This window comes from Triticum aestivum, chromosome 2D (genome assembly GCF_018294505.1).
Source record: "Triticum aestivum cultivar Chinese Spring chromosome 2D, IWGSC CS RefSeq v2.1, whole genome shotgun sequence".
NCBI classification, from domain to species: domain Eukaryota; kingdom Viridiplantae; phylum Streptophyta; class Magnoliopsida; order Poales; family Poaceae; genus Triticum; species Triticum aestivum.
The window spans coordinates 91,490,010-91,562,098 of NC_057799.1; the positions used below are offsets into that span (position 1 = coordinate 91,490,010).

General features: G+C 43.9%; 2 protein-coding genes and 1 long non-coding RNA gene across 4 annotated transcripts; all 3 read left to right on the top strand.

The window, feature by feature from the left end:
- The first annotated feature begins 22,499 nt into the window (after positions 1 to 22,499).
- On the top strand, positions 22,500 to 33,669 carry LOC123051874 (uncharacterized). The gene is made up of 14 exons (XM_044474865.1): positions 22,500 to 22,729; positions 22,832 to 22,876; positions 29,698 to 29,850; positions 29,929 to 30,202; positions 30,290 to 30,392; positions 30,474 to 30,604; positions 30,691 to 30,772; positions 30,858 to 30,990; positions 31,076 to 31,182; positions 31,312 to 31,890; positions 31,974 to 32,157; positions 32,251 to 32,324; positions 33,099 to 33,200; positions 33,296 to 33,669. The coding sequence occupies exons 3-13, from the start codon at positions 29,698 to 29,700 to the stop codon at positions 33,148 to 33,150; spliced, it is 1,872 nt and encodes a 623-aa protein (XP_044330800.1). The 5' UTR covers positions 22,500 to 22,729; positions 22,832 to 22,876; the 3' UTR covers positions 33,151 to 33,200; positions 33,296 to 33,669.
- LOC123051875 (ATP-dependent DNA helicase pif1-like) lies at positions 26,191 to 29,579 on the top strand. Its single transcript, XM_044474867.1, has 2 exons — positions 26,191 to 26,290; positions 27,998 to 29,579. Exons 1-2 carry the CDS (start codon positions 26,191 to 26,193, stop codon positions 29,374 to 29,376), a joined length of 1,479 nt encoding a protein of 492 aa, XP_044330802.1. The 3' UTR covers positions 29,377 to 29,579.
- A 5,917-nt stretch (positions 33,670 to 39,586) lies between the features above and the next one.
- On the top strand, positions 39,587 to 43,946 carry LOC123051876 (uncharacterized). Of its 2 annotated transcripts, XR_006424332.1 has the most exons (8): positions 39,587 to 39,845; positions 39,980 to 40,048; positions 41,883 to 41,992; positions 42,458 to 42,829; positions 42,904 to 43,029; positions 43,117 to 43,181; positions 43,401 to 43,485; positions 43,629 to 43,946. It is a non-coding gene; the product is annotated as an uncharacterized lncRNA (long non-coding RNA). The 2 variants fall into 2 exon arrangements; XR_006424331.1 differs by having other exon boundaries at positions 42,458 to 43,029.
- Positions 43,947 to 72,089: the final 28,143 nt, after the last annotated feature.

The window sequence follows — 72,089 nt, forward strand, 5'->3', positions numbered from 1 at the left end:
GGTTTTTCTCTGTTAATGAACGTCCGTTCTTTAACCGTTCGTCCGTTTTTTCTTTTTCGTCGGATTTTTCTGCGATATCTCAGATTCGATTTCTGATCGAATCTTCGTTTCTGTTTAACTTCTCGCTCGTTTATCGGAATCAGGCGATTCAAGCGCCTAGAGTTTCGTCTCGAAATTCTCTTTCTGTTTAACCTACTCAAACAAGTTTTTGCTCCAGTAAAATTTGACCTAGATCCAGATTAGTAAACGAAGCATCTTTCTTTCGCCGTTTGACTTTCGTTGCTTCTTTCGAGTTGATTCTTTTTGCAAACCGGAGTTCTTAAGTTGAACTTTCTGGTTGGATCTTTCATTCGAGTTTTACCTGTGCATTAGATGAGTACTGATTGTGTGCTTGTTTGTTTGCGATAGAGTACCCGGAGTGTGCCGCTTGTTACTTCGACTTGTTAGGTTTTGCGGATCATCAGCAAGGCAAGTAACACTTTGATCATACTTTTCATACCCAGTTTTATTGCATTAGATCTATTCCTCAAACAATTGCATGAGTAGGATCTGATTAAATTGTGGGAACTGGGAAGTAGTTGAGGTAGTACCTATTGCCTGTTTTCTATTCAAACCCTTGGGAGTTACTTCTACGTTGCTATTATTATTGCCATGCTATGCTCGTAGACGTGGATTGGGTTTGAGAGATATTCATGACAGATGTGAGATTGTTAATAATGGTTTACCTAAGGTGGCAACTAAAACTCACATCTGGGTGGATTGAGGCACCTGGAGAACCCAGTGCTGTCTGTTTGTATAAGGACCGCCACCCAGGCTCAAAGGGATCATAAGATTGTTCATGCTAGAAACTTCCGTGTGCAGCCACAAGCTATTATGGGCTCTAGCATAGTTGAGTAGGTTACATGATCTCTTGAAGAGGTGCGCTAGCAGATGTAGGGGAAAGTAGGTGTACCGGTCCATCCAGAGTAAAGAGTGATTGTTTCTGAAAGACTGTGTCTCGGTCATCCGTTTCTCAAACATCATGTAGTGCGAGAATCAAGCGGAGGCGATCGAGTCTTGTGGGGAAAAGTGCGCAAACCTCTGCAGAGTGTACAAACTAATCATGGTTAGCCGTGTCCCCGGTTATGGACAACTTGAGTATCTAGTACCTGGATTATCATTTGAATCTCATCACCATGTTACTTTTAATTAATTTTGTTGGGTTAATGATGACACTTAATTGGGATTGAGTTGGAGGTACCTTCTCAATGTTTAACAACCACCATGATAGTTAAATAAAATTTATTCCTTTGTAGTAGGGAAAAATTGGCTTTTCGCAAAATTGTAACCATAGAGCTTTCCACCAGCCATATATGCATGTAGTATAGCATTATTATTGTTCATTACTCTTTATGTGTTACCTTGCCAGCATATTCTATGTGCTGACCCGTTTTCGGGCTGCAACGTTTCATGTTGCAGACTTTTCAGACGACGAGTAAGGTGCCTTAGGTCGTGGTCTTATACTCAGTGATGCCGCTGGAGTTGATGGACTCACTTATCTTCCAAGTCTTCCGCTGTTATCGTTTTAGATGGCCTTAAGCCATATTTATCATACTTAATCTCTTTGGAGATATTCGATGTAATAAGTGTGTGATTGCTACTCTGTTATAAATCCTCCATTTGTACTGTGCGTGTCAGCATTACTGATCCAGGGATGACACTGGTGCACAGCAGCACAGACCATTTGAGGTCTGGTCGCTACACCAGCTCCTATTCTTCATCGCGTGACATCGACGAGCATGAAGACTTGGACGACACTGCGGCAGGCCCTACTACAACAACGACCCCAACAACGCTGACGCTCCTTCGTCAACTTGATATTCTTCAGGGGCGTTAGTCCTTATTTTTGAACCTTTTGGTCATTCGATGACAAAGGGGGAGAAATTTGAGTTAGTCTTCAAGCGGGTCTATCTTATATGGGCGTTTTTTTCTAAGTTAAAACTCTCGTTCTTCTGATGACTTTGTTGGATCGAGTTGTAAACTTAAACTCTATGGTGGCCTGATACTTTTGCTGTTTCTTCTGCATGCTTATTCCTCGTTAATGTTATTGCACGCATGCTGAATTACATCAGTCACCATATTTCATCATGCATTTCAAATTCTTCATATATTTGGTCAAATGCATGTATGAATTACAAGATATAGGGGGAGATCTCCATGATTTTACTCTTCAAGTGTGCATTGCTTCAAAAGCAAATTCCTCACTATGCACATCTTCAGGGGGAGTTCTTCTATATCTTGCAATCAAATTCCTCAATATCAGTATTAACACTTCATATGTTTATCCCCGTTGAAAACTTAACCTATATTGTCATCAATCACCAAAAAGGGGGAGATTGTAAGTGCATCTAGTGCCCCTTAGTGATTTTGGTGTATTGAAGACTTATAGGTTAAGGGACTAATGTGTTTATGAGTGTACACAGGTCTATAAGTCTATGAGGAGTTTGATATTTACAGAGAAAGTCGACCCCTAAAAATGAAGTTCTTCGACTGAAGACTTTGGATTACTGAAGACTTTCTGAAGACTTTGAAAGTGAAGAAATTGGTGTGACCTTGAAGACTTCGTATTCATTTGAGGAACATGAAGCGTGAAGACTTTTGTTTTCGTAGTTTCATTTTATCTTTCTTGAGTCATAGGAAACACCGTACTGTTAAAGGGGGTCGATGAAATACTAAGGAAAAATTTCCATGTGATGCTCAACTCAAAATCCTACACCTACCAATCCCTTCGAGTGAAGCCATTGGAAATCTCATATAGTTCAGTCATATTCTTCAGTGACAGAGACGAAGCTCTTCTGGTCTCTGAGGACTTTGTTCTGATTGAGGAGTTAGGAATTCGCCAGTGCGGATTGCCTACACAGTGAGGAACATGATAGCCCTAAGGAATTTGATACTCAAATTTCCGACCGTTGTTGTGCTATGCGCCAGCTGTCCCAAAATATCTACCCACCTAACGGTCATATCATTGAAGGGCATTTATGTCTTATCATGGCGGGCTGCTCCCTAGGCTATAAATAGCCGCCCCCTACAACCACTAGCTAGTTGGCTACTCTGAGAGAAGCTGACACTTGTCATTTGAGAGCATCCCATCCTCCGAGGACTTTGAGCGAAAATCATCAAGTGAGGAAAACCCAAACCCAAACACCTACAAACCCAAAGTGATTGAGCATCACTGAAGAGATTGATCCTGCGTGGATCCGACGCTTTTTACCTTTGAAGACTGTGCTTCTTCCAGATGGTTAGGCGTCATGGTCTAGAGCATCCAAGAGGAAATTGTGGATCGCCGAGTGACCGAGTTTGTGAAGGTTCGGAAGTCACCTGAAGACTTACCACGAGTGATTGGGCGAGGTCTGTGTGACCTTAGCTCAAGGAGAATACGGTGAGGACTGTGTGTCCGGGACTGTGTGTCCTCAGGTTTAAATACCTAGCCGCTCCAACCAGATGTACAACCGGACAACAGTTGGAACTGGTCTACCAAATCATTGTCTTCACCAAGCCTACTGGTTCTATTTCCTCAACTCTTTCATTTCCTCATTACTGTGTTGTGTGCTTGTCATATCTGTGTTTGAAGACTTTGACTGAAGACTTTCTCAATTTCCTCAGTTCATTTTCTTCAGTCTGTTTGTCTTCATCCTGTGTTATCCTGTGTTTACGCTTTCTGTACTCTGTGTTTGTCTTCATTTCATCATGATGACCATGCCTATGTTCTACTTTGCTTACTCTTGAGTACTTATTCCGCTGCAAGTAGTTCTTCGCTAAGGAATTTCCTCACTGGCAAATTCCTCAGTGAAGAATTCATAAAAATCGCCTATTCACCCCCCCTGTAGTCGATATAACGCACTTCATGCCTTCTCCTGAAACATTGAGTAAGAGTTAGCCGCTAAACATATACGCATGGATCCATTGTTTTCCATCTAATGAGGTTTTCATATTTCATACACTATGATTAATTATGTAATGCATATATGTGTGGATAAATCATTGAAATTTAACTACCATATGTTCAATTGCAATTATTGCGAAATCTGTTGCATGTTCTTCCTGTGGACACTATTTGTTCAATTGAATATTGTGGCGAATTTGCTTTTTGCGTGCCAATTCAAAATGGGATATTTTTGTTTATTTGTTCAATTGAATATTGTGGCGAATTTGCTTTTTGCGTGCCGATTCAAAATGTGATATTTTTGTTTATTTGTTCAATTGGATATTGTGGCGAGTCTGCTTTTTGCATGCCGATTCAAAATGTGATATTTTTGTTTTAACCTGGCAATTGCTCCACCCATGGTTCAACTAAATGAGTGTGTGCGATCCACATCGGAAAGCATACGTCAATCGTAGCAGAACCATTGGTGATACACAGCAGATCGCAAACGATTTGCAGCGCTACTACGTGTGCGTAGGGTCTCCGGAACCGTTTGTGAGATCGCTTATCACACACGAGAACTCGGAGTAAACCGTGCCCAATGTAAAATACAATCCCAGTCATAATTGTTTCAGGAAACGTGTGGGGTCCCAAACAAAAAGCACACATCACTCTTGCGGCAACTGTCGGTGATACCCAACAAATCACAAACGGTCTGCAGCACTTGTATGTGTGCGAAGGGGCTCCTGAACCGTTTGTGATAGAACATTATCGCAGACGGTAATTGTTGGGAAACGTGTGCGATGGAGTCTTGCATGGCAGACGGGTTACGCGGAAAACTCGTGTGCGATGGGGCACAAATCGCACACAGTTCATATGTTGGCCCGTGTGCCTTACATACCGTTTCCCAAATGGTTCATTACGACAGACCGTATGGTTTCACTCCGTCATTAGAAACGGTTAATCACTGATACCTCACGTGCGAAAGAATTTAGTGTATGCTGCATCGCACATGATTACATTTTGGAAGGCCTCTAGATCATTGCTCCATATCCCCGACGGTTGCTGGGTCGTGTGGGAAGGACACCCTATAGCCCACACTCACTTGGCGACGGTCCCAAATGCCATCGCGGAAAGGGGTTAAAAACCGTTTGTATAGCACCGACGTGTACCAGTGGTTGCTTGATGAGTGCGGCCAATAATCTTCAAAATTGGTTGTTTAGGATACTTAAATCACCATAATATATTATTAGCGATGACGAAAGTGGTCGTTGATACTACAATTGTGATCGTTATTGCATCGGCATTGACGATGACGATGACAGATCATCCCATCCTTACAAAATAACGACCACAATATGTGGTCGTTATACTTTTAACGACAGAGCCTATCACGACAACATATTGTGGTCATTAATGACCTTTAACGACCGCAATCTGACTTTTAATGACCAAATATACCTTTGTTAAAAACTATTTTCCTAGTAGTGTATCATTGAGTTTCATGATGTCTCTTCACCAGAAAGATCCACACAGAATAGTTGCATGAGGTACCACACCATCATAATAGGTGGACCAGATTAAGGAGACCCATTGGATATCAGCCTTATTATAAAACTTTGACAAATGTTTTGTGAGGAGCCTTATTTTGTATAACAAGATTTATAATGCCCATTCCACCATTTTCTTTTGGTCTGCAAACTAGAGGCCAGACTGCCAAGACTGTTTGGGTGTATCTGAATTACCTCTCCACAAACATTGTCTCAAAATCCTCTTTAACCGTTTTATAATTCCAACAGGAAGACTCAGGCTGCATAGGAAATAGATTGGCATGGAAGACAGAGCAGAGAGAACAAGCTGGAGCCTTGATCCCTGAGACAACAAACATGATGTGGCTGTCAAACTCCATTCCATTCTGTCTACAAGTGGGATCAACTCTTGAATTCATGGTTTGGTTGTACCTATTGGGAGTCCAAGGTATGTGAAAGGTAAAGACCCTACCTGGCAGCCAAACAGAGCAGCTAATCTGGCAGTTTCCACAGAGTCAACATTTATAGGTAGGACACATGACTTGTGGAAATTGACCTTGAGCCCAGTTAAGGCTTGAAAGCATGGAGAATTTCCTTGAGGGCAAGTAATTGGGAATCCACATCACGTATGATTAATAGAGTGTCATCTGCATACTGTACTATAGGGAATTCAGAATCATTGGTCTTGATTGGCAGTGTTAGTCCACCTCTCCTGAGCATATCATTTGTGACAGTCTGCAAAAGATCAACAACAATAACAAAGAGCATAGGTGACAAGGGATCACCCAGTCTTACCCTTTTCTTACACAAACTGTTTTCTAGGAACACTATTTAGCAGGACAAAGGATGTACCAGAGGCCAACAACTCCTTTATCCAGAAAATCCATTTATTGTCAAAGCCTTTATTTCACAACATCTGCAGAATTAATTCATGCTCCACTGTATCAAAGGCTGCAAAATCCAGTTTCAAAATTAGAATTGGTTTCTTGGAGGCATGACATTTATGTATGTATTCTAGAGTCCAAGCAATACAATCCTGAATGGATCTGCATTTTTTTCGTCTTTACTTTTTTTGCAACATGGGTTGTTGCGGAAGAATGTTTTGCAACACGGACGATGTTGCACAAAAAAAGGAGAATTTTTTGTGTTCATTTTTTCGCAACATGGATGTTGTGGAATAAAATTGGGAACACATATGGTGTTGCGGTAAAAAGTTACAGATTTTTTTTGTCTTCACCTTTTTGCAACATGGGTGTTATTGTAGAAGGAAAATTTGCAACACAGATGATGTTGCAGAAAAAATGCAGAAGCAAGCATGCAAAGATACGCGTTGCACGGAGGGGACGGTGGATGCTCGTGTGCGATCCGCCGGCAGAATCGATGCGTTTCCCATCAGAAAACTACTCTTGAATTTGAAAAATGTTCATAAAATTTTATAAAATTTATAAATTTGACAAATGTTGGAAAATCTTAAATTAAACAAAAAAGTTCACAATAAATAAATAAAAGAAAAAAGTCCATTTTACTAACCTGAATAAAGTTGGTGGTTCACTTTAACCCCTGATCTATTTTTCTGCTCCTTTTAGCCCCCAAACAAAATCATACCGGACGAAATACCCCCCTGGCTGGTTTGTCTCCCCCTACTGCTGACGTGGCTCAAGTCAACGGTGGTTTTGACCTAGGTGGGGCCCACTTGTCAGGCACGGCTGAGATAGAGCTGCCGCTTCATTGGCCTCGCCGCTGCCCCCGCTCCGTCCCGACGCCGGCCGGCCGCCGGAGCGTCGCCGCCCGAGCCTAGGCCAGCCCTGCGCCGCCCTGCCCTTCTCCCTCCTCTTCCTCCCTGACTCTCCTGTCTCTCTCTAATTCCTCTCTCGCACAGGAGCTTCTTCCGTCGGTCATGGCGCCGCCGCCGTCGATTTGCTCCGTCCGGCGACCTCCGAGCGACGCCACTGCCCGGGTCCGAACCCCCATGTCCGGATCCATCCATTCCCGTTGTCCGCCGGCCTCCCCTGCCCGCCGACCGCAGTCGCCGTCGCCGTTAACAGCGCCATGGAGCCCTTCGCGCCGACGCTCGAACGCCAGGGCCGACCGCCTCGCAGCCACACGACGCCGGTCGTCCTTGCGGTGTCCTGCTACCTCCCCGCGTCCGGATCCGTGCCCCTGCGCCGCCCCTCGCCCGGATCCGGCGGGATCCGGCGAGTCCCGCCGCCGACGTCCCGCATCGCGCCCAGCCCCATCCAGCTCCAGCACATGGCCACCTAACGAGGGGGGCCCACCTCCAGGTCAAATACCACCTTTGACCGTGCCCACATTAGCTTCCGGTCTGGGCAAACCACTCAGGTGTTTTTTTGTCCGGTATGGAATTGTTTAGGGGGGTAAAGGAACAAAAAAAAGGTCAGGGGGTAAAGTGAACAACCAACTTTATTCAGGGTAGTAAAATGGACTTTTTTCTAAATAAAATAAAAAAAGAGAAGAAAAAGCAGAAAAGAAAAATAAACAGAAAATGATAAAAACAAAAGGAAACCGGAAAAAAACCCTAAGAGGAAATATAGTTAAAAGAAAGAAAAAACTATGCGGAACCTTCCCAAATCCGGGTGGAAGGTTCGAGATGTTTGAATAAATCAGCTTTTGTTCTTGTTCGGTAACTCCAATAAATGGGTCGGTCCAATACCCTAGCTCCGCTAGTGAGCACAGAGCGACACATAGCATTCATGGTGTTGGAAAACGCAGTAGAAAACCAAACATATCCGCCTAAAGAATCAAGTTCCCAGGAACATTACACAGATTAGATATAATCGTTACCAACTCACATTAGAAGAAGAGTTCATGAAGATCCATTGATGCAGATTCCCGTGGTTAGGATTTACAACCTCCAAACCACTGAGTATTTTGTCACTTGGATAATCCTTCGAACAAAGATCGAAAACACCATCTGTCTACGGGTTTTAGACATACGAGATCAGTGAGGAGGAGCACTTCGCCGTCTAGAACTAGACGCCACCGGAGAACTAGAAGGGGATAGAGCAGCCTTACTACATGGAGAAACCTTTCCGTTGGAGAGACTAAAGAGAGGGGGGCATAGCTCAAGGCACCAAAAATTTGTGTGCACTTTGGGGATACGATCCCTTCTATTTGTAATATGCCGGAGAGGAGGCTAGCTTGGAGGAGGGGCTTCTCCCTATGCGGTGTGCCCCATCTAGGATTGGCAGCCCCAAGGGGCGACACCCAAGAAACCCTAGCAGTCAAGGGGCTTGGCCCCACACCACCCCAAGCCCAAGAGGGGGGTTGCCCCACTTGGCCTAAGCCAAGTGGCTGCCCCATGTGGCGCCATATAAATCTAAGGGGCTTCGGGAGAGCCGTCCTACATAAATGTTTCTCTTCCCGGACCTTTCCGCTCATCCGATTTTATCCGGTTTTCTGTGAAATACTTTCGGAACTCCGAAACACTTTCGGTTTTCTCTTGAATCTAGTTCCGCTGTCTCCAAAACTCTTCCGGCGACTTTCTCCCAAGATCCTCACCATCTAGTACTCAACAGATTGATAATCCTTAAGTGTGACCCTGAAGGTTCGGTGAAATATAGACATTACCTAAAAACTCCTTCTGATCAATGATCAATAACATATGGGTGAATTCAACACAAGTGTTGACCCGCGAAGTTGCCAACATCATCATTTCATCGTTACACTTAAGTTATAACCATGATCAGAAAAATAGAACCATCATGCAGTACTTGAGTTAGTCGTAGATGCAAGACTAGGTATCTACATACTCGAGCTTATGTCGGGTTCATATAAGTGACGAAATGGCACATGGCGATAATAAACTATTTCTTTGGATATCCGAGGATGCACCACTGCTGCTAGCATACACACTGTCGGTGTCGTTGTTGGAGGTGCATGTTGGCTAGCGACAGGCTGGAATGATGCCAGAACTGGATACAAATCTTCTTTAGTACCTTTGTTCTTCTTGTGCGTTCCGTCTGCATGGTAAGTGTGTGTCGTTGTGTCATGCCGAAACCACTCCTTTGCGAGAGCCGAGCCATGTGCAAGAAACTAATTTTTTATCTATATCTCTTCACACCTCATAATTTTTGGAATATGCTCTCATGACCTTTTAAAGAGGGTTTCATTTGGTTACTTTGTGATTTTTACATCCCCGGCTTAATACAGGGCCTAAATATCTTCACAAACAAGATGATACCCCACGTGTTGCTGCGAGAATTGGTTGCACTATATTCTAATGAGATTTTGTTGTATGGTATATGAATATTTAAGTTAATAACATGAGAACCGAAATATAAAATGCATATGATTTAGAGCATTTGATTGTTGTATAGTTGTAAAATATTTGCTGCATGAATAGTTTGCAATATTTTAATAAAATTTTGTTGTATGGAATATGAATATTTGAGTTAACAAAATGAGAACAAAAACTAAAAGTACATATATGATTTATTGCATTCGATTATTGTATAATTTTAAATTATTTATTGAATATAAGTTGTATAATAAAGTGGAAAACACTTTTGCATGCATGGTTGTGGTAGACTATTTTTCATTCAAGGTTGCATGTTTAGGTGGGCCTTTTCCCATGCATATGCATGATTGTATGGTGAGGTGGCATGCTTGCATGCTGAGAAAAATAAGTTATTGGGGATCAACTATTTTGATATTATAGATTATAGATATGCTGCAGGGATATGGTCACTAGTAGAAAAAGGGCCTTTAGTCCCGGTTCTGGAACTGGGACTCAAGGGTCGTTACTAAAGCCTCCCCCTTTAGTCCCGGTTCTTACACAAACCGGGAATAAAGGCCCTTCACGTGGCCGCTGCCTGTAGGTCCACCTTTAGTCCCGATTGGTAATACCAACCGGTACTAAAGGAAATTTTATGATTTTTTTTGAATTATTTTAACCTCTGATCTCTAATCACCCCTCATCACTGCTCAATTTAACCTCTAATCTCTAATCACCCCTCATCATTCCAAAACATCTAACTTCCCGTACGGTCACCCATCCTCTCACTACTCCAGCCTGAGCACGCTTAACTTCCGGGTTCTATTCTTCCTCGTTTCCAAGTCTGCACTTGTTGTTTTCCTGATAATACTAAGATGTCAATCCTATTAACCCTCAGGAATTTAGCTTGAGCATGAAGTCACACATTTCACTGTTTGAGTTTGAAACTATTGTTCTAAAAAACAATAATTATTTAGTAACACTAATATTTCTTAAATAAGTAGTTTGACCACAGTTTGACCAGATTTGACCAAAATTCAAAAAAACTGAAATAATTATTTACTAACACTAATATTTCTTGAATAATTAGTTTGACCATTGTTTGACCACAGTTTGACCAGATTTGACCAAAATTCAAAAAAACTGAAATAATTATTTAGTAACACTAATATTCTTGAATAATTATTTAGTAACACTAATACTTCTTGAATAAGTAGTTTGACCATAGTTTGACCAGATTTAACAAAAATTCAAAAAAAAACAGAAATTTGAGCATAACTTTTTTCCCTTTTAGAATTTGAGGATTCTAAAAATTTGCAAACAGGCCATAGGCAATCAAAATCGGATGCGGATTTTCGTGCTGAACATTTTGATATATTATACGTTTTTTTCTGACATCGTATGCAAAAGTTATAGCCGTTTTACATTTTCCCTACACTTTTTGCAAAACATGTCGAAATTTAACTTTTTAAATTTTCCTAACTAGTACATGTAGTAACATAACTATATCTGGAAGGATTATAATTTTTTAAGTTTTTATCATTTTCTTTTGCTTTTTACAAAACTGAAAAGGCGATCCACAGGAGGGGTAGAGTTTGAAAATGGGACCTTTAGTACCGGTTCGTGCCATGAACCGGTACTAGTGCCTCAAACTCCATTAGTACCGGTTGGTGGCTCGAATCGGGACTAAAGGTCTAACCTTTAGTACCGGTTGGTGCCACGAACTGGTACTAATGGGCATCGCACCCTTTAGTCCCGGTTGGTGGCACCAACCGGGACTAAAGGTCCCATTTGAACCGAGACTAATGCCTGTACGGTGCCCTAGCCGCTCGAACCGGGACTAATGCTCATATTAGTCCCGGTTTGTAATGCAACCGGGATTAATGCTTTTTTCTGGCCGAACCAAAGCCCTGTTTTCTACTAGTGGGTCTATATAATTATAAGCTCTTAGGATAATGAGTATCCTGCATGACTTGGTAGTTCCTACTCCATCCGTTTTTAAATATATGTCTTTTTAGAGATTCTAATATAAACTACATACGGATGTATATAGATGTATTTTAGAGTGTAGATTCACTCGTTTTGCTCTGTATACAGTCCATAGTGGAAAATCTAAAAAGACTTATATTTAGTAACAGAGGGAGTATAATAATTCTCTGTGTCCATGTAACAGCAAGATTCAACCGCCTGCATCTTCTCACTCCTCATGTCCTCGTTCTGTGCGTGAGCTTATTCTTTGCTTTGCTTTGCTTGATAATCCCTGCTCTCTGTAGACAGATGCAGTGACAATCTGTAATATGTGTCGTAGAGGCATTCTACCTTCTAATAAAAAAGATAGTGATATATCATCTACATCACTATATATACGTGCAAGTTTGGTGGTAATATGACATATAAAATAAATCATATGGCTAACGAAAACTGAAGCAGTTGGTTGTCTCTGTTCTTGTGTACACTAACAAATTATTTTAAAATCGATAATAATAATTTTCCTAGTATTTAATTAATGCACATTATTAGACCCCACAACACATAGGAGCACAAATTGACACGATTTCCACATGAACTGGCCCTTTTTTTAACACAGTTTAGACGCGAGCGCTTATATAAACGCGCATACACTAACCCCTATAAACGCACAGACCCACACCCTATCTCTATGAGCACCCCCGAGAGACTGAGCCCGTATATCATTTTAAGATTTTACGAAGGTAGCATCAGACATTTTAACAACATTTTACCCCAAAAAAATTGCTTGTACCAAGACTGAAAATTAGTGAACATTAAGGCAACAAAGCGATACTTTTGTTCCCTGCAATGTATGTTAGCCCTCAAGAGCAAAAAGGCATCAATAGCGTTGTTAGTCGAGCGTAATAGTAAGAGGAAGTTCAGCAGCTCGCCCAAACCCTCCCTCATCGTTAAGTCGAGCGTAGATGGTAAGAGGTAAAAGGTGTCAATAAGCTAGGATTCGAAATACTGAGGTCAACTTTTGATAAGGATGTAAACCAGGAACACCAGCACTATTTCTTCTCAGGGAAAAATAGCTATCATGTACCTCTATAGCACTAGCTATGCCCAGAAAAAGAGGATGGTGCATTCTATACGTGTGAAGAAAAACTTAAATGACACATGATGAGCGACTACTATGGTGAAAATGAAACAGATGCACCAGTTTCATACCTATTGCGAAACATCCTTGCCTTGAAGGTACAATATTGTGCAAAATAGTTCTTGTGGAGGCTTTGAAAGCGTTCCGCAAAATCGTGCTGAAGAGATTGACGTCCCGGTTGTGAACCTCCATGTCGTGGAGCATCCACCCGGGCTTGTTCTTCCTCTGCTACCATCACGAGTTCCTCATCTTCGGAGGAGGAATCTTCGCAAAATTGCCGGGCCAAGCTTCGATGGCGACTCATTTCGTTGTGGAGAGATGGCGAAAGAGAAGTAGAAGAGGAGGCAGGATCAGGATTGTGAGAGATATGAGGCTGATGTATTTATAGAGCTGAAAACTAGCCGTTGGTAGTTATGAAATATTCTTAAAATATAGAATAAGGGAGATGTTTAGGGGAACTGCTGGAGTTGAGCAACTTTTAGGGGAGTACCTTTATATGGGAGTTCCTTGTTTTGAGGTATAGGGGAGAAATTTTAGGGGAGCTGCTGGAGTTGCTCTAAGAGCAGCAACATATAAGGGCTTGTGTTATTCATTGCTATATTTGTAGACAGAGTCGCTAGAGGAAGATGAGCAGCACCTACGGAATTTTGTGGATATAGAGACGAACTCGAATCAAGCGACATTCTTGATGGCTGTACAACATGAAAAAGCTAAATATACCAAGACTGAAAATTAGTCAAGTTTCAAGAAGCCACAAAGAGATATTTTAATTCCTGCAATGTTTCTTAGCACTCAAAAGTTAAAAGGCATCACTAACATTGTTAGTCCAGTCCAGATAGTAAGAGCAGCAACACACAGGATAGTAAGAGGCGGTATATACTTGAACTGAGCGACGTTCTTGACAACTAGGCTAATGACGAACTAAACATGTAGATAATATCTATATATTGAAGCAAAATATATTTACATGAGGTTTCAGAACCATGTACACATTCTCGTCCTCTAAGACCACATACAATCCTTCCCACGACGGATTTCCTGGCGCCGCCAACAAACTTCATCAGGATCCAAATCTGGCGAAGAAACCACAGGACCAGCAAATAGCAAGAACAAACAATTAAAAAAAGACGACTACAAAAAGAATAAAAACACATCAACCAGAATTTAAATCAAGGAAAACCAAAACGCTTGTGCCTAAAGAAGCGGAATCGGCAGATGAAGAACCAATCACAGAGCGACGACCAGCCGACACGAACGAAGCATGACGGCCATCTGGGACCGGGAGACAGTGAGGAGATAGACCAAAAGACCCGCGAGACGGCGACACAGAGGCCAGGACGCCGAGCACCACGCAGAGCATCTGAGCATGGCCCGCCACAAAGACATGAAACAAAGAGCAAATCCAACCCGCCCCTCCCGTTGCCGCCTCTACTCCCACCGCCACGGAATCCACCAGGTCCACCGCCTTAGCCCATGCCTCCACCGTAACCTCCGCAACCCTGGCCAAAGTGCGAGAAGTCGCCGCCGACAGGGGCGGTCATGGGCGTGTACGGGGCTGCGTTGGGGTTGCAACGGTGACCATGGGGGGGGGGGGCTAAATTTTGTGTTTTGATCCTTTGGACAAAATTTAGCCGGCTCTGACCCTTATCCAAAAATATTTCGAGATCTGACCCTTTTTCCTACCGCCGTAGTCGTTGGCGGTAGGGTTACACAACATACCGCCAAGATCTGTGGCGGTAGGACTTAACTCTGTCGTTATAGCCATTTAACGTGAAAAATAGCCTACCGCTATAGTCTTTGGCGGTAGGTTGTATAACCCTACTGCCAATGGCTACGACGGTAGGATATTCGCAGTACAAAATGCATGTGACCGCATGGCACCGGTTTGTGTGAGTGCATGCCAACATCCAGTATCCATCTTTTCTCCCACATACATCATTAGTAGTACCAAATCTTACTCCCTTCGTCCCATAATATAAGAACTTTTTTAACATTAATATAGTGTTAAAAACGTTTTTATATTTTAAGACAAAGGAAGTAGCTCATACTACCACAAAATTAAACAATGGATGTACTGCACAGCTAGCTAGCTAGCTAGACAGGCAGCAGGCTAGCCGCTAGCTAGTTTCACAAAGCTAGGCAGGCAGCAGGCAACCACATAATGGCAAAACGCCAGTGCCCAGCCGGCATGCACTACGACCACATTTTAAATGGAAGATAGTGGCAGACTTTACCGCCAAAGACCCTGGTGATAGGACATAGGTCTACCGTGAAGGATTTTGACGATAGAATATTTTCATGTTAGAACGATATTATAACGCAGTTAAATTTTCTATCGCCGAAGACCATAGCAGTAGGCAGTGTTACCCTACCGCCAGAACTACGACGATAGAAAAAGTATCAGATCCCAAAATATTTTGGGATAAGGATCAGATCCGGCTGAACTTTGTTAAAAGGGTCAAAACACCAAATTTGCCCCATGGAGGCTAACGTCGTGAGTATATTAGCCGTGCCTAAGTTGTTGCATGGAACCGCGCCGCATCGTGGCCTCAACACGCAAATCCCATGGCTCCTGCGTGTGCCCCGATTTGGTTTTTTTTTTCTTGAGTCCACCCCGATTTGGTTGTGGGGAGAGGAGATAGAGAAGGTGCCGGGAAGGAGATGGGTCGCCGGTGGTGGGCCACAGCAAGGCAGTGGCCGACATGAAGTTGGGTGTGGGCGCTGCTGGAATTGAGAGCAGGAGACGCTGGTGCGAGAGGCCGGGGGAAGGAAGCGAACCCATTTATAGCTGCATACGGCGGCGAAGCGGTGGGCTGCGGGAGGGAAGCCTTGCAGAGAAAACCGGACACGCGGAGAAGAAACGAGAAGATAGGAACAAACCGTATTGAGTATATAGCAAAAAAAAAAATTTAACATTACAGGCTATGTCTATAAAAAACTACCCATTTTTTTAACCTTTCAAAAAGCTACCACAAATTTGGTTTGCTGTTACAAAAAACCCAAATTATCATGTGGTTTAGAATTAATTCAAAGTATGGCAGGTCAACCCCGCTCCAAAGCAAACCATTTGTTGACTGTCTGTTTGACTGTTATCTTACAAGTGAGGCCCACATGTAAGCCATCTCTTCTTCCTCTCCTCTCCTCTCTTCTCCTCTTTCTCTCCTTACCTTCTTCTTTCTCTCCCGAGCCAGTCGGCGCCGCCACGGCCGAGCAGAACCAAGACCGGAGCAGCCATGCCCGGCACCACCTCCCCCGAGGGGAACTTCTCCACCGCGCTGCGAGCCACCGCGTGGCCGCCACCTTCCGCCACTGACGCCGATGAGGCCGCGTGCGGCCGGTGGTGCACCGGCTGCCGCCACTGCATGAAACTCTGTGACGCCGAGCTAGATGAAAACGGCCCATCGCCGTTGCTGCCATTAGCATTACCCCCGTGCAACACCTGCTTCTGACGATGCCGTTGCATCGGCAACGGCGGCAGCGCTGGCAAAGCGGACGCGTCGTCGCAGGGTGTGGTTGACCCACCACCGCCTCCCTTCACTCCACCATTCCCCGCCGTGCCATTGTCACCTGCTGTGGTCAGCCATGAACAATGGAAGAGCGGGAGGAGCGGGAGCCACCGCATGTAGCAGCAGGAGCAGCGGCTCCGCCGTGTGCAGCAGCCGGAACACCCTCGAGCTCCGCCTCCAGAGAGCAAGGCCGGACGACGTGCACAGGGTACCTTCGTCGGCTCCGGCGATGAGCTCGCCAGCGGGGACCCGATTGCTCTTTATACTTTTTTGTAGGGACCCGATTGCTTTTTTAATAAAATTACAGGTGTTGGGAAACATATGCAATTTCAAAAAAATTCTACGCTCGCGCAAGATCTATCTAGGAGATGCTTAGCAACGAGAGGGGGAAAGTGTGTCCACGTACCCTCGTAGACCGAAAGCGGAAGCCTTTGACAACGCGGTTGATGTAGTCAAACTTCTTCTCGTTCCGACCGATCAAGCACCGAACGTACGACACCTTCGAGTTCTGCACACGTTCAGCTCGATGACGTCCCTCGAACTCTTGATCCAGCAAAGTGTCGAGGGAGAGTTCCGTCAGCATGACGGCGTGGTGACGGTGATGGTGAAGTGATCTACGCAGGGCTTCGCCTAAGCACTACGTGAATATGACCGGAAGCGTAAACCGTGGGGGGGTGCCGCACATGGCTAGGAATCTATGTTGTGTGTTCTAGCGGTGCCCCCCACATATATATAGGTGGGAGAGGGAGAGGGGCAGCAAGCCCCCCCCCCCCCCCCAAGTAGGAGTAATCCTACTTGGGCGCTTCCCACAAGTCGGCCTCCTCCCCTTCCATAAGTGTCAGAGAGGGAAGGAAAGAGAGGGGGGGAGAGAAGGAAAGCGGGAGGCCGAATCCTCCCCTTTCCTTTCTCCCTTCCCCTCCTTCCTTCTCCTATTCGGCCTATATGGGGGCGCACCAGCCCACTAGGGGCTGGTCCGTCCCGCCCTTGGCCCAATAAGGCCCATATCTTTGCCGGTTGGGGGGGGTGCCCGGAACACTTCTGGTGTCCGAAGACTATTGCACTATATATGAGTATTTACCTCTTGACCATTTAGAGACTCGTCGTCATGTCCGTGATCTCATCCGGGACTCCAAACAAAATTCGGTCAACAAATCACATAACTCATATAATACAAAATCGCTATCGAACGTTAAGCGTGCGGACCCTACGGGTTCGAGAACTATGTAGACATGACCGAGACACTTCTCCGGTCAATAACCAACAACGGAACCTGGATGCTGATATTGGTTCCCACATATTCTATGAAGATCTTTATCGGTCGTACCGTAATGGGAACATACAGTATTTCCTTTGTCATCGGTATGTTACTTGCCCGAGATTCGATCGTCGGTATCTTCATACCTAGTTCAATTTCGTTATCGGCAAGTCTCTTTAATCGTTCCGTAATGCATCATCCCGCAACTAACTCATTAGTCATATTGCTTGCAAGGCTTATTATGATGTGCATTACCGAGAGGGCCCAGAGATACCTCTTCGATACTCGGAGTGACAAAATCCTAATCTCGATCTATGCCAACCCAACAAACACCTTCGGAGATACCTGTAGAGCATCTTTATAATCACCCAGTTACGTTGTGGCGTTTGATAGCACATAAGGCATTCCTCCGGTATCCGGGAGTTGCATAATCTCATAGTCAAAGGAATATGTATATGACATGAAGAAAGCTATAGCAATAAAACTGAACGATCATTATGCTAAGCTAACGGATGGGTCTTGTCCATCACATCATTCTCCTAATGATGTGATCCCGTTCATCAAATGACAACACATGTCTATGGTTAGGAAACTTAACATCTTTGATTAACGAGCTAGTCTAGTAGAGGCTTACTAGGGACACGGAGTTTTGTCTATGTATCCACACATGTATCAAGTTTCCGGTTAATACAATTCTAGCATGAATAATAAACATTTATCATGATATAAGGAAATATAAAATAACAACTTTATTATTGCCTCTAGGGCATATTTCCTTCAACAGGGACCTGATTGCTTTTATTTTTTCTATAGGGACCTGAATGCACTTCAAAAATATGTGGGGCCCACCTGTCATAACCTATTAATGGTCAACCTAATGGTCAAGGATAACAGTCAACCTGACGAGTGGACCCGAGCTGTCATAATTTCACTTAAAACTTAATGGTTCAATCACTTGGGTTTTTTGGAACAGCCAACCAAATTTGTGGTAGTTTTCTGAAAAATAACAAAATGGTAGTTTTCTGTAGACATAGCCTGTAATGCGGTAGTTTTTTGTTATATACTCAACCGTATTGCCACATAAATTGCAATGTCCACCCAAGCATCGTACACTCTCTGCTCCTCAGAATTACACGCGTCAAAACCTTGTAAATCGTCAGGCACCTGGGGAAACATGAAAAAAAGGAGAAAACTTGATTCCTACCTGGTCTTAGAGCATCTTTAGCAGACCCCGTAAAAGGGCCGAACCCGTATAATTCCGACGAGTATACGGGTTCGGCCCATTTTTCTAACCAAAATAGAAACCGCATCCATGGCCCGGCCCGTAAATAATTTGCCGCGGCCCGCAAAAACTCTCACCGCACCGGTATATATGCGGTTTCACTGCATGGATACGGGTCAAACCCTATCCGCCTCCGCCGCGATTCCCCTCCTCCTCCGCCCGATTTCTCGCCGCCAGCGAGCCGCAAAAAGCCATGGATGGTTATGGTAGCTCCGGGGATGAGGCGGAGCGCCACCGTCGCGCCAGATCTGACGCTGCGCGCAAGCGGGGCACGCGGAGGTGGCTCAACCGCTGTAGCAAGCCCGTCGGCGTTCGACCGCCACCAGCTGGAGGAGTTGGAGCACGAGCAAGCCCGCCGCCACCACGCCTCCTCTGGCTCCTCTGCCGCGGGGTGCTCGTCCGTGGGCGCCTCGAGCTCGTGGCTCACTCTGGTGAAGAGAGAGCCGGAGGAGCTCGAGCCGCTCGCCGTCAAGTTCGAGGAGGACGCGCCACCGCCGCCGCGTCAAGGCGTGATCGGCCCCGAGGACTACCCCCCCTCGGGGAAGGAGGAGCTCCTCGGGCGCGTCATCCTGGAACGGTCGGCGAGGGAGCAGGAGGAGGCTGAAGAGCGCCGCCGCCGCGAGCTCGAGTACGAGCACATGTTCCTCCAGACAGGCGTCGCAGACGCACGCGTCCAAGGAGGCTGACCTGCGGTTCATGAAGGCGGAGCAGGTGAATTTCTTCATCGACCTCGACTCCTCCGACTCCAATTGAGCGCCGCCGCTGGTCAGCTACCGCACAAGCTCCGATGAGCTCCATTTTGTCTAGTGCTGTGGTAGTGTAGGTCCGGCGTAGCTCCGGCGAGCTTTTATATAATATATCTATGTTGTGTACGAACGACCTGCCTCTATGTGAAGAAGAACGATCTATGCTCCGGTGATCTATTGCTTAAATTTCTCGCGCAAAACATGTTTTTTAAATTTTATGGTTTTGGATACGATTTCTGATCTGCCACGGCAATTTTAAGCCTGTATAGACGTCCTCGCGCGAACTATAAACACAGTTTACAGTTTCGCAGAATAGGGGGTCTGCTAGAGATGCTCTTGTAAGGGATTGGTTAGGTGCAGTTTAGAAGAGAAAAACATTTTTTTTTACAGTTCTAAAGCATTATATGGGTTCGGTTCGATGCTTTTAGGAATCAAAAGCAAGGCTTCGACTAACTGATATTCTAACGAGTTTCTCTGTAAAAGTGGACAGGATTTGTATCATAGATATGAAAACACAGACATGATACAGTAACAGCAAGCAAATTGCTGAGTTAGATCAGAGATAGGAAATACTGCTGCTGCAAGTCGACAATACTTTCATTGTTGCGGTTTGTACAAATCCTGATGCATGAATTCCACAAACTCTGTATCCTGATGTACATAAAATTATTACTCAACCTAAACCCGGACATCAACGCGCGCATAGACGACCGATCGGTTGCATCTTGCGCAATCTCTGGCGTTAGCTCTATTGCTGAAGCCCATCCTCGACGATGATGAGTTCCCACCGGACGGTGAAGCAATCGTCCTTGAGATGCTCAGACCTTTCGAAGGCCTCCCTCGCAATGTACCTGGGGCAGCCCATGCAGACTCTGCTAGGCACATGAGTTATCGGATTTGTACGAACAACTCTAGGATCATGATATGCAACCTGGTCGACGAAAGTGAACAGGGCGTGCACTTTCAGAGGGCGCGTGACATCCTGGATGAGAGTGAAAGAGAGAGCCATGAAATCGGCGTCCTCCGGGACTCTACCATTGGGGAAGATCTCGATAACCCAACGATAACCGCCCAGCATGAATGGGGAAGACTCTATTGCCATGCCAGTTGGTAAATCTTTGGCGCGGGAGTAGCCGACGACCTCGAACAGGTGGAACTCGCTGGGCGCTTCGGCTCCGGCAGCGGCTGTTGCCCATGCCGGCGACGGCATGGCGAGCTACTTTGTGCCTGACGGATATATACGGTGACTAATGGATGTTTGCTAGAGTTTCTTTTCTCTCTCATCCAACTGATTCTATATAGAGTAGCAGCGTCAACCCTGATTTGCGGATTGGTTTGTTTTGCCTTTTATTTAGCTGATTTGTTAAGATACGGTCCTCATAAACTTAAAACAGACATCTCTCGCAAAAAAAAAAAGAAAAAAAAACTTAAAACAGTCGCCCACCTCCCCCTCAAGCGCGCCATGCGACCATTCCAAGACCCAGCCAGTAAGTTCTTCCACTCAAGGGCTCAAGCACGGCCCATACCTGAACGAGAATGGTATGAGATTTCTTCTACTCCCTCTGTCCACTTTTGTAAGTCGCTTAATACTAGGTGATGTCTTAAATATTTTGTCTTAATGTTTTTTGAGAATGATATCTTAAATATTTAAAACGTCTTACAAAAGTAAACGAAAGGAGTACTTTTTTTATTTTTTGAGGAAGTTCTATAATCTGCACTCAACCCTAATAGAACGACACGATAGCGTGGGACCTAATAGAACAATATGATAACAACGCCTTTGGTTAGCATCTCAGCAATACGCCCGGGCCGCTATAATAACCACCGTTTTTAGGTATCGGGGCGAAAAATGTCGCGTGCAGGTCTTAAAAAATTGCCCGTCCCAAAAAAAAAACAGGAGTAGTGGTATATTTTGGCCCGAGCGCCGCATGTCCAGTTTTTGGCCCCTCTTTAGCCGTTTCCAAATAGCTAGAAAATTTTCACGGGGTGAAAGTTTCAGCTCACGCCCTCCATTTCGTTGCCGCATCTCGCCTTCGATTCCTGCTCCCCCGACCACCCTGCAACGTCGAGTAGCTCCCCCGTTGTCCGACGCATCTTTTCCATCACTTCGGGAGCGCACGGGTGGCCATTCCATCCCCACGCGCATGGCCACCGCGGCCATGGACCAGTTGTGGGCTCTACGCGAGGTACCGTTGTAGCTGGAAGAGGGTGCTCCAGGCATGCTGACCGCGGATTTGTGCTCGCTGCCGCCGGACCCGTCGGCGCCGCGGGTTTGGTGCCGCGCATCCGTGGGGAAGTAAGGGTTTTTAAGACCTAGTTTATAAAATCTGATTCTACAATGCAAAGACTCATATATTGAACATATAAAGCCTCCTAGAGTACCCGCTTAACCAGCGCCATCGCGGTTTGAAATTGATCCTGCGCGTTCGATTGGCCTCGCTGGCTGCGGTAACAGTAGTTCTCGTCGGGCTGGTAAAGATCCCGCCGCCCGTTTTCCTGTACGTCCGGTGATAGGCCCAGAAGCAGCTGACGAGTGGGCGACGCTTGCGCGTGGGGCATCGTTGCAGCGACACGCTCGGTGCGTGTTTCGGTCGATGAAAAGCAGGGGTGGGTCGGTGGTGGGCTGTGCCCGGTGGATCGTGGGCTTTTTTTACCGTCATCCTACGCACCCGCCAGCGGCGTCTCCGCTTCAGCCGCGCCTGGCCCCATATGTCGGTCTCATGTGTGCACCCTGCTCTGGTCGTTGTTGTTCCTGTGGGTGGCTCCGCTCGGCCCGCTGGGTAAAGGAGGGTTTTCAGCCGCTGCGTGCTACTACGCGGGCTTGCCCGCCCTTCTCTCACTGGAGGTGGTCCCTTCTTATCCTTGGTCCCACGCGTCGGGCGGTTTGGGTTTCTTCTTAGGTATATGTAAAAGTAACAGCGCGTGGGAGAAGCGTTCTTGACCGGGTTTGTGGTTTCCTTCTGCTCTCCCCTGCCTCTCTGCCTCCTGTCTCGTCCCACTTCCCCCCGCCTGCGCCTCTTCGCCTTGCTCTCATCCGCCATCCAGCCGCCATTGTCGCTCGTTCTCGTTGTTCATCGGTCATCAGCGGCTCGCTCGTTGTCTGCTTACCCCGTCGTTGGATTGTTTCGGCATGGCTCCTCGCGCTGCTACTGTTGCGTTTGGTTAGGGTGGGTTTCTTGTTCAATTTGGTCGATTTCTGCTGCTCTCATCGTAGATTAATGTGTTCTGACTTGTTCTTGTGTGTTCCTTCCCCGTTCTTTTATTTACAGGGATGCTGCATCTGCTTGTGCGTGTTCTTCTTCATTCTTTCCGAGGTGAGGTTCTCCCCTGCTTTACAAGTGTTTGATGAAATGCGTGGCTGGGTTTTCCCCGGTTTGAGATCAATCTTTTGTTTTTCGAGCCATGGACGAGTGTTTGTCAGGTTAGATCTGTTCTGTGATGCGTCGGTTGTTTTGTTTCCTAGCCCTAGGGATTGGCTTTGTTAATTTACATGGATGAGTGCCTGCCATGTTTGATCTGACGTGTGATGCTTTCGTTGTTGCCGTTCCTAGACCAACGGATTAGCCCTATTAGTTTAGGTATGTTTTGGTTGCGCTCTTGTCTTCGTCTCCGTTATGGTTATGTCTAGGTTGGCATGGGGTCTATTGCAGGTGATTTCTGTTTTTGTTTCTTCCTCGGTTGTCTAGGCTTTAATTCTCCTGTGCGTCTGGCCTGTGCATGTGGTTTAATGCTTGTGCCTTTCTGAATGAAGCTTGTTTCTGTTCATTAATTATTTGTCTGCTGCTAGTAGGCATGTGTGTGCTCAGGTTGCCATTGTTCTTTGTCTGCTGCTGGTAGGCATGTGTGTGTGCTCAGGTTGCCATTGTTCTTTGTCTTTCTTCTTCCATCCTGTTTAGTCTAGACCCTACTTTGTTTGCTGGAGAGTAAAGATATTGCAAAGGGCTGCTCAGTGGGAGGCGAGCCCGCAGCTTAAAGTTTATTAAGCAAATATGCCAGTACAATTGCCTGTTTGCTTTTACATCTATGGGGGCAAAAATTGACCGATCTGTAAACGATGGTGGAGGTCCAAAGATTTTTAAAATTAATGGTCAGGTCTGTCATCGTATAGGCTCGCTGCTTCCAAATGAGGGTGATTCTCCCAAATATGCAGAGTTATACATACATGACAGAGAAAATGAGGTTAGCAATAGGATCCAGGCCTTAAGTCAGCAGAATGAAACTGGTGCTGGGTTAGATAAGGAGATTGTGAAGGGTCTTATGCAGATGCTTGATGCAAATAATTCTTTGGTCAAAAAATTCCGTATGGCCAGCGAGATATTGAATAATAATAAACATGAGGTGATTTCAATAAGGCTTATAACTCCTGGAGAAAATGATAGCGCACAGTTTAATTTGCCTGCAATTGATGAGCTAGCAGCTTCGGTTTATGGTGAGTTTACGTTGGAGGTGCCATGTAGAGACCTGATAATACGCACTAAAGCAGATCGTCTTCGTCGTATTTCCTCTTTAGATACTACTTACATGCCTTTGCAATATCCTTTGTTGTTCCCGTACGGTGAACGTGGCTTTCAGCTCGGTGTGCGCTATATTGATTCTGCTAGTGATGACCCGAACAAGAGGGTTGAAATGACCATGCAAGACTTCTATTGCTTCTTCTCGCATTGTAAACCAGAACAACATAATCCATATCTATGTTGTGGCCTGTTGTCATCACAGGCTGCTGTTGATTTCCGAGCCTGCATCGATGAATGCCGGCTCAATTTTATTCTTAAGTGTAACAATGATATGCGGGCTGAGAATCTTCACGGTGTTGTCGACGCGGTAGGACAGGGTATGGTTGGTGGGTCCGAGGTTGGGAAGAAGAATATTATGCCGTCGGCTTACACTGGTGGTCGTCGGTATATGTATGAAAATTTTCAAGATGCTATTGCTGTCTCACGGGTTCATGGGTCGCCGGATGTCTTCACAACTTTCACATGTAACCCAAAGTGGGAACAAATCCTTGACTCCGTTGAGCCTGGCCAAACAGCGACGGATAGGGCTGACATTGCTGTTAGGGTGTACCACATGAAACTTTTGCAATACCTTCATCGAATTAAAAATGGGAATGCCTTTGGTCTCGTAGTTGCTGGTACTGCCCCTTGCAATCCTCTTTCAATTCCCTTCTCCTCCTTTTATTTACTTCTTACTATTTCTTCCGCCTTTTCCTCCTATTTTCAGTCTTGCACACTATTGAGTTTCAGAAGAGGGGGTTGCCGCATGCACACATACTTGTTTGGCAAAAGGACGACGATAGGGTCGTCACACCAGCCCTTATAAATTCTTATATCTCAGCTGAGATCCCTGATCCTGTACAGGATCCTTTGGGATATGCTCTTGTTGCTGAGTTCATGATGCACGGCCCCTGTGGCGTTGATGGTCCAAAATGCCCTTGCATGAAAAAGGGCTTTTGCTAAAAAAAATTCCAAAACCATTTCAGGATGAAACTTCCATTGATGAAAGTGGGTTCCCCTTATATAGGCGGCCTGACAATGGACGTTTCGTAATGAAGAACAATGTCAAGCTTGATAATAGACATGTGGTCCCCTATAACATGCTTATATTAAAAAAATGGCAGGCGCATATTAATGTTGAATAGTGTAACAAAACATATGTTATCAAATATATATATAAATATGTTACCAAAGGACCAGATAAGTCAAAAAACCCTGTTTGAGAACCTTAGACGTGATGGGGACCAGGATGTTGATGAGATTAAAGAGTACAGAGAGTGTCGTTATATAGTTGATTATGATTCTTTTTGGAGGGTTTACGGCTATGATATACACGGCAAAACACCATTTGTTGAGAGATTGCCTGTCCATCTCCTGAACATGCACATCGTGCGCTTTCGCACACATGCTACTCTGAGTTCGGTGATTAGTGATGCCTGGCTCCAAAAAACAATGCTAACTGAATGGTTTGTGGTGAACAGGGTTCACCCTGCTGCTAGGTCCTTAACTTACTATGATTTCCCAACTAGGTGGTCTTTGGTAGCTGAGGATAAGAGATGGAAAACTAGGACAAGGAGCGATAGAATTGGTAGAATATACTCTATGCATCCAGCGACCGGAGAGCTTTTCTATTTTAGAATGCTCCTTATGATTGTCAAAGGTGCGACGTGCTATGAGGATGTTAGGATTTACAATGGCATCGTATACTCAACGTTCAAAGAAGCATGCGGAGCAAGAGGGTTGCTTGGCGATGACATGGAGTGGTATACTGCTTTTGACGAAGCTGTTAAATGGGGTATGGGAAACCAATTGCGTCAGCTGTTCGTTACTATGATCCTTCATTGTGCTGTCAATGATGAAGCTGTTTTCTTTGAAAAATACGAGATTTACTTAGCTGATGATATTAGGTACAGAATTCAAAAGTCGAAGAATAATTTCACATATGTTGTTCCTCCTGTTGAGTTAAGAGACATTCTACTTGATGAATTAGCTGTTATATTTGCTAAGAATAGTGCATGCATCCTAGATCACAAACTACCCTTAAAATCTGCATACCATGATGCTTCTGTGCAAAATGATATGCTTTCTGATGCGCTAGATGTTGATGTTGTTAGTCTTAAAAAAAGGCAGAGGTGATGTATAATAGATTGAATAGAGACCAGTTGCATGCTTACTCTGCTATAATTGATCGTGTCAAATCTAGAAAACCTGGTTTTTTCTTTGTCTCTGGATATGGTGGTGTTGGGGATCGTAGCAGAAATTAAAAAATTTCTACGCATCACCAAGATCAATCTATGGAGTCATCTAGCAACGAGAGAGGAGTGCATCTACATACCCTTGTAGATCGCGAGCGGAAGCGTTCAAGTGAACGGGGTTGATGGAGTCGTACTCGTCGTGATCCAAATCACCGATGACCGAGCGCCGAACGGACGGCACCTCCGCGTTCAACACACGTACGGTTGGGGAAGACGTCTCCTCCTTGATCCAGCAAGGGGGAAGGAGAGGTTGATGGAGATCCAGCAGCACGACGGCGTGGTGGTGGAAGTAGCGGGGATCTCGGCAGGGCTTCGCCAAGCTCAGCGAGAGGGAGAGGTGTCACGGGAGGGAGAGGGAGGCGCCAGGGGCTTGGGTGCTGCTATCCTCCCTCCCCCCCTCTATATATAGGGCCCCTGGGGGGGCGCCGGCCCTAGGAGATGCAATCTCCAAGGGGGGGCGGCGGCCAAGGGGGTGGCTTGCCCCCCAAGCCAAGTGGGGCGCCCCCACCCCTAGGGTTTCCAGGCGCAGGGGGAGGCCCAAGGGGGGTGCACCAGCCCACCAGGGGCTGGTTCCCCTCCGATTTCAGCCCATGGGGCCCTCCGGGATAGGTGGCCCCACCCGGTGGACCCCCCAGGACCCTTCCGGTGGTCCCGGTACAATACCGGTGACCCCCGAAACATTCCCGGTGGCCGAAACTGGACTTCCTATATATAATTCTTCACCTCCGGACCATTCCGGAACTCCTCGTGGCGTCCGGGATCTCATCCGGGACTCCGAACAACTTTCGGGTTACCGCATACTAGTATCTCTACAACCCTAGCATCACCGAACCTTAAGTGTGTAGACCCTACGGGTTCGGGAGACATGCAGACATGACCGAGACGACTCTCCGGTCAATAACCAACAACGGGATCTGGATACCCATGTTGGCTCCCACATGTTCCATGATGATCTCATCGGATGAACCACGATGTCGAGGATTCAATCAATCCCGTATACAATTCCCTTTGTCAATCGGTACGTTACTTGCCCGAGATTCGATCGTCGGTATCCCAATACCTTGTCCAATCTCGTTACCGGCAAGTCACTTTACTCGTACCGTAATGCATGATCCCGTGACCAAACACTTGGTCACATTGAGCTCATTATGATGATGCATTACCGAGTGGGCCCAGAGATATCTCTCCGTCATACGGAGTGACAAATCCCAGTCTCGATTCGTGCCAACCCAACAGACACTTTCGGAGATACCCGTAGTGCACCTTTATAGCCACCCAGTTACGCTGTGACGTTTGGCACACCCAAAGCACTCCTACGGTATCCGGGAGTTGCACAATCTCATGGTCTAAGGAAATGATACTTGGCATTTGGAAAAGCTCTAGCAAACGAACTACACGATCTTGTGCTATGCTTAGGATTGGGTCTTGTCCATCACATCATTCTCCTAATGATGTGATCCCGTTATCAATGACATCAAATGTCCATAGTCAGGAAACCATGACTATCTGTTGATCAACGAGCTAGTCAACTAGAGGCTCACTAGGGACATGTTCTGGTCTATGTATTCACACATGTATTACGATTTCCGGATAACACAATTATAGCATGAACAATAGACAATTATCATGAACAAGGAAATATAATAATAACCATTTTATTATTGCCTCTAGGGCATATTTCCAACAGGTGGTACTGGAAAAACATTCCTTTGGAATGCACATGATGCTTATCTTAGAGGTAGTAAGAGGGTGGTGCTGTCGGTTGCATCCTCAGGGGTTGCTGCCTTGCTTTTGCCTGTGGGCAGAACAGCGCATTCTAGGTTCAAAATCCCTATTGATTTGCCTGATTATGGCAATTGTGAAATTAAGAGGTCTACCATGCTCTCCACTCTAATTGAAGCGTCTGATGTTATTATATGGGATGAGGCGTTGATGTCCCATCGGAATTGCTTTGAGGCCCTGGACCGGTCATTCCGTGATGTCCTGTCGGCTAACGATCCTGCCTTAGCTAAAGTTCCTTTCGGTGGCAAGATTATTGTGTTAGGTGGAGACCTTAGGCAAATATTACCAGTCATTGAGGGTGGATCTCGAGCACAGATTCTTGCTGCTGCAATCACTAACTCTCCTCTTTGGAATATTGTTGAAGTTCTGCACCTAAACATTAACATGCGTTTGACTGCGCACACAGATGATCCGGTGCTCCAGTCTGAAGTGGCTGACTTTGCTGAGTGGGTTCTCAGTTTAGGTGATGGCACAGCACCTGCTGTCGCCCGTGAGGGGGAATCAGATCCATCATGGATAACTATCCCTGATGAACTTTTAGTACATGCCGATGGTGATAAAATTGATGCTATTGTTCAGGCCGTATACAAAGAAATTCCTACTAGGTACTCTAATGTTGATTATCTAAAAGAAAGAGCAATCCTAACACCAATGAACGAAACTGCTGAAAAAATCAATGAGCATGTTCTGTCTTTAGTGCCTACTAGTGAGAGAGAGTACCTGAGTTGTGATACTATAGGGAATTCATCTGATGCGGTTCGCAATCAAGATGCTTTCTACCCTGTCGAATACTTGAATGGGATTAAGGTCAATAACTTTCCGTACCATAGGTTAGTACTAAAGGTAGGCGTTCCCATCATGCTCTTGAGAAATCTGAACCAATCAACAGGCTTATGTAATGGCACAAGGCTTATAATCACAAAGCTTGCTGATAAGGTTATTGAGGCGATTGTCATGACTGGTTCAAACATAGGCGACGTTGTCTTAATTCCAAGGATAGGGTTGACCTCCAAAGATCCTAAATGGCCTTTCACTTTGCATCGTCGACAGTTCCCTGTTAGAGTGTCCTGTGCAATGACTATTAACAAAAGTCAAGGGCAGACTCTTTCAAATGTTGGTTTGTACTTGGATACACCCGTGTTCACGCATGGGCAGCTCTATGTCGCAGTGTCTCGTGTTACTTCAAAGAAATCACTAAAGATCTTGATCAAAGGAGAGGATGATGAACCTGTTTCTCAGACAAGGAACATCGTGTTCCCTGAGATATTCCATTCCATTCGCTAGGCGGGATTAGTAACACCCTGTAATATATAACCAATGAATTTTCTTAGGTATGTTTTGTGGTTTCTATATTCTTCCTGCATTAGAACCGTGGTTTTTTGCATATTTGCCGCTTCTTTTGCCCTATCTGCCATGTCCTCCAATTTCCTGCATCAAAAAAACTTTTGCGCGCGTGTGTGATGCTTTCTTTGCCTGCTTGCTCACATCGATTTGATTCCCCTCTACCTTCCAGCTGATCAAGTGAGTTCATGTGAATAGTATCTTTAAACTTGCTCTTTCTTTCTCTATCTATGCTCGTTTTCTCACCTCTCTTGTATATTGCAGATGTCGGGCCAGAGGATGAGCCTTCTCTCCCAGATCAATGACAGAGAGATGTTCTGGAATGCTAAGGTTCTGGTGTCCCGCATGTGGCACTACCGAGGTGGGACCGATGAAGGTCCCATTATCCATACTGACATTGTGGTGCTTGACAAAGAGGTTTGTTTTGTACTGCAAAATCTATGCTCATGTTGCTAATTCTAGCCTGTGCCCCTAAATTCTAATGTAAATGTGTAGGGAACCCACATGTATGGCCGGATCCCTACTGAGCCAGCTATCAGCCTGCAAGATGTCTTGCAGGAAGGCAGTGTTTATCTAATGAAGAGATTCATGTGCAAACCATCAAAGCCCACTTACAGGGCTGTTGACAGCCCATTTATGATGCAGTTCACTCGCTTTACTACTGTTGATCCTGTGGTGGATGATGAAGAAGATTTCCCATACTGCACTTACAGCCTTATGTCCTTCTCGGATATCCCAATACCAGGCCCGCACACTCCTCACTTTATCGGTTAGTCATTCGATGTTGTCCTCATGTATGCCCTGCTTACTCTTGCTCTTCCATTAAATTATCTTACATTTGCTTTGCTATTTACAGACGTGATTGGCCGAATTATTGCTGTCACAGACATTGTTGTTGTACACTCACAGCATCAAGCTGGTCCTTCAGATACCAGGACTGTGGTTCTCCAGGATCAAATGTGAGCCCCTTGTTTGTTTTTCGTTTGTTTTGCTTTTCTTCTGCCCTTTCCTTCTATTTACTCACTCCTGCTGGCTTGTAGCGGAAATGAAATCAGCCTTGTTCTCTGGGGTGCTCGAGCCCATGAGTTCGAGGCAGAAGAGGTCCGTGCTGCAAGTGAATCCACAGCTGTCATTGCTATCTTTGTAGGAACACTGCCAAAAGCATACCGAGGTGATTGTTTGATCTATAACTCACTTAGCCCGTTGTTCAATCTGGCGGTTTGATGCACATTTTCCCTTGTCTGTGTGTCTCGATAGGTATTAAAGGCCTGAGTGGTAGCTCTGCATGCCGCTGGTACATTGATGAGGACCCGCCAGAGATGAATGCCTTTCGTGCTAGGTATTTCCTCTTTCTATGTGGTTGTCGGTCGTCGAGATTTATAGAGCTATTCTGACTCGGTTACAATTAACCATTTTTAATCAAGCCTTGCAGAAGGGCTTCCTGCCATCAGTGCTCACATCCCAGGAGAACAAGCGATTGTTCCAGCACCTGTTCACGAACCTCCTGTTGAACTGACTGTTCAGGAGTTGCTTGCCCTTGACCCATTTGACAACTTGGTACCTCCTCTCCTTACTTCTTCTATACCTTTCCCTTTTCTTTTTAGCATCCTCTCACTATACTTGTGTTCATCATTAAATGCAGAAGAAACAGTTTATCGTCAAGGTTACTATCACAGGCTTGGGCTCTGACAACCGCTGGTGGTTCCTCTCGTGCCGGAAATGCCATAAAACAGCCTACACCTACGGAAGGTAGTACCGTTGCTCAGACTATGACTGTTCTTCTATCATAGCAGATCCTTCGTGAGTGCCTTTCCCTCATAGTCTATTTTGGTTTGTCTACTGGGTTGATTCTGAGTGCATTTGCCTTGCAATGTCTAGATACTACGTGTGCACTTTCGGAAGCGATGGCGCAAATGAAGCAGAATTTATGTTCTTTGATAGGGCTGCAAAACAAGTTGTTGGCAAGCCACTCATGACTTTGATTCACCGCAAGTACCCAGGTTTTACAAGTGCGCTTGATCTTGCTCAGATAGGAGGTTCTGATGTAGGTTTGCCTGTTGAAATTTCCCGCCTTGTTACCCAGAAGTATAGGCTGGTCGTTTCTATCTCCAACAAGAGTTTTCAGCCTGCAAGCACCCAGCTGTCCTTCCAAGTTGGTAGAATTAATGAAACCTTTAAGCCTGACCTTGTACCCTTTGCATCTGCTGGTGCATCATCTTCCTCTGGAGCATCATCTTCTGCTGAGGGCTCAGACATGACAGTGCCCATTCCCACCTCTTTCTCTACAGGATCGTCTACACTCGTTGTGCTACCTCTCGATGAGATATATATGCTGCTGGTTTCCTCTCTCAAGTTCTTTTTCACCCATTTAATGCCTGTGTTGTTTCTTTGCCAGATGAACACTCCTATATCTGCATTCAAAGGAAAAGGACAGGCTATTGTGCCTAAAACACCCAGGTATCAATCCTCCATTTCTCCTAGCATACATTCTGAAAATACTTCTTCTTTGCCCATGACTGATTTTTTTTTGTTTTTTGCAGCCGGTCCCCATGCCCAAAAAGTGCTCGCCGCAAGCTTCTTATTGCCCGCCCTAAGTCTAAGGGCACTGAACTACCTGCCTCTGTTAGCAACGTTACTGTCCAGGCTGGAAAGGTTGTCGCAGTTACCCAAACTGAAGAGGTTGCCGCTGCTGGAAATGTTGTTCACCCTACACCCATGCCAACTGTTAGTGCATGTACTTAATATGCAAACATCATTCTTATTCTGCACAAATTATGCTTGATGTGCAATAATCTGTGTTCGCACCAATCTGTACAGGTTGGACATGAGACTGAAACCACAACTGCTGAGGATCCAAAGATCATCGTTCCTGACCCCTCTAAGGCCAAGAGGTAGAGGCTCATGAACTGTTACATTCAGCTACTTCCACGCCTATGACACAGGCATTGACTTCACTCCTGTCTCGCTCTGCCTTTTATGAAACAAACTAGGTTGTGATATTAGATTATGGAATATCTCCTGGTTTAGTATGTGCACTTGGTCTGTGCTCTTTCTAATATAGTTCTATGGTCCAGTGACCATTGTATTTGCTGCTTTGTCATATCTCTTAAGAAACTGGTACATACTATTTTGTTGCCAGGTTTGCTCCCTTTTCTATGGCTCATTGGTATATGCAGATTAGTTATCTGGCCACAACAAATATTATCAACTTTTCTCTGTTTCGTTGTTCATTGATGCACTGTAAGCTAGACGCCTATACAGTTATACTAGGTCGTGATTTAGTAATCCATTGGGTCTTTTGTTCTTTTAGATGAAAACCACCTCTCTACGTGCATCTTGACTATATTTCCTTCTTCGCTGATGCATGCGATGCCATTTGATCAGGCATTTCTTTGTACGCCTGCTATTTCCACATTCATGAGAGGCTCAATAAAACATCCTTTTAGCTTCAGCATTTTTATATACGTTCTCAGTTATTTTTCCTTGCACGTCCATGCAAGATAATTAGCCATAAAGCTAGTTTTTTGCTTATTTATGTTGTTCTCCAATTCACGTGTCTAATCTTTAAATCCATGTTGTTTCTACGACATTCTATGGGTCTAGACTTTCTTGCGAAGACAAGATTATTAAAATTTCTTTTATTTTTGCCAATTGATCAAATTCGGGACAAACAACCCTAGCAAGGGTGCTGGCGTTTCAAAGAAACCGAAGCAGTAGTTCTTTCATGGAGTGGTCGTTCCATGTAGTAATCTAAATATGTACATACGGTAAGACTAATACCTCTTCAATTTCATCTATTCTACATCCATGATGCATGGTATGTCGCAATATGATAATAACTGTGATTCCTCTTCTTTCTCAGGGTTTCTTCTATGTTCTGCTTGCTTATCAAGTAAAGTCTACGATGGACGGATGTCGTGCTGAACAGGCCTTCTCAACTGTACTGCATCACAACAGCGGTTTGGCCATCGGGCCGGGTTTGAAGATCGTCGACTCAGTGCGCTTTTGGGCATGCACTGGATTTACTTTTGTGCGGCTTTATAAGACAGGGCTTTGACACCTGCAGAATTGTGTCAAACCGCTGTCATGACAACTCCTTTATTTACGTCCTCGAACAAAGCATCATGTGTTGTAAATATCGCCGTTAGCTCTTCCTTTCTGAACTTCTTGTGACAACTATCCACTGTAAATACCGCTGGATCATGCTGCTTGCTCTAAGTCCTCTTGTTGTTCTTATGCTGTGTGCTTCTTCTTATGTCTTATATTTACTGCTACCCTTGCTAACATAATAATGGCCCTTGTCCTTCGCTGATTTATCTGCCGAGCTAAACATCATGTTCCTTCCTGTTGGTTAACTATTCCAGATGACCATTCAAGATGTTCTTTGTGTATGTTTGATTATCAATAAGAACTCGCCACCTAATCAGGATTATGAATCACCGGTTAAACTTATTGTTTCAATATCATTCATTCTTTGGCTTTCTCCTGATGCTGTATGGTTGCTTTCTGCAAAGGGATCCTACGAATTTAGTTTCCTATCATCCTAAGCCTTTAGTTGTGTCTGCGAGTCTATGAGTCGTCTGTGAGCCACCTTCCGCTGCTGTGTGCTTTATATCTGGGATATTTGCTGCTAGACAAAGCATATTATGTGCTTTCTATTTTCATTTTTATTTTTTACTGGTTTTTCAGTATTTGCATACGGGTGAACTAATAATTCATTCACCAGCTCTAGACTTTTCCCATATATGAAACATTGGGAAAGAAGGTTCTATATCAACTCGCTAATTTCTGCGGCTCTTTGCTTCCCATTATATCATCTGCTCAGTGGCCTTACGACAAAATAAATCTTAGATTTATAATCAAGGCCCTGGTTTACAATCAAAGTCGAATTCTGCCCTTCAAATAGCAACAGCTGACAAAATATTATATGTACTTTATTTTAAATTCCAAATTGCCATTGTGCGTTCACAATTTGTTTACACATAAAAAAGCTATTTTAAATTTGGCCGCGGGTTGAAAAATTATTAGCAGCTTGAAAACTTTTTCATTATTCTCAAAAAGTACTCTCTTTGCGAAAGGTCAACAGTTAAAAGTTTTCCTTGTTCCAAAATTGTTTGTAAATTAAGAAATTTTGCTTCTTCTTACAAGTGTTCAAAATTCAACAGTTGTTCATTGCTGTGAAGAGTTGCCCATAATTTTTAAAAAATGCTCCTGCTTTCCCATCGTTTGTTCGCAAATTCAACAAATGTTCGTGCTTTCCTATTTTCTAAATTTTCTTCCTTTCTACCATAAAATGATCATCGTTTCAGAAAAATGTTTCTGTTTTTCAATGGTTGTCCAAATCTTCAAAATGTGTGCTATTTTACAAATTCAGAACATTTCTAGCATTTTTTTAAAACTCGTGTCTTCTGTACCGAAAGCAATCGTGCTTTCTAAAAGAAATTGTTCACATCTTACAAGAAAAGATCCACAAAAGAAAAATTAATCCAATCTGCCGGGGTGACTAGGTCCAAAGTATTAACATTGCCATTGCACCAACAAATTGCATCAAGCCTGGTGGAATAGGAATAATGCAGAGCTTCAGCTAGGAATTCTGCTGTTCCACAGAAGCATGAGCAGTTCGCTGAGTCGACAAAACAAGTATTCTGTTCTATTCAGGCCTAATGAACATGTAGCTATGTGCGGCCTAGATACAGCCTACCTACAGCCCAGTCGCGGAGAGTGGAGGTGACACTAGGACCAATTATCCCCTCCGGTAAATCTTTCACGCAACAGGACACACACCTGTCCTGTGGCTACTCGTTGAAACCTCGGTCATTCTCTGTTCATCGATGGTGCATGCGGTGAATCTCACCGCCGAGGCCCACAGCGGGCGAGGCGCTCTTATCCTCTCCTTCTCTACATCTTATCCATTCCTCTCCTCCCCATTCTCTCTGGTAGCACTCTCAGATCCAACCCTCAGCGACAACCATTGGAAGCTTGCCATGGAAGCTATGAAGACCGCCGCCGACTGACTCTTCCCCACGGTATTCCCTTCGCCGCCATTGTATTTTACTACTCTACTATGTTCCCTTCTCTTACTGCAAATTGGATGCTCTAATCCGGTTTCTCATGCTTCTTTTAGATCCACGATTTTTTCTGCTGACCCGCCTAGCAGTTCTTCTACCACCGGTCACCATGGTCTTCCTAAGGTATATATCTATTCCGTTCTGGTCTAATTTACTGTTAAGCTGGCTTTGAGGCACCAGTACATAATGTGGCTGAAACCCCTTGTGCCAGTGCTTCTCATTTTTTTTATCCTTAGTATTGTGTCTGACTACCTAAGACGTGGTGGTGTTTTAGTGTGGTCAGGCTTAATATCCTTTCTGTCCAAGGTAAACAAAATAGATGAGAGCGATGGATCTACCTAATAATTTACTTCAATTCCACAACCTTCCTATAAGCTGTGAATTATATATTACAGAAAAATGATAGTAGACATCCTGATCCACCTGCAGTTAGTCTTCTCATCACAAAATCCAAACTGTAGAACCCACTTGTCACCTATCATGTTTTCTTCCCCTTCCAAGCCATACAGACTTGAGGCTGATACTATACTTCAAGCCAGCTCTTTATGATAGTGACATTCTCTCTCGCTTGCGGCAGGTCCGGACAATGGCTTCTGTTCCAATTTCATCTAAGATCCTGCTTGATGCTATGTTAGAGAAGGTTGGCCTGCCAGGGGCCACCTACTCAGCAAGCCCAAAAGATGGTGCCCGTCTGCAAGTCACTGTTACCTTCTATCCAATCAGGATCAGGCTCAAGCGTTCACCTGTCAAGGTTTCCCTTTCTACCTCGGAGCACCAAGATCTTGAGGAAGCTCAAGATTATGTAGCTTCTACAGCAATTAAGTACATGGATGCTTATGAGGGCGTGGTTCCAAAAGACTATAGTTATGATCAACTGAAGGCTGTGGAAAAAAATGCACTATTGTATCAGCAGCTTAAGGCAATGAAGAGGGACAACGCATGTCTGAGACAGAAGCTAAAAGAGAGCATTGGCAAAAACAAACTCCTGAGCAAAGGATGGGATGGATCCCTGGACACAGAACAGAGCGTCACCAACAATCTTAAGCATTTGGTTAGTAGCAGGATGAGCCCAGGATCTGCTTCAGATGACCTGGAGCTTAACAATGTTCTTCTCAATGTAGAGGCCAAAGGCGAACATCTTCAGCAGTGCACTGATGACACAATGGTTAACCTTCAGGAGACTGGCGTTTATCCATACGGTCAGGAACAACCAATAGATGAAGATGAAGGTCTGTCAACCCAAGGCGATGGAAATCCACCGTCACACCCGGAACTAAGAACCTCATTTTATGATGAGGAGATCATTGACAACAAAGGGTGCTGCTCTGGTGACTTCCGTGCCCTGCCTGAAGATCGCTTCTAATCTCATAAGGACCATCAGATCGCCATCATCATCATTAGAGCCAGTCGCTGTTCCCTACTAATATAGTTATCTATAACCATATGTCGTGTGTTTCTTATCGAACCATGGTACAATCAGTGCGTCCGAATCTATCTATTTGGTTGTGATGGTCTGTATGTAAGTGTGCACCTGATAATGTAATCTACCGCATCGAACCATATCCTATCGAACCATGGTACTCTCGGTTATGCAGCATATGCTACCAAAGCTTGGTGCTTTGTCTATTTGTTTCGCTGCACGCTATTGTATTTGAATCGTGTGTTGAATTGCATTTCTATGCTTGCAAATTTACTTGAGCATTCTGCCTTTACTATCATACTTCTGTTACTTTGCTTACATAGGTCCCTGTGATTGCCTTTAAATAGTTTTAACCTGTGCTTTATTCCCATGCCACTCAAATTTTATATAGCCTCGTCCTGCGGACATTGCCAGCTCATTGGACGATGATGATTTCATAGTCAAGGGGCTTCCACAGGTTATGACTAGGCCATGCATATGCTTCAACATTCTTCATGTTGCCGTATCCAGTTGACTTGATAAATTCTTTCGTCTTTCTATTGAATGCAGCTCTCTGCCATCTCTGTTACCATTAGCAGAAGGTATATGCTTGAACAGGCTATCAAGCGGATCCGCGTTACAATGCATGCATTCGAGCTTACTGATGATGATGACACCACGGTGATGGCATCAGTGAAAATCGATCTACAACCTCACAGCAAAAGCATATTGCCAACCCAACAGGTGTTCTCTGGAGAATCAACTCAATTTGCCAGCGACGCTGTTGAATCAACATGTTCTGCTGCTTTGTCCTATCTGTTGACGACGGGCATAATTACGATAGATGACTACAACTCAGCAGATCTCAATAATTGCCAGAGACAACTCAAAGCTGAGCAGTTCTGGTCATCAAAGCTATATGATCGTGTGGAGTCATTTCAAAAACAGCTCAGCTCCTTGACTACAACAAAGAAGAGGCCTCGTTCAGAGAGTAATGATGATAGCACTCCAACAGCTAAATGTGTGAATAAATCAGAGGTAATCATTGCTTTTTTGTGCTCTCCACTTGCGTTCCTCCAATACCACATACCATTTTACATACAATTGCTCATTGACTTGTAGGATGGCCTCAACGACACTCCCGGTTCGCTGCCGCCAAACAAAGAAACATCAACCAAGTAACATGCCCTCCCTCCTGCTCTTTAGACTCATGCAATTATATACATTACTCATGTCTATTGCTTTCCCAATGAAACAGATCGCAGCTCCAGCAAAGAAATAAAATCTCAGCCTGTTGCCCGCAGAGCTTTACTCTTTAAAGACTAAATGCACGGATCACATGTAAGACAGCTTGTAGGATCATTTCCTGTGTAGCATTCTTAAATGCACTGCCTAGACCTTGCTCGCCTTACATACAGTTCTGTGCTTATCCTTATAAGTTGGTGTACAAATCCCGGTCCTGCACTATTAACATATGCACTTTCTTTTAGAATTGAGCATACCCTGCTTGTCATTAGCACTCTCTTTACAACATCTACATCTCTCTTTACAGAAGATTATCTGTTTCTTACTTTCCAATAGTGATCATCCTCATCCACCCATACGTCGTCTAGAAAATTATTAGAGCATTTCTTTGACAATGTAAAGCATCGGCAAAAAACATCAAAATGTAGCGTACTAACTTGGCGTTTGTTCCCTTATCTACTGTTCCATACATATATAACCAATGTCTTTGAGTGAGCTTTTTTATCTGATATTGCATACTTCGATATCGCCTGTTGATGTGTCTTTGAATGTAAACGTCTAACTGCTTTATCATCCCCAACATCCAGGGTGCGTAGACAGGACTGATGTTGCTCAAATGTGAGCATACGTGCCCGTGTTGAAGGAGTTTTGCCCTCTGTCTATGCCTCAAGTGTCAATGATGGCTCTCCATATTATCGCTACCATGTCTTATTTGTTTTGTTTGCTCAGCAAATGTTTTGTTGTACAAGAATTAGACGATACTGGACCTGTATAATTATGTCCTACTCATGCAGTTTATTATGTAAGTTTCGAATGATGTTATCTGTTTCTATTAATATCATATCATGTATTGGAAACTCTTCTCTAAAGTAGTCCTGCTCTATGTGAACTTTTAAATCTTTGCAGAGTTTTTGTGTTAATCCTTGAAATGTTCCAGTGGTTGTATAAATATGCTATATGTAGGTGCCCCCAGCACTTCCCGCCTGCTAAAGTTATCTTTTACTAATTTTTTGCTTCTTGCTTCATTTCTTAGTGTTGTGTAGTCAGCTGTATTCCATAGAGAATTATTTCATATTCTGACAGTACTCCTATTCAAATTCCAGCGTTTGCCCATTTGACCATTTTTATAATGTCTTTCTAACAATTTAAATGTATTAATATTGTACTCACAAATTATTTGTATCTGGCCCAACAAAAACACATATTCCCTGTCCACAAAAAATAGTAAACGCATCTGCTTTTGGATAATGGCACCGTTATCTATAAAACCAAAATTGAATAGCACTATTCATACATGCTACTGTGAAATGTTCTGCCTTTTAGAGTTTTAAACCCTTGCTAAAGAAAAATGAATGCCGCCTATTTTTTTCCCGGCCTGCCTTCTCCTGCTTCTTTTCTTCGCTGAGTCCCTTGCTTCAGAGTACCCCTTTTCTCCTATGGGCCATCCGCCTTCTCAGGGCCGAGACACTGGCCCTCTCCATCACACGCACCAAGCTCTGTCTTCTCTTCCTTGGATTCCTCTCCTCATCCACACAGCCCCCATTCCCCTCCCACCCCTCTCCCTGTCCACCCCTGCCTCTCTCCACTCTCTCTCCTTATCTGCTTACAGCTCCTTCAAGTTCGATGCTGCTCCAACCGCACCAGATCCCTGGATAGCCACATCCTCCGACGAGTCTCCGCAGTGCTATGCTATTTCCCAGGTGCGCCTCCTCCTCTCCAGATCCATCACTCTTAAGATTCTCGTTGTCAACGGCGGGTGTTCATGTTGGACAGATCTGCTTCTTTCTCTTTCGTTTTTTCTTTACCTTTGACCGCCTATGATTTTTCTTCTTAGGTTTTCGGTCTATTTGAGTGTTCCACAAAGCCGGCCAGGAGATACTAGAAGCACGGCCCCGGAGTGAAGGTATATTCCTCTGTTTCTAGATCCTCATCCAGCTATGTCTTCGATTCATGCGCATGAAGATATTTTCCATTCCTTTTTATATAGTTTGATATATGATTCATGTTCTGTCATATAGCTATGAATATTGTACTCTCATAAAGGCAGTAAAATATATAATTTACTGCTCTTTATTAATCGTTTCTAAAATATTCAGCATCTTTCTTTCTTCTAATTTAGCTTCATCTCAACAAGCCACGTAGTCAATGCCTATGATTTACCTATACTCTTTAAAAACCTGTATTTTCTCTCCCTGTTAATATTTGCCCATTCATAGACCTGATTGGCTGACCAAACTAATTAGAACCACTCCAGATTCAGTGACCTGCATAGCTCGCAAATGAGTTTTCTGGATACATGCAAATCATAATTAAGTGCCAATCTCGAGTCCACGATAATATTAGGCATAAATCAAGCAAGATATACTAGATTAAATATGCAGCCCGTTGCTCTGCATGAGCTTAAAATGACTTGAGCTATGTTTAGCAGAGTCATGCAAAATATTGCCTCTGTTCATAGCCTCATGATATTATAGCTTTGTTTCATGATGCACTTAGTAAAGCACTATTAGATCCTTACTGCATATGAATTTTGAGAATTTGGTCTTCATTATTCTCATTGCACACTATGCTTATGCCTTGTGCCAGCTCCCCTGAGCCTGTCTTTTGAAACCATCCTCATGGAATTGGTCGAGCTACGCACACCATTTTTGGCCGAGACAATGTTTGATAAGCTTGGGCTCCCAAGGCCAGTTTACCATGTGCGTATGCTCGAGCAAGGTGGATATAGGGCACAGATTGAGTTTCACCGTACCAAAGAGCATTATGATGCTTCGGCGCGCCGGACTAAATTGTTGAGCCATATATGTGTCAGTGGAGAGGCAGCAATGGATCAGGCAGCCGATCAAGCAATTGCATACATGGAAAACAATGAAAACAAGGTTCTTGCTGATTATAACTACTATCGGCTGCAACAAGAAAAACAATCTTGTGCAAGACTTTCAGACAAGCTGTCAGAGAAAACAGAAAAAATCAACCAGCGCAACCAGACAATCAAACAGATGACTACAGAGGCGTCCGATTATCTGGAAGAAGTGCATGCTGCATCAGGCAAGATCCATGGTCTCGCTGTCACTGCCTTAGACCCTGCTGCCAGCCTTTCTCTTTCCACTCTAAAACAGGCTATTTTAGAGATTCAAGATTCACTCATTGCTCTCTAGAGCACTACATCCGCTGCATGTGCCTCCCTAGAGGAAAAGGGCATGTACTCAGAGGATGATGTGTCTCAACCAATCTACGATGGGCTTTCTGATGAAGAACTCGATGAAGATTACCATCAAGACATGGATGACGACTGTGCTAACTATGTGCGATCCCCATAGGCACTGTTTAAGACCTACTAGGCCGATCAACAAGTGAAGTTTTCTACATATAACTTCACTATAGGCCTTGCTTCTTTCTAGAAAGACCTGGTCTGTTATTATATTTAGCCTACTAGGTTGCCTAAATTAAATGTGAAGCTCCATGTTTATAGCTTCACCTAAGGAACTGTCTTACTCTTAGACTACTCTGTTGTTGTACATGAACATGAAATATATTCTGCTATCTAAGACCAGTGTAATATATGTATGTTCTACCTTCGTTTTTTCGAGTTTTTGGGTTCCGTCCTTACAGTATTTTTCCCGTGTGCCTCTGATTATTTACTCTGTTTTCCCAATACAAACACACAGAACATTGGCTGCCCCAATGCACAAATAATCGTTCGTTATTGATATTCAGTTCTATTTACTTATGAACAGATAAAAAACAAACCAGTTCGTTGGTGGATTCAATCTTGGTGAAGTTTTCCTTATGGAGGAAACCAAATGCTGGCCTCTATGATCTGTTGCACATACTGATCTGTCCCAAGGTATTCATAACCATTTTAGATCCAGATCCTTTTGCTCTGCGATTAAATATACCTGTGATTATCTTCGTCGTATTCAATATTGCATAAATTTAGATGCACAAGATAGCTGCTTATATGAATCCTGTTCAAAAACAGATAGGTTGAAAAAATTGTCACTTGTCTTGCTGTAATTCTATCTCCAGCTGTCTAAAAGGAAATGTATATGTCTGCTTATATTAACCTCTGTTTTTGCCTGAGTCAACAGATGGCACAATCAATCTAGATATAGCTATGATTATCAACTGCCCTATGCTTCAGTAAACAGTTGTTTAGAAGGTTGCAAAAATTGTTCCACTCCATCTATTTGTACGCATAAGAACTCCATGTAGCTCTGTTTGTCACAAATTGTTTACTATTTTGTTATCTCCTGCTTGCTACTACCTCTGCAGGTCCAAAATCTCATCCTTTTCTTGCTTTTCAATGAAGGTCTCTTCTAAAAAGTTGAGCACACCATGGAAGCTGAAAACATAAAGCTTGATGATGATGTTGTTGTGCCTGGTACGCTTGATGAAGACGACGCCAGTCAAAATAATATAATACCATTGTCCTATGCTGGCAAGACTCGTTGTATGACTCACTCCTATCGTGATGGAATGGTTGGTTCCCATGTCCACACCTCACCTGATATAATCACCAGCTTCACATGTAACCCAAAGTGGGCTCAAATAACAAAGACGCTTAAGCCTGAACAACAGCAAGTCAATAAGGCTGCTGAGACTGATCGTATCTATCGCATGAAGCTGCATGAGTATCTGCAAAAGATCAATGAAGGGAAGATATTTGGGCCTGTTATCTCTGGTAATGTGGCTGATGATATATCTCTGATTTCTTCATTTTCCTTTGACATGCACGGCCAATCTCCTCTTTTACAGTTATCCACGACATCGAATTTTTAAAAAAAGGGCTACCGCATGCCCGGGTCCTTGTTTGGCAGAAGAAAAAACATAACAAAGTGGTCATCCCAGCTTTCATGAAAACCTTTGCTTCAGCCACTGTTGGTATTTCTTTTGGACCTAATTTCTTCTGCTTCTTTCTTTCGCTTCCATTTTACATACTTTGTAGTAATTAGTTTAACTCTATCACAGGGATCTGAACTTACTGATACTATTGGCGATGTTCCTGGGTATGGTCAGATGCCTAAGCTAGAAAGGTATGAAATCTCTATACAATGAAGCATAATACACAACCATCTACTTACCAAAGCCATAAATACTCATATAAACTATACCTTATTTCAAACTATAAATCCACCATGTAAAAAGCTTCTATTCCTGTTCTAATTGGACCTGTGAAAACTTTGTTCCTTTATTCCATCTTATGGATTTTGTGTTCCTGTTCATATAAATTCCTGAAAATTTGATGATCCTAGAGATGAGCCGGCTGTTGCAGCGTATGATTCATCAGGCACATTAGAGTCGAGCTGAACCCAACTTTCAAATGAGCATAAGAAAGCGGTATGTGTGTTCTTGCAATCTCTTCTTTCTCCTTAATTTTTTGTTGCCATCCTTTCCGTTCTGTTATCTTTAACATGAAACACATAAATGCAGCCTGCCATGTCAACATCTTAACTTACAAACTTTCTTATTCTTCATGCCAGATGATTTTGTGCATGGAGTCTTGCTGCCTTGATCATTGGTACCTCGGCCCTCGCTATCTTCACCCCACGACAAGTAACAATTACCTTTTGAACAACAGCCAACCTTTGGCCTCGTGAAGAGACACGAAAGCTCTCTTCGATCAATTCCTTGTTTAAGATCTGTATTAGACTACTTCCAAGCCTTGTACAAATCACCACGACTCTCCCTGCTTCCCCTGTCTCCTCAGTAACTGTTTGTATCCATTGTAAATGCTCATTCAGCCATGTTGCCGGACATATATGTTATAACCACTGCCATGCTAAGTATTCTCTGCTTTATATCTGTGTGCTCAACCTTCTCAGTTTTTTATTAAATCTTAAACTGTAATCACTGACCTTTGTACAGTTTATTAATTAAGAGTGAAACTCCGTTAGCAAATACACAAATTTTTTCTGTATTTTAACATTGAACACCTCACAGATTAGCACCGAGGCCGAATATTTTAACATTCCCAAGGTTTTAATCAAATTAAGCACACATCATGATATACTTTGCATACCTGTGTATGCTACAAAATTCTTTGCTCGACGCTTTTGCGTATTTTGCTTCTGAGAATAAAAAATCTTGCATCTATCCACAGAAGCTTGACCCACTACCTACAAGACCTATAATTAGCTTTTTTCTTACTCCATTCTATATTTACGTGTGTAAGTATCACTAGGCAGATCCAAGCCAGACGAAATTCAGGAGTCATAAACACAGAGACAAGCCCATCATAGGCAATTGTAAAAGCCCATACAGGTCCAGCCCACCTGTGCATCGTATATAACCACTGCTCGAGGAAGCTTCTGACCTAAATCCCCAATCGACTGGCTCCTGGCTGTTCTCTCTGCTGACCGGCGCGGCTCCACCAGCGATCCATCAGTCCTTGCTACAGAAAGAGGTGATTCATCACTTGCTTTCCAATCTCTTTCTCTATTTCCTTGTGATTCATCACTTGCTTTCCAATCTCCTTGTGACACCCAAGCTTTTATTTGGATTTTTCAAAAGATTTTTATTTGACTTGAGGGGAGTGATTAAAATTTTTCCTTTAAGAGAACTCTCCCTCTCAAATATTTTTTTTTCATGGCAAAAGTTTTATTTGGATTCACCCAAGATCTGTCTTTGGTCTTGGAGGTTCTTGCTTTTCATTTGGACTCAAAACCAAATGTTTTTCTTTTGGGGAAAACAACTTTTAAAAATCTTAATGGAAATGCACTATGGCTTTTGGAAAACTCCTTTGCCACTTTCAACAATTCCTTCTTGCCATGGCCTTAGTGCAAATCCTCTCTCCTAACCCTTCCCTCACCTTTGGATCATGATCTGCATCAAATCCAGCAAGTTGGACCTCCCCATGTGATCATTTCCATTTGAATCTTATTCAAACAAATTCCTGTCTTCTATCCTACTACTTGGAGATTTACAAAGGAACTCCATTTTCTGTTTTGATTTTTGCCCCCAAACCAACTCTCCTCCCTAGTCCTTTGAACCCTCAACCAAGATCCATGAAGATCCACTGGTCTTCAGTTCAAAATTTTCAAACTACACTTGCTGCAAGTTTGGACCAGATTTGTCAAATTTGGTGAAATTCATTCAAAACCTTCTCCAAAAATTCCAAGTAAAATCAGGCAGCCTCTGGGTGCATTGAGTGGTCATCTCACCAAGTTACAGCTCCAGAAAAATTCATCTCATTGCAAAACCTCTCTGTCGAACACCTGCAGTGCATGGTCATGTCAAGTTCAGAAAGTTCAGAGATTCAGTCAGTGGCCTGCTGTCGTTTTCTTCAGAGAAGGACGTCGATCTCGCCAGTGCCTCTGCGTCGCCTTGCTCCTCGTCCCCTCCCCCTTGTTCCTGCACCGCACGAACGCCTGGCGCCTTGCGGGCGTCGGCGACGAGCAGCAGAAGGTGCGCCGCCCCGTGACCGACGCCGGCGGCGGCTTTGCGGACGCCAGCGGGAGACACGGCGCCGACGACGCCACCCAGCGCCGCCCAAACCACCGGAGCTCGCCACGTGGCCTTCCACTCCCCCGAACGCGCTGACCACCCTCGTCGTGAACCGCAGGGCGCGGAGCGCGCTCTCTGCCGCCGTCGAGCCCGTGCGGTCACCACACCGTGGACCGACGCCATTACACCAAGACCATCTCCGTTTAGCTGTAAAACGACTCCAGTAACCTCCACTGATGCTGCCTGGCCACTCAAACCCCCTGCCAATCCACTGCTCCGCCGTAATCGCTCGCCGGAGATTCTCCGTTCACGGCCACCCCGTCGATCCGCCTATAAATAGAGGCCCCGAGCTTCAACTCGAGCACCCACCAGCCCTGCACTCCCCCTAGAGCACGACTAGCCACTGGAAGAGCCCCGAGGAGGTCTCCTTCCTCGACTCCGGCCGCCGCGACCCGCCACGGGATCCAGCCCGATTCGCCCCCGTGTGTGCTCCTCCGCCTCCATTCTCTTACCAGTAGCTTCACCATGCATCCCTCTTTCTGACCCGCACTTCAATTTGAAGCTTGCAGCCCTCCACCGGAGTTCCCCATCCTCACCCGAGCCGCCGTCCGCCGGAGAAAGTGTCGCCGTCGACGTGGTGCTCCCCGTTGGACGAGTCCACCACCCACCGACGCGGAAGAAGACGCTGAAGCTCTTGGTACCCTGCGTTTCTCCTAACTCGCCGTGGTTCGACGCCGGCGTCCACCGCAGTCTTCGGGCGCCGGCGAGCTTTTCAAACCTGACATGTGGACCCCGCGTGTCAGCCTCTGTTTTATTCCACCTCGAACCGTTTTCTGTTGACGCCTTCGGGCAAATACGTTTTCTCCTTTGCGCTTGCGCATTCCCAATTGAACCGTTTTCTGTTTTCTCAGTTAAAACCCTGGAACTTTTCCGTTTCATTACAGATAAGTCCCTGGACAGAAACCTTTATAACTTTTTAATAAAAAGGAATTTTTGAGTGATTCTTTTTTTGACAATCTTCAAATTTTGTCTAGTTTTTTATGAGATTTATTTGAAAAATATTTGGAAAAGTTTCTGTGCACCCATTGGTTTTCACGTTAGTACCCGTTTCGTGATTGCCGTAGGTTCCGGAAGAGGTGACGGAGCCGCGAACTTCGCCGAGCTAGACTCCGACTTCTCCGAACCAGGCAAGCATGTGTTGAACATTTGATATGACAGGTGTTTTGCATGTTTGCGTGAAAGTTTGTGCGTGGCATATGAGTGTCGGTAAATACCTCGTTGCTTGTAAGGCAACGACCCGGATGTTCCAAAGTTGCGATGATCTCTGATGAGAGATGGCCTAATCATGTGGTGACATGAAGGGCAGCAAGGTGGTACTGTTGTAGCATACCAGCCTTGCGTCATCCGACTTTCTTCGACGTTAACGTGGTTGGAGCCACGTTATCGTTCTTTTCCCGCATGTTCCAAAGTTGCGATGATCTCTGATGAGAGATGGCCTAATCATGTGGTGACATGAAGGGCAACAAGGTGGTACTGTTGTAGCATACCAGCCTTGCGTCATCCGACTTTCTCCGACGTTAACGAGGTTGGAGCCACGTTATCGTTCTTTCCCCCTTCCGTGCTACCACATGTCTCATTGCCAGGATGCGGTTTAGTAAGTTGGTAACCTCTTTCCGTGTACACACCAAACAGAGAGGCCGGGATGATGGTACCTTGGCCCAGGATTAAAGCCAGTCATCCGGTCAGGGGGCATGGGTGTTTCCGGTTGGGACCGAGAGGGGGGGCACCCCCTTAGAGCGCGCGTATAGAAATTTGATCCCATGCTACGCGAGGTTGTAGCCTCCCCATCTCAAGGTTTTTCTTGAACGTTGCCGAGGGTGATCCCTGGCTTCGGATGGTTGAATTGGGTGTGTACTGGTTAGACGTGTTTCTTCCAAAACACCGTAGACGGAACTAGTCCCCGTGACTACTGAAATCCGTTGGCTGTGGTTAAGTACAAACTCTGCAGAGTCAATTCTTTCCAAATCATCGTATCCATGACCAAGTAATGAAAACATTATATCCATATCTATCCGCGTGGAAGAAACTTGTCCCCGGTGAACAATCTCAAGTGGTAAATCCAGATTTATTGTTATTCCTGTGGATGGACTAACTTTATTTTTGTCTCATGCTTGTGATTATTTATGTTCCCGAACTGTTGTATTATTGAGTTGTGATATAAGCCCTTTATGTGACGTCGCGCAGACGTCCGACTGTGGCGTGTTCTTGTTCCTTACTTTAAATATAAGCCCTTTTTGTGATGTCGCTCAGACGTCCGACTGTGGCATGCACTGTATTTATTTTCTGTTATAAGCCCTTTATGTGGTGTCGCCCCGACGCCCGACTGTGGCATTATTATTCCGCATTTTCCGCTCGAGGAGTCTTTCAGACACTCGTTTGGCACCAGTATTACTACTTTGCATTTTTCCGCTCGAGGAGTCTTTCAGACACTCGTTTGGCACCAGTATTACTATTCTGCAGTTTCCGCTCGAGGCGTCATTCAGACCCTCGCTTGGCACCCAGTATTTATTACCTCTATGTCTGATCGCACCGGTTAACTTGTTCATGTGCTTCATGTTTACATTTGTTATATCTTATGTCCGAACTGTCTTGCGAGTACTTTCATAGTACTCACCTGGCTTGTTGATTTGGCCAGATGTTGACGAAGGCGATCTCTTGGATGAAGAGTTTGATAGCGCGTCCGATGCCTAGAGGAGTCCCAGTCAGTCCTGCGCGATCCCGGATATTGGTCACTTGTATTGTATACGCTTCCGCCACCCGCAATAAGTCTCCTCGAGCCTCACTCCGACGCTCGAAGAGCTGTAGTCTTCTGGAATCATATCACTCGCTTCGCGGTGATATTTCCACCACCGTTATTATCGTGAGTTAGTAGTTGCCACCCTATCCGCCGTATTGTTTTAGCGGCGTGCATGTAATAAATTGTTGGGCAGTCTCTGCTCAACCTTGTATTATATTTAGTACTCCTGGTATTTTTCTTCTGTGACCAAGATATTGTCTGCCAGTGAGAAGGAATTCTTCCTCGCTGGTCCGTAAAAGGGATTGGTCTCTCAATAATTATTTTATTGAAAAACCGGTCGTGACACTCCTTCTCTATTTCCTTTCTCCTCACTGTAGTATCCCTCTTCAATCTCAGATCCAGAAGCTCACGCATGGAGGACATGGACATTGGTATCGTCTGTGACGAGGGTTCCCCAAGATCAATGGCGTCAAGGACAGGAACGCCTGCACCCAATGTAATATTCTAAACACCTGTTATAGTTCATTCATCCTAGAGATAGCCTCGACCGAATTGCCATGTCCAGTTGAAATCCTCATCTATTGGTTCAGCTATTATTTTGTGAGACAAAAAATTTACCCTTGCTTTCTCCCTACAGGATAATGACTACCTGATAGTGATTCCGTATGCCCACATATTTGACCTCATGCTGAAAGCTCTGAAGCTGCCCCCTGCAACTTGCCATCACAAAATATACCCAGGCGGAAAGAATCGTGTGACAGTCACTTTCATTTCTACTTTGGAACTGCTAAATGGTTCACTTGTCCCGAGTTCTATACCAGGTGCAATCTTAGATAGCTATGAAGATGCAGAAGATAGCGCTGCTATGGAGGCTATTAGATACATGGAAAATGCATATGGCAAAGAAATGAGGGGCTACCACTACACCCATGTCAAGAGGCTGGAAAATCAAGTGAGGCACCTGGTCAAATGGTTGACTGCATCAAATGAGACAATCAAGAAGCTGCGCAAAACATGCTACTACGCTGTCAGGTATATGAGCTCGTATTCTGCCCAAATAGAAAACACAACGGCTGCTCGCCACCTGAATGGGCAGGATAACACCAAGGGAGTTATGAAAACAGCTCTTGCAAGCATCGAAGGACTGACGCAGAGGCTACGCTACATTGCTATGAAGTTTGAGCAGCGCCTCGAAGCAACAAGAAAAAGTTTCTGGTAAACTTTGCTCAATGTATCCTGGACAGCGTGCTTCAGCGGTTACTGCAACAACCACCTTTTGTTTCATATCTATCAGACCAGTATCTTTCCCATTTTGGGCTACTCTTAGCAAGATATGTATAGACTTTAGTCCTCCCTTGCTGCCTCTATGGTGAAAAGTAGTCTATGATGTAGTCTATGATCTTTAGATTTTGTTGTTGTCTCTATGGTTAAAAGCGGTTTACCATCGCTTTTGTATATATGTGAAGGACTCCTCTTCTACTGTTGTTTCCAGAGCACTATGCCTCAAGAAACAACATTTCCTTTTATGCATGCTTTCACATTAATGTTTCCATCAAACATTCCTTGTGATCATATCTGCAGCACTTACAAGATCATATTAAGATTTCCCAATGGATCCTGTACACATTCCACCGATCTTATCTACTTACTACATATAGTATATAAGCTATTCTTTTCGAACAATAATGTGTTAATGCATACTCTTACAACAGTTAGCTAAACAATACTCACTTCCCTAGCTTGACTGCACACAATAGCACGCTCTCAGTTCTCAGTATAACACACTTTTCTCTGTCTTTCCATTTTTACCTACAATAAAATTAGACAAAGCCTTCTCCATACATATTCGTATTGTCCATGTATTCAAGTTCATAGGCATATATATTGACATACCATGTATAGTTTTTTTTGCATACAATGAACTACCACTTTGTTTCAACAAATTTATCTTACGTATTTGTCCTAGTTCATACTAATTAATTGCTTGGAATTTATAGACGCTTACAGAATATGATGCCCTATTCCTAAAAAAGCAAAAACAATTTTCAGATGCTCCTATTTTCCCACCTTCTTACACACATCGAACTCCATGGAAATTGGCCTTCATAAAAATCACATTCTTATTTTCCTTTATTATAGCTAAGCTGTTGTGATGTTTTACCCTGGGATGTTTGCTACTGGCAGAAACCATATCATGTGTTTTCGATATTCATGTTTTCTTTCGTGAGCTTTCAGTATGTATGTGCAACCGAAAATTATTTGCCAATAACTCACTTGTTAATTCTTAAATTTTATTGTGTGTTGGTAGCAGAGTTGGTGCAGAACAATAAACTTAGCCATTAATTTATGAGAATTCTTTGCTTCACATGATACCATCTGTTCAATACTCTTACAACAAATCCGTAATAGCAAGGTCATATATAAGTAAACAAATTACAGCTAAAATCATAGTACGTCCTTCAAATGATATCGGTTACCATGAAACTATTTATCGTGTCTCTTATGCCCCAAATTGCCATTGCACCTTCCTTTGTCAGATAAATAATGGAAACATCATGGTAAAACTGTGACCATAAAGCTACAGATCTTCATCCAAACAAAGATGAACTGGGAATTAGCACATTGTTGCCCAAAAAATAGACCCGGTTCAGCTGCGAGGTCTTTTTTTGTGGGTAAAAGGAACAAGACTATGATGAGCAAAAACACAAAGACATGTGACATCAAAATAATGCTGGCCAACACAAATCCGGTCACAGAAACAACAGCAAAGCAAGACCCCAGCTAGCAACACCTACAAGATTTATATCACTAAATTTTCTTCTCCTGGTGAAAGTTACTTCATGCCTTAAAACAAACAGCATTGGAGGCTTAGCAAACAGCGCATAGGTCACACATGGTTCACAATTTCAATCACCGTTCCATTACATAAACATCATGACAGATAGATCACTACCAAAAGGAATGCATACTGCCTCCCCAACTCAGCACACCTGACTAGAGTCCATGCAACACCTAAACATAACTAGACATGGAACCATAACTAGACATAGGTATATATACATAGCCTTATGGAACACCTTAGATACACATCCTTAAACGCTGCGTTGTAGACACCTGCACAAGTACAGACTTACTTAGACCAGGCAATAAAATAGCAATCCTTGTGCAAACTAAACGCATGGTGCATGTACATACCTTCTAGATCTTGTGAACGGTGAATTCTGGTTTCCCTTTGCAAGCTCGAACAGAGAAAACACATATTTCCCCTTTTGTCAGCTTTGCTTCCTCTGCAAAGTCACTCCAGTTATGTGTTATGGCGGCCCTGTTGTCCACGCCATTATTAAGGCGAACACGTCTTGCACACAGACCAACTGATAGCTTGATCTTCACCCCATCAACTGGAGTGGTAATGAAATCCACCAAATGCTCTTTAGTGAAGGAAGTACAGAAGTACTACAAAAACACATCAGAGCTATAGTCAAATGATATGATAGGCTAATACGCTGATGCAAATGTAAGTACACTAAAAAAAGTCATACCATTCTCTGCCCAGCCTTGGTAAAGGTTTTGTTCATCTCACAGACGTAGTGGCCAATAGCAGGCTTAACTGACTTAATATAGTGGCTGAGACGCTTCCGAGCACACATTGACATCTTCAAATTCTTTGAATACATCCATCTACCATTAGAGTCTGGATTTTAGCCTGCAACCAAAACCAAACAGATTGATTTGATTCAGCCAACAAACAGCAGAATCAGTTAATCATGAGCAAGCAACGCTTACCAACTGTGTAGTGTTTAGGACAGTCACACACGGACATGCATAGCTTCCAAGGCTTCTTTACCTTCATCCGCTTATGCACTCCTACATAATTGAACAAGCCAAGAAAGTATAAGTGCAAAGGATTACAATAACTGGCACGGTTATATGCAAGTTAGGCTCTGAATTTAAAAAAGCATTCCAAACAAAAATAACCCAAGACTGGATAGTTTCATCATTGCTGAACAAATAAAATAGCAGAGATGGTATTCGTCTTATGATGTTATTGATCATATGGAGATGTATAACATCATGCCAGCATAGGTTGATCATTCGTCGCCTTCACGATGCTATACATATGTCACGCAAACAATAAAATACTTACTATACATATACATACGTCCTCCAATTTCCATAAATTATAACAAATAGTTTTCAGCCAAGAACAGAGCTGGGAGCAACAAAAATGACACAATTAATCAAAGCATAAACCTAAGAATAGGTCGCAATGTTACATAGTGCTCAAGGAATGTTCATCCCGCTACTTTTGCAGCCTAAAAACATTCTCTGTAGTCTACTCTCCTCCATTTGTTGCCTATCCCAGTAAGTACATGGCATGAGGGTTGAATAATGAATATATGTAGCTAAAAAGACAAAGAGTTGAGGCATCTTAAAATATAAAAAGGAAACCTATACAATAAATGTGATGAAAGCCAGCAAAACTGATACTTCCATCACAAACTATATCGCAAATTGAGATCATATAACCACTGTTAATGAATCGGACCTAAAATCATACTTCCATCACACACTATATCGCAAATTAAGATCATGTAACCACCATTAGCAAATCAGACCTAAAATCGTGTCGGCCAGTTCGGTCATACATATATTTAATACCAGGTTTTGAGAATAACAATAAGCTATTAACCACACCAAAGTACTGCATGCCTTTCTTCTGCTTTATACAAACTAAATTTCTCTGAAATCCTCACAATTCCTGTCAGAGCTCCTGCCTTGAATGTGAAAGCTTTCATGCCTTTCTTCTACTTTATATAAACTAAATTTCTCTGAAATCCTCACAGTTCATGTCTGAGCTCCTCCCTTGAAAGTGAAAGCTTTCAGTTCTAGAATTTGTGGCTCGAAGTACATGCAATGAAGCTCCAGGATACTGAGATGCACGTGTGAAAAAGTACCTTTAGAAGAGGTGGTATGGGCACCTTCATCAAAGCTCCTGTATGAATCTTCGTCAGAGCTCGTGTATACACCTTCATCAGAGCTGGTGTATACGCTTTCATCTGAGCTGGTGTCCCCGCCTTCATCAGAGCTTATGTGCCTTCCTTCATCAGAGCTGATGTACATCACTTCATCGGAGCTCATACGCATTCCTTCATCAGAGGAGCTATCAGCACACCCATCTGAGCTGCTATTCGAGTGTTCATCAGAGCTACTGTCAGTGCTTCCATCAGAGCTGATATCCACAGGATCGGTTCGAGATCCCCTCATGAGCCCCCGTCGCAGGAACCTACAAAATGATGGATCTTCAATCAAAACAATGCCGCCATTGAAATAACCACGGCGATTTACTTCCCTATGGGCACATCCCTAGATATAAAAAATACAACTCGGGATCTATCATGCCTAAAAAAGGAGACAGGAGGGGTGGAAATCGACACATAAATAGGTGAGACGCAAGTTCCAGATAAGTCAAAGCTAAATCCAAACATGCAGACAAATCCAAAATCAGAACAGAGCTGAAATCGCACCGGGCGGCGGCTTCGGAGACGCCTCTGACGCCGAACTGAAGAGACGAGGAAGAAAGGGGATACACAGGCTCGCTGGATCCACTCGCTGCCGCTTCATATTCAGCTCTTCACGGGCCACGACTGTCGCTATTCGTCGGCCGGGCTACATAACATTGGGCCATCGAAATACTTATCTCCATATACACAGAACAAAAAGGTGTTTCTTTTTTTTCTTTTGTTACTCACAAGAAAAGGTCTTTCTTTTCCTTCACGTAAAAATACAAACATTTGCAAGGCACGGTTCTGTTTTTCCATTTACTATTACATCTACTTCAATTCCTCTTACAGAAGCCAGTATTCATTTATTCAAAGAGCATCGTTATTTCATATTTGTGACATAACTAAAAAGGTATTTACCTTTCTGCGAGGCATTGGCCATCCTACATGACTTAGTGCATCATTTCCAACCTACTGTACTTACTGCATATAATATATGAGCTATTCTTTTCGAACAACAATATGTTAACGCATACTCTTACAATGATTTGCTTACACTCGGCCTTTGCGCCATTGGTGCAACGGGTCATCTAGTGGGGAAGAAACAGTGCTGCTCTTGTAGCCAAAGGTAGTTTTTCTTACGGCTGTCGGTTGCAATTTTGGGACACGGATGATATGAAGATTGAATTTTGGATTTATTTACTTTTCGATAAATATTAATTGGAGTTTGTCGTTGTTCTCGGAGTCAAATGATTCCAACATAGAGGATTTTCTTTTCGACGACAATGTTGAACAACTCGTCTTCTTGCAACTCGTCCAAGAATTTGAGGCCGACAAGAAGAGAAAGCGTCGAGGATCAACGGTTGGCCGTCTTTGCATTCCACGGAACTGAGCTCTCAGCCATTCCTTACTCATGAAAGATTACTTCCTGAGGTGCTGACCTATTCGGCTTACCTCTTCCAAAAGCGTTATCGAATGCGCATATCTCTTTTTGTTCGCAATGTGGAAGCTTGCGAGCAAACTTGTCAGTTTTTCACTCCCCAGAGGAATGTCGCTGGTTTGCTTGGGTTTAGGTTATACCAAAAGATATCGGCAGCAGTGAGAGTGATAGCATATGGCATTCCGGCTGACAACACTGATGAGTATCTTCGCATTGAAGAAGATACCACGCTCAAATGTGTGTGGTGTTTGCCAAAGGTTTGACCTGTGTTTTTGGTCCCAAGTATCTCCGAGCTTACAATGAGGACACAAAGAAGTTGATGGTGGTAAATGAAGTGAGAGGGCGGCCGAGAATGCTTGGGGGTGTGGGTTGCATGCATTGAATTTGGAAAAGAGTGCCCCTACAGCTCGGCACGCGTAGTACACCGGCCATCATCGTGGTCCCACTACTGTGCTATAAGCCATGGCTTCAAACGACTTTTGGATTTGGCACTGCTTCTTTGCTTTGCCGGGTTCACTCAATGATATCAATGTATTGCAAATATCACATTTTTTGCTCGGCTTGCCAGTGTAGATGCTCCGGCTTGCGACTACACCGTCAATAGACATGACTATACCATTGGATATTATCTTGCCGACGATATCTATCCTTCGTGGTCAACATTTGTGAAGACCACTAGTAAGCCAAAAGGCAATAATCAAAATTATTTTGCTCAAGCACAAGAAGCATACCCAACGGATAATGAGACGACATTTGGTGTGTTCCAAGCTCAGTTTGCCATTGTTCGAGATCCTGCTCGCTTCTAGGATAAGAAATACCTCTCAAATATCACAATGTAGGGGTCCAGAAGCCTCAAAGATCATAGTATCTTTGGTCAGCACATTTAATTCCAACCTCGCATTGCATGAGATGATATGTGTAAAAACACTCGCACAATGCATTAATGGTAATAGCAATAACAAAATTCGGTTGGCAATAGATATTGAACGGTGTGCCAGTTGCAAGGCTCCTGCCACACCTGGACTTGCACAGTTGACATGATGGTGTCGTCATTTTCCTATTAGTGAAGATACTTAATGGCTAAAATAGACTACAAAAATTCGATTGTGCACAAAAGCATTCATCGGATTGTACACAAAATCATATCAATCGATGATTCAACACTAAAGGACTATATATCATCTGATCGTTTCTAAACTAAAAACTATTCTACACTCAACAATTTCTACACTAAATACTCTATTAAAGTTGGATTCTACACAAAAGCAATCAGATTCTACACTACTAAAATTTCTACACAAAGCAACCCATGGATTCTATGCTACTAAATCGGATCCTACTAAGTATAAAATCTAATCCTACACTACTAAATCGGATTGCACTAAGTATAAATCCCGATTCTACACTACTACAATCGAATTCAAAGGAACAAACATTGGATTCTAAATCACTAAAATCAAATTCAATACTACTTAAATTCTACAAAAATCACCTTATTCCATGAAACCCATGGATTCCATGGTGTCCGCGGATGAATGAGGCGCGAGGGGAGTGGTAGGAGTGGCACGAGGGGAGGGAACTAAACCTGCTGCTGACGGTGTGGCGATGAGCGTGCATGTAGGTTCGGCGACGACGAGCGGCAAGGTTCGAAGCTGGTTGCGGTGGATGGACGAGGGAGTGCGTGAAAATGAAATAGAGAAGAGAGGTCCCTAGTTTTTTTTACTGAGGAAGTGAATTGAGATGGACCAGTGGTGGCGCGAGCCTAAAACGCCACGCCATAACTAAGTATAACCCAAATAAAAAAGACTAAGAATAATAAAAGACAAAATATAATAAAAGGCACAAAATAATGAAAAAGATACAAAATAATAGAAATAATAAACAATCAAAATAATAAAGGACTCAAAACGATAAAAAGAGTCAATATAATAAGAGTAAAATACACCGGAGATCCTAAAATATCAAGTGCATCAAGTAGGTCCTAAAAGTTTGAAACCATTTGCCGCAGGTCCTAAATTTGTGTAAGTCATTCACCGTGTGTCCTAAAAGTACTCAAAGTGTGTAAAGTAGGTCCTAAAAGTCGCGGGTAAAATACAGATAAAGGATTAAAAATAATAAAAGACTCAACATATAATATAAAATGTTCACTGTTTACAAATGATATTATTACTTTAATAAAAGTAATAACATTATTTTTTCTAATATAATTACTCAATACTTAAAACACATGATAAAAATAGAAAATTATTTCTGGCATAATAGAAGTTTGCACGCCAGCACTAGACTAATTAACTACGGCGTGCATAGAAATCTAACACACCACCATCTTCCAACTGGTCAGTACAGATGGACTCATCAATTCTGGCGTGTTAAAAAAAGCAACGCCAGCACTAACATTATAAAGCTGGCATCCAAATATGTTAACGCCATCATTATTTTAAAAAAGAGTGGTGACATTGATTGGAAATGGCGCGCCACCAACTAAAGTTATGACTAACAATTTCTCTACTAAAGTTGTGACTAACCATTTCCCTACTAGTGCCCGCCATATAACCATTTCAATTTTATATATAGTAAGGAAGGTGTTTAAAAACATATTTACTATATCCGGGATAGTCTAAGATTTGAGCATGACACTTCAAATGGTGTGTAGACAACACTGAAAAAATTGAACGAAAAATGATGTAAAATATTTGAGTTTTGTGTGGTAGGCGATGATATCTTTGAAACTCTGATACTTTGTCAAAGAGTGTTCAGTTTGTACACGAACTGCATCAAGTTTTTGTCGTACCGCTCTCAAACTTTTACCACACCATATGGAGGTCCTATGATGCCACCATGCCAAGTTTCACCCCATTCCGAGGTCATTTCCACGTGGTGTTGAACCAAAGAGCGTTTGCCTTTTTTAGTTACTAGAAAATGAAGTAATAATGTTTTGAAAATAGCAAACCAACTCATAAAGTGGTAGAATTTGAGAATGACATTTCCCATGGTGTGTAGACAACACAAAAAAAGTTTGAGCGAGAAATGATGTATAATTTTGTTTTGTGTGCGGTAGGCAGTTGTTTTCTGTTCGAAACCCTAATACGTCGCTGGAGAATGTGTAGTTTGTACACGAGGTGCATCAATTTTTTATTCTAACAGTCTCAACATTTTACGACGCCATGCGAAGTTTCATCCGTTCAGAGGTCATTTGTGTTGGGGAACGTAGTAATTTCAAAAAAAATCCTACGCACACGCAAGATCATGGTGATGCATAGCAACGAGAGGGGAGAGTGTTGTCCACGTACCCTCGTAGACCAAAAGCGGAAGCGTTAGCAGAACGCGGTTAATGTAGTCGTACGTCTTCACGATCCGACCGATCAAGTACCGAACGCACGACACCTCCGAGTTTAGCACACGTTCAGCCCGTTGACGTCCCTCGAACTCCGTTCCAGCCGAGTGTTGAAGGAGAGTTTCGTCAGCACGACGGCGTGGAGACGATGATGATGTTCTACCGACGCAGGGCTTCGCCTAAGCACCGCTACAGTATTATTAAGGTGGACTATGGTGGAGGGGGGCACCACACACGGCTAAAAGATCAAACGATCAATTGTTGTGTCTCTAGGGTGCCCCTGCCCCCGTATATAAAGGATCAAGGGGGGAGGTGCGGCCGGCCAGGAGGGGGCGCGCCAGGAGGAGTCCTACTCCCACCGGGAGTAGGACTCCCTCCCTTTTCCTTTTTGGGTTAGGAGAAGAGGGGGAAAGAGGTGGAGGAGAAGAAGGAAAGGGGGGCGCCGCCCCCCTCTCCTTGTCCTATTCGGACTAGGGGGAGGGGCGCGCGGCCCTTGCCCTGGCCGCCTCTCCTCTTCTCCACTAAGGCCCACTATGGCCCATTAACCCCCGGGGGGTTCCGGTAACTCCTTCGGTACTCCGGTAAAATCCCGATTTCACCCGGAACACTTCCGATATCCAAATATAGGCTTCCAATATATCAATCTTCATGTCTCGACCATTTCGAGACTCCTCATCATGTCCATGATCACATCTGGGACTCCGAACAATCTTCGGTACATCAAAACATATAAACTCATAATATAACTGTCATCGAAACGTTAAGTGTGCGGACCCTACGAGTTAGAGTACTATGTAGACATGACCGAGACACGTCTCCGGTCAATAACCAATAGCGGAACCTGGATGCTCATATTGGCTCCCACATATGCTACGAAGATCTTTATCGGTCAGACCGCATAACAACATATGTTGTTCCCTTTGTCATCGGTATGTTACTTGCCCGAGATTCGATCGTGGGTATCTCAATACCTAGTTCAATCTCGTTACCGGCAAGTCTCTTTACTCATTCCGTAGTACATCATCCTGCAACTAACTCATTAGTTGCAATGCTTGCAAGGCTTAAGTGATGTGCATTACGGAGTGGGCCCAGAGATACCTCTCCGACAATCGGAGTGACAAATCCTAATCTCGAAATACGCCAACCCAACAAGTACCTTTGGAGACACCTGTAGAGCACCTTTATAATCACCCAGTTACGTTGTGACGTTTGGTAGCACACAAAGTGTTCCTCCGGTAAACGGGAGTTGCATAATCTCATAGTCATAGGAACATGTATAAGTCATGAAGAAAGCAATAGCAACATACCATAAGATCGAGTGCTAAGCTAACGGAATGGGTCAAGTCAATCACATCATTCTCCTAATGATGTGATCCCGTTAATCAAATGACAACTCTTTGTCTATGGCTAGGAAACATAACCATCTTTGATCAACGAGCTAGTCAAGTAGAGGCATACTAGTGACACTCTGTTTGTCTATCTATTCACACATGTATTATGTTTCCGGTTAAGACAATTCTAGCATGAATAATAAACATTTATCATGAAATAAGGAAATAAATAATAACTTTATTATTGCCTCTAGGGCATATTTGCTTCAGTCTCCCACTTGCACTAGAGTCAATAATCTAGATCACATCGCCATGTGATTTAACATCAATAGTTCACATCATCATGTGATTAACACCCATAGTTCACATCGTCATGTGATCAACACCCAAAGGGTTACTAGAGTCAATAATCTAGTTCACATCGCTATGTGATTAACACCCAAAGAGTAATAAGGTGTGATCATGTTTTGCTTGTGAGAGAAGTTTAGGCAACGGGTCTGCCACATTCAGATCCGTATGTATTTTGCAAATTTCTATGTCAACAATGCTCTGCACGGAGCTACTCTAGCTTATTGCTCCCACTTTCAATATGTATCCAGATTGAGACTTAGAGTCATCTGGATCAGTGTCAAAATTTACCCTTTACGACGAACCTTTTGTCACCTCCATAATCGAGAAACATATCCTTATTCCACTAAGGATAATTTTGATCGCTGTCCAGTGATCTACTCCTAGATTACTATTGTAATCCCTTGCAAAACACAGTGTAGGGTATACAATAGATCTGGTACACAGCATGGCATAATTTATAGAACCTATGGCTGAGGCATAGGGAATGACTTTCATTCTCTTTCTATCTTCTGCCGTGGTCGGGCTTTGAGTCTTACTCAATTTCACACCTTGCAACACAGGCAAGAACTCTTTCTTTGACTGTTCCATTTTGAACTACTTCAAAATCTTGTCAAGGTATGTACTCATTGAAAAAACTTATCAAGCGTTTTGATATATCTCTATAGATCTGTAAGCGCATCTAGTGCCCCTTAGTGATTTTGGTGTATTGAAGACTTATAGGTTAAGGGACTAATGTGTTTATGAGTGTACACAGGTCTATAAGTCTATGAGGAGTTTGATATTTACAGAGAAAGTTGACCCCTAAAAATGAAGTTCTTCGACTGAAGACTTTGGATTTCTGAAGACTTTATGAAGACTTTGAAAGTGAAGAAATTGGTGTGACCTTGAAGACTTGGTAATCATTTGAGGAACATGAAGCGTGAAGACTTTTGTTTTCGTAGTTTCATTTTCTCTTTCTTGAGTCATAGGAAACACCGTACTGTTAAAGGGGGTCGATGAAATACTAAGGAAAAATTTCCATGTGATGCTGAACTCAAAATCCTACACCTACCAATCCCTTCGAGTGAAGCCATTGGAAATCTCATACAGTTCAGTCATATTCTTCAGTGACAGAGATGAAGCTCTTCTGGTCTCTGAGGAATCTGTTCTGACTGAGGAGTTAGGAATTCATCAGTGCGGATTGCCTACACAGTGAGGAACATGATAGCCCTGAGGAATTTGAGCCTCATATTTCCGACTGTTGCTGTGCTACGCGCCAGCTGTCCCAAAATATCTTATCCACCTAACGGTCATATCATTGAAGGGCATTTATGTCTTATCATGTCGGGCTGCTCCCTAGGCTATAAATAGTCGCACCCTACAACCACTAGCTGGTTGGCTGCTCCGAGAGAAACTGACATTTGTCATTTGAGAGCATCCCATCCTCCGAGGACTTTGAGCGAAAATCATCAAGTGAGGAAAACCCAAACCCAAACACCTACAAACCCAAAGTGATTGAGCATCACTGAAGAGATTGATCCTGCGTGGATCCGACGCTTTTTACCTTTGAAGATTGTGCTTCTTCCAGACGGTTAGGCGTCATGGTCTAGAGCATCCAAGAGGAATTGTGGATCGCCGAGTGACCGAGTTTGTGAAGGTTCGGAAGTCACCTGAAGACTTACCACGAGTGATTGGACAAGGTCTGTGTGACCTTAGTTCAAGGAGAATACGGCGAGGACTATGTGGTCCGGGACTGTGTGTCCTCAGTTTAAATACCTAGCCGCTCCAACCAGATGTACAACTGAGACAACTGTTGGAACTGGTCTACCAAATCATTGTCTTCACCAAGCTTACTGGTTCTATTTCATCAAATCTTTCATTTCCTCATTATTGTGTTGTGTGCTTGTCATATCTGTGTTTGAAGACTTTGACAGAAGACTTTCTCAATTTCCTCAGTTCAATTTCTTCATTCTGTTTGTCTTCATCCTGTGCTATCCTGTGTTTACGCTTTCTGTACTCTGAGTTTGTCTACATTTCATCATGATGACCATGCCTATGTTCTGCTATGCTTACTCTTGAGTACTTATTCCGCTGCAAGTAGTTCTTCGCTAAGGAATTTCCTCACCCGCAAATTCCTCAGTGAAGACTTCATAAAAATCGCCTATTCACCCCCCTCTAGTCGATATAACGCACTTTCAATTGGTATCAGAGCAAGGTACTCCCTTGTTCTGTGTGATTTTGGTTTAACCGCCTAGAGTTTTAGTTATGTCGACCGCGGATATGAAGAAAGTGACATGCCCCATCTTTGACGGTTATGATTATCCCAAGTGGAAGGCCATGATGAGGAAGCGCCTCATGGCACTGAACAGCGAGCTGTGGACCATCACTGAGATTGGTCATACCGATCTATGCAACATGTCGGACACTGATGATATTCGCAAGTACACTCGACTTGACATCATGGCGAAGGATATCATCTGTTCCTGCCTATCCAGAGATGAATTCAGGCGCATTATGCATCTTTGCAATGTGAAGCTTATCTGGGACCGAATCTCTGACGTCTATGAAGGTCATCAAACTTGTCATGATCCCTGGTTTGAGGATTTCGAGGAATCACTCAAAACGATGACTTTCGAACCTGAACCATCATCTTCTGCACCATGCCTCATGGCAAAAGGTGCCAAGGTAACCGAATGTTCCTCATCCGAGTCTAGTGATGATGAATCTGATGATGATTTTGGACCTAGCTATACCAAGCTTGTTTGTATTGCCACTAAACAACAAAAGGCCTTGGAAAAGGTTCAAAACATGCTAGATAAAAGTGATGATATGTTGGGTGAAGAAATGGATCGCACTAAAACCTTGACTGAAAATCTTCAGAGACTTCAGTCTAGATTTGACAACCTTCAAGGTCATCATAACACTCTCTTATCTGATCATGAGAAGCTTTCTTATGAATTTCTTCAGAGAAAGCAAGATCTTGAAAAGCTAAGAGTGAGTTATGAAGATCTTCAGAAGGAGCGCGATTCATTACTTGCTCAACAAATCAGCACTGCTCAGGAAGAATTTGTTCCTCCATGTTTGAAATGCATTGAACGTGAATCTGTAATTCTTCACCTGAATGTTCAAATGCTTCTAATGCTACAAATTCTTCAACTGTCTCTGCTATCACTAACTCCTCATCTGAGGACATTGCTAGTACCACTGACGATGCAGGGCTGAAGGAATTGTACATGACAGGCATGTACAAAAGCCTCAAAGGGCATCAGACTCTTTGTGATGTGCTTAAAAAGCAGATCCTCAACAGGAACCCTAGGAAAGAGGGTATTGCCTTTGAGAGGAAACTCAATGCTGATGGTACATATTGGAAGCCTGAGCAGTACCCCAAAACCTCATGGGTTGCTGGAAAGGGACCTCCAGTTGATCCATCTAATTTATCTGGCTTTACATGTGAATCTTCTCATTCTTCTGATGAGTCATTTGACTCCAACTATAAACTGTTTAAAAATCAGAATGGTGAAGTATTTGCTAGATATGTTGGCACTAACTGCAGGAACGGTTCTCCTATGAAGAAAATCTGGGTTCCCAAAAGGTGCCTTGAAAGTCTTCAGGTGAATGTCCTCATGACACCACCTGTGAAGAATAGGAACCCCAGATCAAATTCTTCATATGGACCAAATTCTTCATATGGATCCAAGTCCTCATACGGATCGAATTCCTCACGTGGATCGTATTCCTCAAAAGGATCAAATTCCTCATATGAACATCATCGTGCTAACAACTCTGTTTCGCAGGGAAGAGCCAAGGGCTATGAATATGAGCATTATTCTTCTAATCATTATGTTCATAAGTCCTCGAAGAATTTCTCTGCTTATTCATATGCTTACCCTAACTCCTATTATGTGAAACGAAATGGATTGGCTTCTATGCCACCTTTCTCGTATGGAGCTCGCAGAGTGATGAACTCTTTGCCACCCCTTCAGATGTGGGTGGTGAAGAAAAAGGACTAATCTCTTATGCAGGGTCAGGTCTCCAGACGTGCTCAAATGTCTGAAGAATTTGCTGGAGACCTGAAAAGTGCCTGAAAGGACGCAGGCTAATCATGAAGAAATGAACTTTCATTTCTCACGTCCTCATACTGTTTTAACTGTTGCATTGCTTGATGAAATTGGTCTGATGAATTGTGATGTTATATTCTTCACTGATGAAGTATATGAAGTTCGTAAGCTGCACTAATTCATCTGCAGGATGATCAACCCAAAGCCACTGAGTGGGTCCTCGATAGTGGATGTACAAATCATACATGACTGGTGACAAGAATCTATTGATGGATGCTCCCTTATCACCATCGCATCTGAAGCATATCATCTTCGCTGACAAAGGCAAAAGTCAGGTATTGGGTCTAGGTAAGGTTGCGATCACAAAGGATCGACACATGGACAAAGTCATGCTTGTCGAGTCCTTAGGATACAACCTCATGTCTCTCTCAATGCTTTGTGATCTTGATATGGTTGTTGTGTTTGGCAAGTATCGTTGTGTTGTGGTTATGGAAGCTGACAATTCCAAAGTCTTCGAAGGCTTTAGGAGAGGAGACTTGTATATTGTTGATTTCTCTACAGGACCGCAACCAGCCGTGTGCCTACTTGCAAAAGCTTCAGAAGGCTGGCTATGGCATCGACGACTTGGTCATGCAAGCATGAGGAATTTGCACACGCTTGCGAAGAAGAAGCACGTCATTGGCATTGAGAATGTCAAATTCCTCAAGGATCACTTATGCAAAGCCTGTGAAGCTGGAAAGATGACCAAGGCTAAGCATCCAGCAAAGACTATCATGACCACTACTCGACCATTTGAATTGCTTCATATGGATCTTTTCGGTCCTAACCATTACTCAGCAGTCACAAATGATGCATCTCTCTATGGCTTTGTTATTGTTGATGATTACTCTCGTTACACTTGGGTACATATTTTCACTTACAAACATGAAGTGCAGGAAGTCTTCAAACGATTTTCCTCGAGGGCTTCAACCAACTTCGGTGTGAAAATCAAGCACATCAGGAGTGACAATGGAACTTAGTTCAAGAATTCTGGTCTTGATGACTATCTTGATGAACTTGGTATTACTCATGAGTTATCTGCTCCTTACACTCCTCAGCAGAATGGCGTCGTGGAGCGCAAGAACAGAACTCTTGTTGAGATGGCTCGCACTATGTTTGATGAGTACAAGACGCCTCGTCACTTCTGGATTGAGGCAATTTATACTGCGTGCCACATCATCAACAGGGTATATCTTCACAAATTCTTCAAGAAGACTGCCTATGAACTCCTCACTGACAAGAAACCCAATGTGAGTTATTTCAAAGTCTTCGGTTCTAAATGTTGGATTAGAGATCCTCATCACAATGCTAAATTTGCACCGAAAGCACATGAAGGTTTTATGCTTGGTTACGGAAAGGACTCGCACACCTACAGAGTCTTCAACAACGTTCTTCACAAGGTTGTTGAAACTGTAGATGTGCGGTTCGATGAAACTAATGGCTCGAAAAGAGAGCACCTACCCTCTGTGATAGATGAACCAGCACCTGAGGAAACTATCAAGTTCAAGGCTACCGAGGATGTCATTCCTACCGAAGAATCTGCTGAAGAATTCATTCCAGAACGTGAAAAACGTCGAGCTAATGCACTTGAAGAAAATGCTGAAGAAAATGGTGCTGAAGAAAATACTGATCAAATTCCTCGACGACAACCAGCTCATCCTCGCGTTGCAAAAGAAGTGCAAGTTGAAAAGATCATCGATGACATTGAAGCACCAGGTCCTCTCACACGCTCAAAAGCTTCACATTTATCTAACTTTTGTGGGCACTATGCTTTTGTCTCTATCACAGAGCCCACTAAGGTAGATGAAGCATTTCTGGAGCCTGAGTGGATTCAGGCCATGCAAGAAGAATTACATCAATTCGAGCTCAACAACGTCTGGGAACTGGTTAAACGTCAAGATCCTCGCAAGCACAATATCAATGGCACAAAGTGGATCTACCGCAACAAGCAAGGTGAAATGGCCTTGTGGTGAGGAATAAGGCACGACTAGTAGCTCAAGGCTACACACAGGTTGAAGGAATTGATTTCGATGAAACTTTTGCACCTGTAGCTAGACTTGAGGCTATTCGCATATTACTTGCTTATGCTAACCATCATGATATCACTTTATATCAAATGGATGTGAAAAGTGCATTCCTCAATGGTAAGCTTGAGGAAGAAGTATATGTTGCTCAACCCCCAGGTTTTGAAGATTCAAAGCATCCTGACAAAGTCTTCAGACTCAATAAGGCCCTCTATGGCCTCAAGCAGGCCCCTCGGGCATGGTATGATACTTTGAAGGAATTCCTCATGAAGAAAGGCTTCAAACACGGTTCACTCGACCCTACTCTTTTCACTAAATCTTATGATGGTGAATTGTTTGTGTGCCAAATATATGTTGATAATATTATCTTTGGCTGTACTGACCAACATTATAGTGATGAATTTGCCTATATGATGAGTGAAGAATATCAAATGTCTATGATGGGAGAGTTGAAATTCTTCTTAGGTCTTCAAATTCGTCAACAGCGCAATGGCATATGCATATCTCAGGAGAAATACCTCAAGGATGTACTGAGGAAATTCGTCATGCAAGGTTCCAAAGGCGTCAAAATTCCGATGCCCACAAATGGCCATCTGTGCACTGATGAAAATGGTATTGACTTCGGTCAAAAGGTATACCTCTCCATGATTGGTTCTTTATTGTATTTATGTGCATCTAGGCCAGATATTATGCTTAGTGTTTGCATGTGTGCCCGATTTCAAGCTACACCGAACGAATCACACCATAATAGTGTGAAGCATATTCTTCGATATCTAGCTCACACACCAACACTTGCATTATGGTACCCCAAGGGCTCGGCTTTTGATCTCATTTGATATTCCGACTCTGACTATGCTGGTGATCGTGTGGACCGCAAGTCAACATCTGGTACATGTCATTTCCTCGGACGATCTTTGGTCTGTTGGTCCTCGAAGAAACAGAACTTCGTATCACTGTCTACTACTGAAGCTGAGTACATTGCTGCTGGTTCTTGTTGTGCTCAATTGCTGTGGATGAAGCAAACTCTCAAGGACTACGGCGTCAACATGAAGAATGTGCCTCTCTACTGTGACAATGCGAGTTCCATCAAGATTGCTCACACCCCAGTTCAGCACTCGAAGACAAAGCACATTTAGATTCGTCATCATTTTCTTCATGATCATGTGTTGAAGGGCGACATTTCTATTGACCATGTGAAGACTGAAGAACAGCTAGCCGATATCTTCACAAAGCCCTTGGATGAGAAGAGATTTAGCAAGTTGCGGTGCGAGCTAAATATCTTAGAATCTTCGAGTGTTCTTTGAAAAGGACACTCATCCTAACACTTATGCAAAATTGATGACTTAGATGTGCAACACATGAAGAAACGTTTTTCTTCAATCAATGAAGAATAACACTCTAAGTGTGAAGAAATTAATGAAGAATTTGATTCTCAGAACCCTACGACAATTGTACGCGGTGTCTGAAATCATCATTCTTATACGGTGGGTCACGCCACCACCAAAAGTTGAAAATCTTCAATTTGAGCTTTTCCTCAGTGAAATTCCTCAATTGTTCATTTTCTTCAACTTTGCATTGTCTTCACTGTTTCCGTCGTTTTTCTTCATTGGCTATATATATATATGTTTATGTCCTCTACAGCATTCACTTATGGCTAATTCTTCAAGTTGTTTTTTCTGCTAAGTGAATATGATCGGACCCTTCGCCCTCTATGCTATACTCAACCCAATCTATTCACAAATTCTTCACGTGCGTTCTATTTGAAACTCGTTCAAAATCTTCACTGTGTCCTTGTCAGCTGAAGAATTTGCGAATGGAACTTTTAACTTATCTTATCCAAATTTTCGGCTTTGCCGCTCAAACCGTTCCGCATCCCACGAAATACTTATTTATTCACCCACGATCTCCACTTCTCAGTACGTGGGTGACACATGTCAAGCGAATGAGAAGGGTCAGGGGCACGTTCATCCAAAATCTTCGGGCGAACAGTTTTTCACCGTGGCTATAAATACCCCCTCTCCCCTTCCTCACTTCCTTTACTCCGCTCGACCTCTCTCCAACTCGAGCTTCTCAAACCCTAGCGCCGCCCCTACTTTATCATCGCCGGTGAGGAAGAGCTTCACTGCCTCGACCTCGTCGCCGCCGTACTCGCGCCGGCCGCGGAAATCTTCACTCCACCGCCGCCGTAGCCGTCTTCCTCCGCCGAGTTAGGGCATGGAAGATCTGCACAGACGAACTTCTCATCTCTACCTCACAGTTCGTCGTGTTCTTCGTCCAGGGTAATTAAAAGTTACTTTTACTGCCCTCTTTGATTCAAATGATTTCTACAAAATCTTCAAAGGTGTTTATTCTTCAAATTCTTCGCACACTAAACACCTCACATGTCATCTGTTCTTGATTCGTTTCTCTAAGAAATAATTTTTCTTCAAGATTCCTCAATTGTGTGGATCTTCGATCTATACAACTCTGGAACCTAAGACAAAGAACGCTTAGTGAAATTCTTCAAGACTCATCTGGTCAAATTCCTCAAACTTGTTCTTTTTGAAAAACCTTCTGAGAATGCATATGACCTCTCCAAATTCCTCGCAACTATACTCTGTTCACAGGTACTCATGTCCGCTGCTGAATCTCTAGGTTCTCATCAACTTAACTCATTTGCCGCGTTCCTCGATGAAAAGTTGCATACTTCTTCAGAGAATTCAATTGTTCGAATTCCTCATCTTAAGAAAATGGCTGATGGAAAGAAGCCACAAAAAGGAGGAAAGAGGCCTGAGGTCAACACTGCATTTGAAATCCCTGAGGACATCTATGCTGGGTACTGCACACCCCCTGAGGAAGATAAAAATCAGCGCAAGGTGCGCATTCAGAAGATAGAGAGGAGATGGGCAAGAGAGTGGAGGGAGTACACGTATGTGACTCCCAAGTACATGAAGAAATTCACACTCAATCCTCCATGCCCAAGACCTCCGTTGGCACCTGGCCAAGAAGCTGATCCCACCAGCCTCAAGCGCGGTGAGGATTATCCTGATGAATGGGCCAAGCACCAGGCCAAGCTGGCTAGACAAGCCAGAGAAGCAGTGAGGAAATTCAATGAAGACTCTGCTGCTGCTGAGGCCTCTGTCAAGCCGAAGAAATCCATGGCAAAGAAGCCTGCGCGTAAGACAAGTGCTTCACCTTCAATGCCCTCAAGGCCAAGTTCCTCAGCAATGCCCTCACGGCCAGAATCCTCAAAGCCCTCACGGCCAATTCCTCACGCTCCTCCTGCTCCTCCAAAATCCTCAGCTCCTCCGCATAAGTCCTCAGCTGCTCCGACCAAATCCTCAGCACCTGTGCATCTTGCCACGTGCCAAAGAACTACAGGCATCTCTATTGCCTCATGAGCTTCAGCTAGTTCCTCAGCTGCTCCAAATTCTTCAACAGGACCCTCTCTGCTGAAGACAAAGACCACTACTGGACGAGGTTCTCGCCCAAGTCCTCACAAGAAGCACGTCGCCTTCCAAGTGCCGTCTGAAGAAGACGAAGCTGATGATGAAGAACTTGCTGAAATCATCAGAGATAGGCAAGTCAGGGCCGCTAGAGCCAAGGGCACAAATGTGCCTCTGCTTTTGGATCCAAAGTTGATCCTCGATTACATTGATCTCTGGCACAAGGACCCAAACACTCCTATGCCTGACTTCATGCTGACTCCTGGCCAAAATCATATGCTGACTGCCTTCATCCAAGAAGAGAAATGGAAATTTGAGAAGGCCAGGCAGATCAAGAAAGCGCAGTACAGGAAGGAGAAATTCCTGAAGAACAACGTTGTCTCTATGACAACTGATGATCTTGTGAAGATCCAGTCTGAAATCAAAGTCCCCAGCGATGATTTCAATGCTTACTATGTTGATTGGCAAGGAGCCAAGGTCAGGTTTGTTAAACTGACTGAGAAGTTCACCTCCAATGTTGCAGCCCCATCGCAACAAGAAATTCCTCAGACTGAAGCATCTGCTCAGTCAACTGAAGAACATGCCAGCACTGCTGATGATATTCAGGCTGCTGAAGAAAATGTGAGTTCCAGGGCTAATGACTGCATTCCAACCGCTGATGAAATTGCCAGGGCATTCACTAGTGGTGCGCCTGAAGAAAATGAAGAGGTCAGGGCAACTGCATCAGTTGTGCCTGAAGAAAATCAACCACATTCCTCTGCTCCTCCCGCGCCTACACCAACTCCAATTCTTCCATCTGCATCAGATATGAAGAAGACCAAGGCTGCAGAGCATGCAGCAGTGATGAAAAGGAAAGCATCAGCTTCATCAGATTCTTCAGCTCCGAAGAAGATGAAGAAATTGACCAGCTCATTTGCAAACCCCATTGATGCTGTTCCGATCTCAACCATGCCATCAAAGGACCTTGTTCCTTTTGATGAAGAATATGTGATCCCTAGCGGATCTGATGAAGAAAATCCTTCTGCTGCTTCGTCAGAGCAGATGGATGAAGAAATTGAAGTGGATGAAATCCCTTCAACTCCAGCTGTTTCCTCGCCTATGCCTCAGTTTACTGCTGAAGAGGCCGGCGTTGAAGAAATAGAAGATGAAGACGTGGACATTGGCTGTATCACACCAGTGATGAATGATGACTTTTGGGAAAGTCAGCACCCCAACTCTCCACTCTTCACACCTTTACAGCAAATTCCTCAGTCCCCTGTTGCTACTGAAGTACAAATGGGATATGAAGAGCCTCGTGCAACCCCATCTGTCCATGAAGAAATTCCAGCCACTAGTGCTGAATAAAATGTACATGAAGAATTGAAGACCCAGGCTGTCACTGGAGTAGAAGCTGAAATTCCTCAGCCTGAAGAACCTGAGATTGCGATTCCTGAGGTTATAATGCAATTGACTGACACTCCTCAGCCCAAGCCAAAGGATCCATTCTCAAAGAAGCAGAAATTCAAGGCTGATGATTTCTTTGGCGAGCACGTGTTCTTCACTGACTACAATCCCTATGATTCTGCTCGTCTTAGAAGGAAGCACTTTTGGACCGCCAGCCAGGCCAACTTCTATTCTTCACTACTTTTCAATAAGGACAAAGTCTTCGATCACGAGCATATTCCTCATGTGGACATGGAATCACTGCCATGCTTCACTCTTGTCCTCAGTGTGCTTCATGACATAGGCCTCCTCAACTTTTGCACAGACATAGTTGATTGGAATGAAGAACTCATTCTTCAATTGTACGCAACTTTGCACATCACAGGAGATCCTGACGATGTGAACTCCTGGGTTTTGGACTGGATGACTGAAAATACTCACTATAAGGCACCGGCCACTGAATTACTTCACGCCCTGCCCATCAGTCCTCCACCTGAAGGAGCTCGTTGCATGTACCAAGAGCCTGAGCTTACTGATCACTATATTGTAACACCCCAGATGTAATTTTCCATATTTGTAACTCCAACTCTTGCCATTTTCGGCTATGTGTTATGATATTCCCTTTGTGGTCGGGTTTTGTCTTTCGTTTTGCATTTTGTTCATGTCATGCATCTCATATCATGTCATCATGTGCATCTCATTTGCATACGTGTTCGTCTCATGCATCCGAGCATTTTCCCCGTTGTCCGTTTTACATTCCGACACTCCCACATGCACCGGCGCACCCCTCTTGTCTCTTTTCGTGAGCGGATGTTAAACGTTCTCGGAATGGACCGAGTCTTGCTGAGTGGCCTTGGTACACCACCGGTAGACCACCTGTCAAGTATCGTTCCATTAGGAGGTCGTTTGATGCTCCAACGGTTAACCGAGTAACCGCAAAAGCCTTATGTGTGTTGCAGCCAAACCCCCTCCAAACAGCCCAATAACCCATCTAAGCCCCCTCCATGCTCTCAGTCGTTCGATCACGATCGTGTGGGCGAAAACCGCACTCCATTTGGAGTTTCTCAGCTCCCTCTACCTATAAATAAGTGATCCCCCAGATTTTTCGCGCAGACGAAACCCTAGCCCGCTCCCTCTCCGCCGCCGGACGCGTCCGTCCCGCGCCGGACGTTCCCGCCGCCGCGCCCTCTCCAATCGGCGCGCGCCACGTGGCAGGCGCCGCTGCCCCGCCTCCGCGGCCCGGCGAGCCCGAGGAGGGCCCGCCCGAGCCCGTACGCCGCCCGACCGCGCCCGAGCG

Coding starts and splice junctions, on each gene's coding strand:
- LOC123051875 (XM_044474867.1), top strand. CDS start 26,191: ATGTATAATAGATTGAATAGAGACCAGTTGCATGCTTACTCTGCTATA. Junction 26,291..27,997: donor TTTCTTTGTCTCTGGATATG/GTGGTGTTGGGG, acceptor TATTTCCAACAG/GTGGTACTGGAAAAACATTC.
- LOC123051874 (XM_044474865.1), top strand. CDS start 29,698: ATGTCGGGCCAGAGGATGAGCCTTCTCTCCCAGATCAATGACAGAGAG. Junction 32,158..32,250: donor ACCCTACACCCATGCCAACT/GTTAGTGCATGT, acceptor CAATCTGTACAG/GTTGGACATGAGACTGAAAC. Junction 32,325..33,098: donor GACCCCTCTAAGGCCAAGAG/GTAGAGGCTCAT, acceptor GATCAAATTCGG/GACAAACAACCCTAGCAAGG.